Source organism: Hibiscus syriacus, unplaced genomic scaffold (assembly GCF_006381635.1).
Source record: "Hibiscus syriacus cultivar Baekdansim isolate YM2019G1 unplaced genomic scaffold, ASM638163v2 tig00112289_pilon, whole genome shotgun sequence".
NCBI classification, from domain to species: Eukaryota; Viridiplantae; Streptophyta; class Magnoliopsida; order Malvales; family Malvaceae; genus Hibiscus; species Hibiscus syriacus.
In genome coordinates, this window is record NW_024063295.1 from 676,665 (window position 1) to 742,631 (window position 65,967).

A 65,967-nucleotide genomic window follows, 5' to 3' on the forward strand; every position below is an offset into this window, starting at 1 on the left:
AGACTCTGTCGAGCATGTTAAACATAGAAGAAATACCATTCAGAGAAATAGACTTAGATTTTCCTAGTGACTCCTACCACTCATTCCCATAGCTGCTTGTCGTGTGAGAAAGCTAAAGTCCTATATATTAAATCCAGTAATTGCATTTTATTTTGCCTTGACATTTCTAATTGTTTGCACTTATCACAATTGAATTTGCCATGACATTTCCATCCACTTTGTCGTGACATATCCATTTGCTACCATACCACCATTCCATTTCCACAACATCCATCTCATTTTACCACAACATTATCATTTGTACATACCATCACTAACTTTACTTAGGTGACAAAGTAAAGTGTCTTGACAAACCTATTTGATTTCCCCAATTCCCTATGGAGACGATACTCTACTTATCACTTTATTACTTGTTAGATTGTGTATACTTGCACACATATCTGCACTCATTTTATAATACCCACAAGAGCGGACAATAAGACTACCATAAATTGGAAAGCGATCCCAATATCCCAGCGAGGTAGAGGTTTACACAAAAATGTGACAATGCTATGAATTAGATAAGAGTGCGAAGGAACATATCGACATGTTCCCAACTTATTTGCATACGACTTAGCTTGTCATATCACCATGAGGTAGCTAGAGGATGTTGATGTTGAGTATGTTTTGAATGATCCCCATTTTTAAGGTTACATTAGTATATGTGAGCTCGTGCATTCATTCGTAATGTCAAGTGATCTATGTAGGAAGAGTATTCACGTAAAAGGTCATGGCTCGAGGATCCAAGTGATTGGCTTAATGGGTCTTAGTGGGGTAGACGACGTTTAACTTAGATGTCGATTAAGGGCTTGAGTTGGGTTATGTAGCCGACCTAACGAAAATTGTGAGCATGAGTGTTATTATGAGCTTGCAGTCGTGAGTCTGGGTTTGTAAGATTATTGTTTTCATGTAAGAACCTTTGATTTTTCCTTGTTAAATTGAGGGCCAACTCTAAGAAGACATTTGGTAGTAGAATAATCCACCCGAGCGTGTTCTATGAGGGAGCATTCAGGTGGCTATTCAAGGATAAAACCGAGGTTATGGGAGTGTATGTTTGCCTCGAGAGTTTATAATTTATTTGACCATCTCTATATAACTTGAATAATCCTAAGTTTCAATTTAGAGGTTTATGTCTCCAAGGGAAGCTTGAAGGATTTTGAGTTGTTTGTGTTGTTGATCGTTGATCTTGTGGATTACTTGAATTTTTTTATAGTTGTGTTGCTGTCTTAGTTACGTGGAGTTGTTGGATGTACGTTCCAAGTGTAAGTGAGTCCTAGGTTTAATCTAAAGTATCTTTGTTAGTAGATTGGAAGGGATATAAGTCCTATGATGTTGTGTGAGCCCATACTACACCATACTTTGCATGTTTGGATAAGTGTTTGAGTTTACCGACTCAAACTTAGTCCTTTATGTCTTCGTGTTGGTATAAGAGCGCGATCTATATACAATACGTAATGTTATACGATGTTGAGTAGACAATAGATTTTATTGCTTGAGGCTAAAAGAGACCAAGTACCATAAGTGTCTGTTTATTAGCATTGTTGACATTGAATAACATGTCATGGTAATCGATCTTGAGTACAAGATGTGGACTCATGGATTCAATAGTGTTCGAGTGAATTTGTGAGGGATATTCGTTGTAAGAACGATTTCCCATATACGTTCTCGTACACGAGTCACAGATGTCACATGACTTTTAAAACATTTTGGTATTTGAAAACTAACAAAATTTGTTTCTTTAAATAAAACAAATTAATAATATAGTTTGTACAACATTCTTAAAATACATATATATATATATATATATATATATATATATAAACACGTCTTCTCAAATCCATAATATTGGTTTATATTATCCATATTTAGAATAACATAAAATGATTCAGTTGATTCATTACAACCCGTTCCAAAAATAGTTAAACAAAGCTAATAGGACATTAATAAGTACATGCCACTAAACTAAGTCAAAAATTACATCATATGATGTCTTACTGATGTTGTAGTATATTCCTTTATGCTTGGAGTTAATGTGTACTCTTTACTCCTAATCTTGGCTTTTACCTACATGTGGAAAAATCATCACATGCTAAGTATTTACTTAGTGAGGCATAACAATACAAATGAAGTGTAACATAAACATAGGTATATCATAAAATATCAAGATACAAATTTAATTCGTATAAATCATACTAATACTTAAACTAGCTTAGAAAACCAAAGCTCATTCACATAACCTGCGAAACTATATTTAGTATGCCCAGCATACCTATAAATCAATATTTTTCCAATTTATCCATTATTTTCCCAATGTATGCCAAATGAGAATGCAAGGTAAATGCATTGAACCGAAGTGCACCCTTATGCATTTAACTTTCATTAGTGGCACCTTTTAAGCCGAAATGCACCGTTATACATTTAACTTTCATTAATGACACCTTTTATGCTGAAATGAACCTATAACTCTCAATGCACATACAATGGGCTTTTAAGTTAAATTCACCGATTTAAACATTTATTTTGGCAACATCGATAACCATTGCACAACATCAACATTCGTCCATTCATATTAGAGCTATTGACACTCATTTCTTGATATTATTATTATTGTTATAGTATTATTATATTATTAATATATTAGAATTATTATTAATAAAAATAATAATTTATTAATATTATTATTGTTATAGTATTATTATATTATTAATATATTAGAATTATTAATAATAAAAATAATAATTTATTAATATTATTATTTTACAGATTAAAACAGGCTTGGCGAACCCAAAACCCAAACCCAAACCCAAATTATAAACCCAAGACCCATTGGGGCCCAGAACTGATCAAAGCCCAAGGAGAAACCTTAAACCCGTTAGGTTTTCTACTAGGGGTTCCCAGAACATTCCAGCCGCCGCTTGGATCTTTAACTGTTCGATCTGGACCCATCCAACGATCCAAATCGCACCTTGTTACTGGCCACTCAAATGCCACCGCCACTTCATCCACTCAGCAGCCACCACCGCAGTAGTTCATTATTCATCACCGACCATCCACGTGAATATCATCATCAACCAGTCAATAAAAAACAACCAATAAAATATATTAGTGCTATTTTTAGATTGTAAAAACGGGTATAAATATTGTAGCATGCGATGTAAACGGGGTTCGACCCCTTAGAGATTTTCCAGAACAGAAACGAAAAGCAATAAAACCACAGATTCAGAGGTATTAATTTTATATTTTATTATTATTGTCTATTTAGTTCAAACCGTATAACTAAACTAAACTAAAATAAAAAGTGTTAAAAATCTGTGCATGCAAATAAAAGTAACCCGAGAAGAAGATAGAGTCAGTTTACCTTCATCAGAGGTCACCGGAAAGTGGGTAGCCGAAGGGTTGAGGGAGTTTTCCATGGCGTTTAGGTAACATTTTAAGGCATTTTAGGTTTAGATCTAGGTCTAGAGGAGTATATCGAAGGGTCTGGAGTGTTTTGGGGTTTATTTCAGAGCTCCGACCACTGCTAACGGTGGCCGGAATGAAGATCAGGCGACAGTTTGGGGGCGAGATAGGGCGGTCGATGAGTGATCGACCAAGAGCTTTGAGAGAGAGTTCTCATATTTTTTTCTGCAAAATGGGGTTCGAATGAAACAAAAAATAATAAGTTCATATATATAGGCAAATTTTTGGGCTAAACTACAACATAAATCCCTCTAACTTTTCGTGTGTTTTACAAAACAGTCACCTGTAAGGACCTAAATTGAAATTTAACCATTTTCACGTGTAGCTTAATTTATTTTGGTAAAATCACGAATCAGCCCTCTTATGTTTAAGCACAATTTGCATATTAGTCCCTGAAGGGACTGTTTTTTTTTTAATTTTTCCTTATTAAGCCTGCTTATTATTTTTTGGGTTTATTTTATTTACATCCCCCTATATATTTATATATTTATATTTCAAACATTATATTAAATTTTATATTTATTTTATTTCAAGCTTGCAATTTTTATTTATTTTAATTTGATCCCCTTATTTTATTTTATTTTTGGTATAATAATTTATTATATTTATTTTAATTTTTAAATAGTTTTTTAGTGTTAATTTACTTTTTAATGTTTAGATGTTGTTATTAATTGGTTTGACCCTTAATTTAGACTTCGTTTAAATCCTAATTTTAGTAACTTTAACTTTTAACCTTCATAAAATATGAATCCCTTTAATTTAGCTAGCTTTAATTTAAAATACTTTATATTTAGATATTAATTAAATTTATGTAACCTATCCTAAGTTTAAAGTTTAAATGTATTTTATATAAAGTAGGCGTATATATTTATTTATTAAATAATAGGTAAAAGTTTTAAAACATTTATACATACATTTTATATATAGTAGGTGTATATGTTTCATATAATATGAGATCTACTTTTAAATATACCCTTTAATTTTATCTCCAATTTCATTTTAATTTCCTTTTTTTATTGGTTTGACTCACTTTTAAATTTATAATTTTTTTCAATGTATTTGCATCAATCCCGTAAATAGTATATTAATTTATTATTAAATATGTTCTTTTCTAATTATGTGCATTTGTTTTATTGTAACATATATGGTAAATATATTTATATTGTGGTGTGTGGCTATTAATGTGTATTTAAGTAAATAACTTTTGAATGCATGTTGACCTCATAATGTTCCCCATTTCATTTCTTTCCATGGTAAAATAATATGTATTTGTTAATATTGGATTTATTATATGTTTCATTAAAATAATTAGATACATGTATTTTAATTTTTCTTAGTCATATTTAATTACTATTAGTTTTTTAACATGTTTATAAATTACATATATAGTCGCATTTACTTGTACATATGAATTTAGGTACATGACATCCCTAATTAATCTTGTATGATACCCTCATCAGCATCACTTGACTCGAATCAAAATAATTTGATTAAGGGTAATATTCGATCATTTTAATACTGTCGTAAAGTAACTGTCTTAACGTATAAGAAAGTTATTTTCGATAATTTTGAAATGAAAGTCTATCCTTTTAAGTGGCACCAATTAAATTGAATTCATTTTTAAAATTAAGGGATTGAGAAAAAGATCATATTCTTTTAATTAAATTCATCGAGAAAAGAGTGTTAGACCGAATCTATAGTCTCGTCTCGCGATAGTTAATTAGTTGAATATCCTTATTCTCATTAAATATTGGTAAAATAAATAATTTATCAATTGTTTGATATGTTTATTTATTTATTTAACTTTGGCATGTGTTTTCAAAGGATTTTCAAAATGTTGGATGTGAAATAATTAAATATTATTGTTTTCACTCTTAAAATTAATTTTAGTGTTATTATTTTGAAATTTAGAAGGGAATTTTAATATTTTTTTATTTCGATTGGAGTAAGAATCGATTGCTTCAAGGTATGATAGATCGGTTCTTCTCGATAGGAAATAATTAAATATTATTATCTTTCATCTAAAATTTCAAAGAACATTATTTTAGGGGATCTTAAATTAAATTAGATTCGAGCTTGTACATTTTTTGCAAAGACAATTAATTAATCGACTAGGTACCGATTTAGGGCGTTGTGGGGGTGCTAATCCTTCCCCACACGTAACCGACTCCCAAATTCAAATTTTGGTAACGCAAACCCCGAGTTTGTCTTTTTAATTAAAACTAATATTTTATTAAAATGACAAATTTATTCTTGGGTGCCCAATCACACCCTAAGCAAGGATTGGTGGTGACTCCGCGAACCACATTTTATCACAAATTTATCACTCAAAATTCATTTTCGAAGCAGGACCACCCTTTTCCTCCACCGGGTAAATGACCGTTTCGACAAGAGCAGTTCATACTCTAAAACTTATTCATGATATCATTTCTATATACGTTAAGAAAATATACCAAAATGTTGTAAAACATACATTTAACAAAACATTCGAGGTTGACTCATCGCGAGTCTTCCTCCTTTTATACAAGTACAATAAATGCACTCACCTGATATGCCTCGTTGGTATGCTGTAATGATGTCCGACTATTCGAAAACTTTATCTTTGCCCTTTTTCTTGCTTGACTCAGGAGCTTGGTTATGATCTATACAAGGATCCATTAAGTACACATACCATACCAATGTTAGTATACTATCTAACATTTATATTTTTAATAATTCTCAAAAGAACTATAATATTCAATTTCTATCAAAATTCATTCTATCTTAAATTTTCCATACTCAATAGTATCAGTACCCCTCCTATGGTATCGATACTTCTCTATTATGGTATCGATACTCCCTTTCAGTATCGATACTATTTATGCATTTTGGAATCCATGGTATCGATACCTTCCTCTTAGTATCGATACCCATAGCAGTATCAATACTAATTGCATTAGTATCGATACTATTCATCATATTTCCCTAATTTTAAACCTATAGTATCGGTATTGTTCTTCCAGTACCGATACTCATACTCAGATTTTCCATTTTCAGCTCGATTTTCACCTAAATTTCGTTTAAATCTTTCACCTAAATTTCATTTAAATCTTTCACCTAAATTTCGTTTAAATCTCTTACTTTTACTTAAAACAATACCCTTAAACTTAACATCACTTAACCCAACTAACTTTCCTCCATTTAGCTTCTTATAACATCTAAATTATCCAAAGAACATCCCAAACCAACAATCATACTACTTTTTCATACATGTTTTTAATCACATCCAATGCTTCTAATATCTTATTTACTTATTTGACAAGTCAAATATACTTGTAAACCTCAATAAAAACTCATATTTCAACATATAATTCAAAAACCCATTTTCTTAAATCTCAAATAAATCATTCATATCTTAGTTTTAATCCTCTTTAACCCTTCCTTAAGCTTCCACATCACTTAAGGTTTCAAGACCAAACCAAAAACTAAAGGAAAAACTAGCTAAATCAGGCCTTACCTTTGGCTATGGGGAGAGTACGGTCACAGGGAAGAAGAATGAGAATAAAAGAACTTTGCCAGCTTTTTCCCATTTCTCCTTACCAACTTATTAAATATCCAATTTTAAAATAATATTAAATTCCTTCATTCTAAATGACTAAATTGTCCTTCCATTCTTAAAACTTAGTCTTAAACACAATTTCTAAACCATTTATTATAATTTATCATTTATTCAATTTAATCTTCCAAATTTTTAAATCATTTCAATATAGTCACTGACTCGATATTTGGGGTATTACATTCGCTCTATGATACGTTCTGTCTAGGAGAGCTAGATGTTGCTAGTTTCTTTAAACGAGTAACCGATTTTCAACTGTGACTTAGATGTAGGATCTAGTGAGTAACACACTTGTAAACAACAAGGAAAATGAGTAACAATTGTGTAACATGGATGAATAGTGAATCAGATTTGAGTAGCAGAAATGTTTCGATTGATGTTTAAAAAGTCAGGATTTTTCATCATTTCTTCAGTGGTTGAATCAAGATCATGTATGATAAGTGTTCGTTGGATCTCAACGTGTAGTATGGTGAGTTACCTAAGTGTTTTGTAAGTAAAAGAGACGCATAAAGTCGTGTAGTAGACGACTCAATTGTGTCAAGTTATATAGCAAAGGGTTTAACAATAGTAATTTGAATCAGGGAGTAGCGTTGTCCTTGAGAAACGTTCTGAGTTTTTAGTGTTAGACAACAAGAATGAGATTTTTTTTGCTATGTTCTTCTCGAATGTTTTTTATTTAAGTTCGCCGTACGTAAATTCCTTTGAAAACCCATAGATCAGTTTTGGTGAGTTTCTGAGTAGCATGTCATGTTACGGGGACTTTTTCCCTCAAGATCATACTTGATTAGAGTTTAGGTTCTTCGAGGCTTCTAAGTGTTGGACCTAAGAATAGGTCGTTATTCAATCCAAGTAAATTTCGCTGAAAAAATTCCTTTTTAAGAGGGAAGATTTGTAACACCCCAAATTACGGGTTAGTAGTTTTGGGTTTACCCAAGAGGTTTGTGGACCTCGTGGAGTTCATAATTAAAGTCATTGGGTCAAGTGGGAGTTTAATTGGGTTGGAATCGGGCCTAAATGTTATAAAAATGTATGTTTGAATTGGTGTTAAATGAGGAAGGACTAAATCTGTAATTATCCCTTAAAATGTTTTAAAAGGTGAGTCTTTCATTTATGGGTGATGATGTAAGCAAGAAAGAAATTAGTAAAAGATGAGTATTTCATTTATGGATGATGATGTAGGCGAGCAAGAAATTAGGAAAAGGTGAGTCTTTCATTTATGGATGATGATGTATGCGAGCAAGAAATTAGGAAAATGTGAGTCTTTCATTTATGGATGATGATGTATGTTGGTAAGAAATTAGGAAAATGCGAGTCTTTCATTCATGGATGATGATGTATGCGGATAAGAAATTATGAAAATGTGAGTCTTTCATTTATGAATGATGATGCGTGCGGGTAAGAAATTAGGAAAATCTGAGTCTTTCATTTATGGATGATGATGTATTCGGGCAAGAAATTAGGAAAATACGAGTCTTTCATTTATGGATGATGATGTATGCGTGAATGAAATTAGGTAAAAAAAATGAGTTTCCCCCTCATTTTCTTCACATTCTTTATCATATTCTCATTTCAAAAAAAAAACTCTCTCTTTCTCCATTGGGTTTGAGCAAAGGTGAAAGCTTCATAAAATTATATACCTAAATCAATTTTACTAAGTGAGAGAAGTGAGAGAAAGCTCTAAGGTCAAGGGAAAAGAAAATGTGGAACTTTTTGAGCTTGAGGTTGATTCTCCAAGATCTAGTAGTAGGGTTACACATTTCTAACATCTTTATATCGCTTGTAGATCAGCAGGTCTAGTGTTGTTGCTTGTATATGTGTATGAAACATTTGGGGTGCATTTGGGTTATAGCATGAAAATGAGTATTTGGTGTTATTCATGTAAAATCAAAGACCTTTTATGATCCTTGAACCTACATAAGCTTTAAATAATGTTGGAGACCTTCTGAGGGTTTTATGAGAGATTTAGAGTGTTACACTAATGAAAAATAGGGTAATTTGGGTTTGGGGTATTGATACTATAGAATTAGTACCGATATTGTTCGTCTATTAGGATGAAAACCAAAGGGTCTTATATAGAAGTATCGATACCCAATTCTTGGGGCATCGGTATTGTTCATAGGATATCGATACTTAGGGTTCAATATCGATACTAGGGAAACTTTGTAAATTCCGGTATACCTAAATCATATCAATAATCTAATATTCCCTTAGTGCTAGTGGAACAAATCTACCTTGATTCAATTTTCCCTGAAGAGTAGTGGAATGGATCAACATCATCAAATCTAATATTCACTTGAGTAACAACAGAACATATTTCTTAATCATATTTCAAACTTTGAGATTTACTGGACGAAAAATGCATGTCTCTTCGTCTTTTCCCTATTCTTGTTAACACAAGAATAGAACAAAGAGGGGCAGCTGTTGACACTCATTTTTCGATATTATTATTATTGTTATAATATTAATATATTAGAATTATTAACAATAAAATAATAATTTATTAATATTATTATTTTGCATATTACAACAGGCTTGGTGAACCCAAAACCCAAACCCAAATTATAAACCCAAGACCCGTTGGGGCCTATAACTAATCCAAGCCCAAGAAGAAACCCTAAACTCATTTAGGTTTTCTACTAGGGGTTCCCAGAACATTCCAACCGTCGCTTGGATCTTCAACCGTTTGATCTGGACCCATCCAACGGTCCAGATCGTACCTTATTACTGGCCACTCAAATGCCACCGCCACTTCATCCACTCAGTAGCCACCACCGCAGTAGTTCATCATTCATCACCGGCCATCCACGTGAATATCATCATCAACTAGTCAATCAAAAACAACCAATAAATATATTAGTGCTATTTTTAAATTGTAAAAATGGGTATAAATCCTGTAGCATACGATGTAAAGGGCCCCTTGGAGATTTTCCTGAACAGAAACGAAAAGCAATAAAACCACAGATTCAGAGGTATTAATATTATATTTTATTATTATTGTCTATTTAGTTCAAACCGTATAACTAAACTAAAATAAAATAAAAAGTGTTAAAAATCTGTGCATGCAAATAAAAGTAACCCGAGAAGAAGATAGAGTCGGTTTACCTTCATCAGAGGTCGCCAGAAAGTGGGTAGCCAAAGGGTTGAGGGAGTTTTCCATGGCGTTTAGGTAACGTTTTAATGCATTTTAGGTTTAGATCTAGGTCTAGAGGAGTACATCGAAGGGTCCGGAGAGTTTTGGGGTTTATTTCAGAGCTCTGACCACTGCCAACGGTGGTCGAAATGAAGATCAGGCGACGGTTTGGGGGCGAGATAGGGCAGTCGATGAGTGACCGACCCAGAGCTTTGAGAGAGAGTTCTCATATATTTTTTCTGGAAAATGGGGTTCAAATGAAACAAAAAATAATAAGTTCATATATATAGGCAAAATTTCGAGCTAAACTACAACATAAGTCCCTCTAACTTTTCGCGTGTTTTACAAAACAGTCACCTGTAAGGACCTAAATTAAAATTTAACCATTTTCACTTGTAGCTTAATTTATTTTGGTAAAATCATGATTCAGCCCTCTTAAGTTTAAGCGTATTTTGCATATTAGTCCCTGAAGGGACTGTTTTTTTTAAAAATTTTCCCTTTTAAGCCTGATTATTATTTTTTGGGTTTATTTTATTTACATCCCCTATATATTTATATATTTATATTTCAAACATTATATTAAATTTTATATTTATTTTATTTCAATCTTGCGATTTTTATTTATTTTAATTTGATCCCCTTATTTTATTTTAATTTTGGTATAATAATTTATTATATTTATTTTAATTTTTAAATAGTTTTTTAGTGTTAATTTCCTTTTTAATGTTTAGATGTTGTTATTAATTGGCTTGACCCTTAATTTAGCCTTCGTTTAAATCCTAATTTTAGTAACTTTAACTTTTAACCTTCATAAAATATGAATCCCTTTAATTTAGCTAGCTTTAATTTAAAATACTTTATATTTAGATATGAATTAAATTTATGTAAACTATCCTAAGTTTAAAGTTTAAATGTATTTTATATAAAGTAGGCGTATATATTTATTTATTAAATAATAGGTAAAAGTTTTAAAACATTTATACATACATTTTATATATAGTAGGTGCATATGTTTCATATAATATGAGATCTACTTTTAAATATACCCTTTAATTTTATCTCCAATTTCATTTTAATTTCCTTTTTTTATTGGTTTGACTCACTTTTAAATTTATAATTTTTTTCAATGTATTTGCATCAATCCCGTAAATAGTATATTAATTTATTATTAAATATGTTTTTTTCTAATTATGTGCATTTGTTTTATTGTAACAAATATGGTAAATATATTTATATTGTGGTGTGTGGCTATTAATGTGTATTTAAGTAAATAACTTTTGAATGCATGTTGACCTCATAATGTTCCCCATTTCATTTCTTTCCATGGTAAAATAATATGTATTTGTTAATAATGGATTTATTATATGTTTCATTAAAATAATTAGATACATGTATTTTAATTTTTCTTAGTCATATTTAATTACTATTAGTTTTTTAACATGTTTATAAATTACATATATAGTCACATTTACTTGAACATATGAATTTAGGTACATGACATCCCTAATTAATCTTGTATGATACCCTCATCAGCATCACTTGACTCGACTCAAAATAATTTGATTAAGGGTAATATTCAATCATTTTAACATTGTCGTAAAGTAACTGTCTTAACGTATAAGAAAGTTATTTTCGATAATTTTGAAACGAAAGTCTATCCTGTTAAGTGACACCAATTAAATTGAATTCATTTTTAAAATTAAGGGATTGAGAAAAAGATCATATTCTTTTAATTAAATTCATCGAGAAAAGAGTGTTAGACCGAATCTATAGTCTCGTCTCGCGATAGTTAATTAGTTGAATATCCTTATTCTCATTAAATATTGGTAAAATAAATAATTAATCAATTGTTTGATATGTTTATTTATTTATTTAACTTTGGCATGTGTTTTCAAAGGATTTTCAAAATGTTCGATCCGAAATAATTAAATATTATTGTTTTCACTCTTAAAATTATTTTTAGTGTTATTATTTTGAAATTTAGAATGAAATTTTAATATTTTTTTTTATTTCTATTGGAGTAAGAATCGATTGCTTCAAGGTATGATAGATCAATTCTTCTCGATAGGAAATAATTAAATATTATTATCTTTCATCTAAAATTTCAAAGAACATTATTTTAGGGGGATCTTAAATTAAATTAGATTCGAGCTTGTACATTTTTTGCAAAGACAATTAATTAATCGACTAGGCACCGATTTAGGGCGTTGAGGGGGTACTAATCCTTCCCCACACGTAACCGACTCCCAAATTCAAATTTTGGTAACGCAAACCCCGAGTTTGTCTTTTTAATTAAAACTAATATTTTATTAAAATGACAAATTTATTCTTGGGTGCCCAATCACACCCTAAGCAAGGATTGGTGGTGACTCCGCGAACCATATTTTATCATAAATTTATCACTCAAAATTCATTTTCGAAGCAGGACCACCCTTTTCCTCCACCGGGTAAATGACCGTTTCGACAAGAGCAGTTCATACTCTAAAACTTATTCATGATATCATTTCTATATACGTTAAGAAAATATACCAAAATGTTGTAAAACATACATTTAACAAAACATTCGAGGTTGACTCATCGCGAGTCTTCATCCTTTTATACAAGTATAATAAATGCACTCACCTGATATGCCTCGTTGGTATGCTGTAATGATGTCCGACTATTCGACAACTTTATCTTTTCCCTTTTTCTTGCTTGACTCAAGAGCTTGGTTATGATCTATACAAGGATCCATTAAGTACACATATCATACCAATGTTAGTATACTATCTAACATTTATATTTTTAATAATTCTAAAAAGTACTATAATATTCAATTTCTATCAAAATTCATTCTATCTTAAATATTCCATACTCAATAGTATCGGTACCCCTCCTATGGTATCGATACTTCTCTATTATGGTATCGATACTCCCTTTCAGTATCGATACTATTTCTGCATTTTGGAATCCATGGTTTCGATACTTTCCTCTTAGTATCGATACCCATAGCAGTATCGATACTAATTGCATCAGTATTGATATTGTTCATCATATTTCCCTAATTTTAAACCTATAGTATCGGTACTGTTCTTCCAGTAACGATACTCATACCTAGATTTTCCATTTTTCAGCTCGATTTTCACCTAAATTTCGTTTAAATCTTTCACCTAAATTATATTTAAATCTTTCACCTAAATTTCGTTTAAATCTCTTACTTTTACTTAAAACAATACCCTTAAACTTAACATCACTTAACCCAACTAACTTTCCTCCATTTAGCTTCTTATAACATCTAAATTATCCAAAGAACATCCCAAACCAAGAATCATATTACTTTTTCATACATGTTTGTAATCACATCCAATGCTTCTAATATCTTATTTACTTATTTGACAAGTCAAATATACTTGTAAACCTCAATAAAAACTCATATTTCAACATATAATTCAAAAACCCATTTTCTTAAATCTCAAATAAATCATTCATCTCTTAGTTTTAATCCTCTTTAACCCTTTCTTAAGCTTCCACATCACTTAAGGTTTCAAGACCAAACCAAAAACTAAAGGAAAAACTAGCTAAATCAGGTCTTACCTTTGGCTATGGGGAGAGTACGATCACAGGGAAGAAGAATGAGAATAAAAGAACTTTGCCAGCTTTTTCCCATTTCTCCTTACCAACTTATTAAATATCCAATTTAAAATAATATTAAATTCCTTCATTCTAAATGACTAAATTGTCCTTCTATCTTAAAACTTAGTCTTAAACACAATCTAAAACATTCTTATAATTATCATTTATTCAATTTAATCTTCCAAATTTTTAAATCCTTTCAATATAGTCACTGACTCGATATTTGGGGTATTACATTCGCTCTATGATACGTTCTGTCTAGGAGAGCTAGATGTTGCTAGTTTCTTTAAACGAGTAACTGATTTTTAATTGTGACTTAGATGTAGGATCTAGTGAGTAACACACTTGTAAACAACAAGGAAAATGAGTAACAATTGTGTAATATGGATGAATAGTGAATCAGATTTGAGTAGCAAAAATGTTTCGATTGATGTTTAAAAAGTCAGGATTTTTCATCATTTCTTCAGTGGTTGAATCAAGATCCTGTATGGTAAGTGTTCGTTGGATCTCAACGTGTAGTATGGTGAGTTACCTAAGTGTTTTGTAAGTAAATGAGACGCATAAAGTCGTGTAGTAGATGACTCAATTATGTCAAGTTAGATAGTAAAAGGTTTAACAATAGTAATTTGAATCGGGGAGTAGCGTTGTCCTTGCGAAACGTTCTGAGTTTTTAGTGTTAGACAACAAGAATGAGATTTTTTTGCTCTGCTTCTCGAATGTTTTTTTTTAAGTTCGCCGTACGTAAAGTCCTTTGAAAAACCATAGATCGATTTGGTGAGTTTCTGAGTAGCATGTCATGTTACGGGGACTTCTTCCCTCAAGATCATACTTGATTAGAGTTTAGGTTCTTCGAGGCTTCTAAGTGTTGGACCTAAGAATAGGTCGTTATTCAATCCAAGTAAATTTCGCTGACAAAATTCCTTTTTAGGAGGGAAGATTTGTAACACCCCAAATTATGGGTTAGTAGTTTTGGGTTTACCCAAGAGGTTTGTGTACCTCGTGGAGTTCATAATTAAAGTCATTGGGTCGAGTGGGAGTTTAATTGGGTTGGAATCGGGCCTAAAATGTTATAAAAAATGTATGTTTGAATTGGTGTTAAATGAGGAAGGACTAAATCTGTAATTATCCCTTAAAATGTTTTAAAAGGTGAGTCTTTCATTTATGGGTGATGATGTAAGCGGGCAAGAAATTAGGAAAAGATGAGTCTTTCATTTATGGATGATGATGTATGCGAGCAAGAAATTAGGAAAAGGTGAGTCTTTCATTTATGGATGATGATGTATGCGAGCAAGAAATTAGGAAAATGTGAGTCTTTCATTTATGGATGATGATGTATGTTGGTAAGAAATTAGGAAAATGCGAGTCTTTCATTCATGGATCATGATGTATGCGGACAAGAAATTATGAAAATGTGAGTCTTTCATTTATGAATGATGATGCGTGAGGGTAAGTAATTAGGAAAATATGAGTCTTTCATTTATAGATGATGTTGTATTCGGGCAAGAAATTAGGAAAATGCGAGTCTTTCATTTATGGATGATGATGTATGCGTGAATGAAATTAGGTAAAAAATGAGTTTCCCCCTCATTTTCTTCACATTCTTTATCATCTTCTCATTTCAAAAAAAAAAAACTCTCTCTTTCTCCATTGGGTTTGAGCAAAGGTGAAAGCTTCATAAAATTATATCCCTAAATCAATTTTACTAAGTGAGAGAAGTGAGAGAAAGCTCTAAGGTCAAGGGAAAAGAAAAGGTGGAACTTTTTGAGCTTGAGGTTGATTCTCCAAGATCTAGTAGTAGGGTTACACATTTCTAACATCTTTATATCGCTTGTAGATCAGCAGGTCTAGTGTTGTTGCTTGTATATGTGTATGAAACATTTGGGGTGCATTTGGGTTATAGCATGAAAATGAGTATTTGGTGTTATTTCATGTAAAATCAAAGACCTTTTATGATCCTTGAACCTAAATAAGCTTTAAATAATGTTGGAGACCTTCTGAGGGTTTTAGGAGAGATTTAGAGTGTTACACTAATGAAAAATAGGGTAATTTGGGTTTGGGGTATCGATACTATAGAATTAGTACCGATATTGTTCGTCTATTAGGATGAAAACCAAAGGGTCTTGTATAGAAGTATCGATACCCAATTCTTAGGGCATCGGTACTGTTCATAGGGTATCGATACTTAGGGTTCAATATCGATACTAGGGAAACTTTGTAAATTCCGGTATACCTAAATCATATCAATAATCGAAACAGTACTAGTATCAAAGTGAGGCAAGTATCGATATTATGTGGCATAGTATTGGTATTGACGTGATAAAAATGGCTAAAACCTCATTTTGTCAAGGGATTTAGGTAATGGTTAGAATCAAAAGGGAACACTAATAAAAGCTTGCAAGTGAAATGATTAACAATTGTGTGATAACATAAGATCTTAATAAGGTAAGATTCCATAAGACTTATGCCTTGTTTGGTACTCGGGAAACAACGATATCACCCGAGTCACTTTGTATGACGATTGTCTAGTAGAGTAAAGGATTATCCGAATATATCCGATATAGTGCATGGGTAATTAGAACGCTAGTTGAACATTGTGCTGATATTATGTGACCTAGACGCGTTCTGCGTACTCTAAAGGAGTATACTATCCTGACAAGGTGCTGACGCTATGTGACCCAGACCTAGCCTAGGGTACTTATGAGATGTTAATGTTATGTGACCCAAATCTCACGTAAGATACCTTTAGTGAACAAATAGGGGTGTGAGTTCCGTAATGCTTTTGTGACCCTAGACTGCACTATGATGCTTGTTTTTGTTGTTATGGGTTAAATGTACTTTAATGTTCATAACCATACTTGTAGCATACTCATTTGTTGGATACATGTAGTATAGTTGTGTTATTTGTGTGGCACCGAGCTTGTGAGCTCAGCGTTAAGAATGTGTTTCTGTACGCATGTTATTATATTGAGCCGTTTGAGGAGAGCACCGTCGCATCAAGGTTTCCAACATTCCTCACATAGTATTGATTGGTTACTTGTAGTGGACATGTGTATTCATAAAACCCTTATTGTTATATTCAGATTTGTATACTCTAAGATTTTATTATTTTGATTTAAACTACGTGTCACGGAGCTCCGGTTTGTAAAAGTATTTTATGACTATCATTAATGTCTTTTCATAAATATATGGTTTTTTAAATGAAAAAAATGGTTATCCACTTTGGTGGTTCCCTGTGACATCCGAGTCCTTCAAACTTCGGGTCGAGTTGGATTAGGGTGTTACACACTAGCATCCTCAATTGGCTACAATTGCAACATTAAATTAATAAGATATTTCCACATTACACAACATCCTAAACACATTACATTAACTTAATACTTTTTAAATCTTCGATTTTAACATTACACAATATCTAAACACAAACATCTTAAAGCTTCAGTCACCGATTCTCTTTACTAAGTTAAGAGATGATAATTTCCACTATCAATCCCACAAAGAACAAAATAAAAGTTAAATTCCAAAGAAATTTTTGTTTCTTCCTTTCTTGGTCCATGACCCCAACCATTCTTAGAAGACCAACAATAACAACCTTCGACCGATAACTCACTAGTGAATCACACTGGAAAAAGAACTTGCAAACCCTAACCCTTTTCTATAATTTTCACAACCCAAAACCTCCTGCCATAATTTTAGTTAGTCCAACCGGTAGTTATTGTTGAATGAGCACCATAGAAGTAAACTCGATTCACGTTTTCTATATCTATATTGTTAAATGAGCTCCTTCACTTCACTATTTTTCTTCTTTTTTTTTCAACAATTTCTTTATGATTTAGAAAATGAGAAAATATAAGAATATGTGAATTAGGGTTCCTTTAAATAAGAGACATTGCCCAAAGTTTTTTAACGTGACATTGTGAGGTGTCATTATGATATCCAACATGGCAAAAAAAATTCATGAAAAATACATGTCAGACGTGCAATTAGTTTTTTAATAGTATGTAACTTGATTGAATGTATTTAATTGAATAAAAAAAAAAATAGTGGTCAAGATAAAAATAAGTTATAGTTTGATGATCACTAGTATATTTTATCTTTTTTTTATTCTATCAGTTAGCCTATGATGATACTAGACATATTGGCCTCCCATTTTTCATATTACACAAGGTTTTGCCGTCGAGGGTATCTTGCTAGCGTTACGGTTTTGTTGAGCATTCTGCTGCCTAGCCGGGAAGCACTTATAGAACTGATCGGATAAACGACTGATTGATGTTAGAGAAGTTGATTAATTGAATACCGATAATGGGCAGACAGCTTGAAATTAAGGAAGAGAAGGAAGGGGAACATGTCGAAACCAAGGATTTCTTCTTCGAGAAAATCGGTGAACCCGTACCTGTCAGGTCAGATTTCCAGTTTGATCTCCAAAGCCCTCCTTCAAAGCCTCTCGCCCTCAGCCAACGTTTACAGCTGCTGTTTCTAGCTCATTCTTCCAGCTTGAAATTAAGGAAGAGAAGGAAGGGGAACATGTCGAAACCAAGGATTTCTTCTTCGAGAAAATCGGTGAACCCGTACCTGTCAGGTCAGATTTCCAGTTTGATCTCCAAAGCCCTCCTTCAAAGCCTCTCGCCCTCAGCCAACGTTTACAGCTGCTGTTTCTAGCTCATTCTTCTGGTGTGTTCAGTTTAAAATCTTTCTTTGTATTTTTGCTCTTGTAAATTGTAACGTTTTTTATTTGATTAATTAATAAATGATTGATATAATAAAGCTAAATGTTTAAGGTTCTTGATTTCCTAGACCAAGAATGTAATTGATTTGGCTAGGCGCTTGTAAAATGTATTTTTTTCGTGTCAATTGATTAAAAGATTTTATAAATAGATAAATTTAAAGTTTATCTAATGTTATAGGGTTCTTGGTGGCGAGGACCAAGGATGTGATTGATTTGGCTAAGGACATTAAGGAAAATGGCACCTCTTCTAGCATTGAAGATCTGAGTGTGGTGGATGTTCCCATTGGAAAGGTTCACATCCTTGCTCTTTCCACCACTGACGATACCATACTTGCGGCTTCTGTTGCGGCTGATATTAATTTTTTCAGTGTCAACTCCCTACTAACTAAGGTATTGTTTCTTTCATTATAATTAGGAGGCTGTTTCTAATATTATGTCATGTTCATGCTGGACTCTGCCTATATGTAGGATATAAAGCCATGTTTCTCCACTTTGTTATCTGGGTCAAGCGTTGTCAAGGATATTCAATGGAGAAAAAGGAAAGATAATTCTTTCCTTGTTCTTTCGGATGATAGAAAGCTATATCACGGAACTATTTCTCATCCTCTTAAGCATGTGATGGACGATGTTGATGCTGGTATCTCTGAATATCTATCTTTCAATTATCAATCATCACTAAACATTATTCAATTCTTTTGTTCTGCGTGTAGCTTAAATAACACCATTGTGATTTGTCCTTTTCCTAATCAAATTCTAAGGTCCTTATATTCTTCTCTAATTTGTTCATATTTTCCCTTCCTTTAGTTGTACCTAGCTATGCATTAGCATTGTATGAACAGTATCTAATGAAAGACTGCTATAAACATCAAATTCTCTCATCTTGCTTCCTCTTTTCACCTTTTGGAATTTTTTATGTTCTAAGATCTATCAATATCCATTTTCTTTTCTTAGTTGAATGGAGTGTAAAAGGTGCTTCTGTTGCTGTTGCAAAAGATAATACTCTTAGTATTTTGTCATCCGGTCTCACTGAGAAATTATGCATAGCTCTTCCATTCAAGTCCTGGGTTGGTGATTCCGATGATTGCACTTTAAAAGGTGAGTTTATTTTATTTTTACCTAGAGATTCATTTAAATTTTAGGTTGAATTTGCTTCTATATCTTTCTTACATGTTAGCCATATATCACCTTATTCCTGTTTGTAATTGTATCTTTATAATCATAGTAGATGTTGAATTTGTTCTTACTTTGTCAAAAAGATAAGATTTCCTTTTTTCATTTTAGGAAAGTGAACTGAAATAAATTCTATGGCACCTTAATGTAGAGTTCATGCTTGGCATTTAATTCTTGATGGCATTAATTTCAGTGTGGTAAGCTATTGTGTTGTATGCTTATCTTAAAGTGTTCAATTGTATTCATATTTTGACCTTAAAATTCAATTTTCATGTTAAAAATTTATTTCGGATTAAATTTTATTTAATTTTTCTAGTTCTGGAAGCTGCAGTACTTGAAGTGAATTTTTTACATTATAATGTGTATGATCTTCTTGTTCCACCAATCCTGGTTATTGGTAAACACATAAAATCATAGACTTCAATGTTGGATGGTATATTGTTTGCATACATATGTTGAAGTGTTAAATTGTGTTCCTTAAAAACCTTTTGAGGTCAAAATTCAATTTCCACATAAAAAATTGCAATTGAGATATCACTGTTATTTCAGGTTAAGTTATTATTTAGTTTTTCTAGTTCTGCAGCTGCAGTATTTAAGGTGTATTTAATATTCACATTTTTATGTGTATGATTTTGTTTTTCCATCAATCGTGGTTATTCCTAAACACATTCTTAAAATCATATGCTAATCTACTTATATATTTTCTATCATTTATGTTTAAAATTTCAATTTTTCTACACCCTTTGAAACTGAACAGTTTTTATTTCCATAATTTTGTCAGTGGATACAATCAGGTGGATTCGTTCCGATTGCATTATTCTCGGATGCTTTCAGTTTACTGGAGATGCACAAGAGGAAAATTACCTTGTCCAAGTAGTCAAAAGCAAGACAGGAAAAATCACCGATGTAATTACTAATCCCCTAACAGTAAATTAATGAGTTTCTTTTTGAATTTTTTTGGGATAAGATTTAGTTTATCATCTTCACTGCTTGTTGCAATTGATATGGTGGTTAGTAGACAGAGAGGTTAATTTGGAGTTTGCTATTTGGATAGTAACGTCTGCATTTGGTTTGTCTTTAGAGTTGAATATGTAAATTATATGTGTTTCTTTGGCATCATCTTCTGGGCTTTCACTTTGGCAGTGTTCTTTTCTGGTTATTGATTGCTTCTTCTATGAATTCCTTTTGTTTCATTATTGTCCCTTCATTAACTATATCCCGTCCTGGAAAGTGTTTGATTGATGGGATAGGGATTTTACATTTTCTGGAAGTGAGAGAATGAGTGTGATAGGTAGAGAGAGAGTTAGAGAAAATTTGAAAAAGTCCATCACCTCCGATGAGGAATGGACTGTGTTCATTGATAATCTTAGTAAGAGGGTTTCAAGAGGTGTGTTAAGGGATTACTTTAGTCCTTATGGTCAGATTCTGAAAATTATTCCTACTGGGCCTGCATTTATTCCAAAGTGGATTGGAGAGAAGAATGATAAGGGTAGATTTATACCCCAGCCCAAATACATTTCAGCTGGTCCTATGGGCAGGGTTTCAAATCGCGGTCGTGGTTTCGGTTATTTTGGATTTACCGTGATTGCGGCCGTCGCGGGTAACTCGGACAGCGGCGAAACCGCTATATCGCGGCCGAAATCGCGGTCGCGGACCGTTTTTTAAAACCCTGCCTATGGATGTTGATGACGAGGGTGAGTTTAGGTTGTTGAAAGAACATATAGGGGGGAGAAAGAATCTTCAAACAGAAAGCATAACGTAGATATGGTTACAGAGCAGTTTGCTGGCTCCAGCAGTCGAAACGGGAAACATGCAATTATTACACTGTCCTCTACAGATATATGAGGGGTAGAGTTTCGGTTGAACAAAGAGATTTTCCAAAAAATATGAAGATGGTTAAGGATGATAACCGAATTGGCCTTAATGAAGACAGTTTTTCAAGTTCGTGCGTAAGGGAGTTAAACTCTGTGAATCAAAATGGAATTCGGTCAGAGCCAATTTTGGATGGTCAGATCATAATAAAGGATAATATGCAGTCCTCTTTTAAAAATCACGTTCAATTTTTTCTCGGGCAAAAAGTCTAATTAATCACAGGTGGTTAAGAATCGCTCCACTTCGTTCAGGTAGTGTGTGCTCTGAGGGTGAAGTCAATCAGTTTTCATGACAGAGTTTATAGAAGGGTGTCTAGAAGAAGGGTCAGGGAATCTTTCGAACAAGACAGATCGTCCCCAAAGTCTTCCCAATCTTCAATTAAAGCTAGGAACGAGGCTGCTGTTACTAGGGAAGTATGTGATTTGTTGGGGATTACTTTCAAAGGGGGCCGACAGTTGCTAGAAGAAGAGATAATGAAGAGGGAAAGGAAGGGGTATGCGAAAGAAAGAGACTAATTTAATCTTCTTTTGGAGGGTTTTTAAGATTTTACATTATAATGTCAAATCTTAAAATTATTTCATGGAACATAAGGGGTTTAGGGAGAAGGGAAAAAATTAGAGCAGTGTCTAGACTTGTCAATAAAAATAAACCAGCCATATTGCTCTTACAGGAGACAAAATTAAATAAACAACTAAATGGGCTAAGCTGGAAATTAGGGGGAAATCTGTTGAAGGGAGGAAGCTTTCAACCAACCGAGGGGTCTGCAAGAGGAAAGTTCAAGGTGTTAAATGTGGAGTGTGTTATAATAAACGTTTATGGTTCGGCAGTAGAGGTTGAAAAAGAGGAGTTTTTTAGGGAGCTTTTGAGTTTTGTACAAAGCTTAAACCTGCCAATCTGCATCGGGGGAGATTACAATGCATATTTTGATCAAGCAGAAAAAATTGGGGTTTCACAGAACTGACATTCAATGGATTTGCTCAGGTCTTTTGTGCAACAAACAAATCTAATAGATCTTCCTCTATTAGGAGGGAGCTTCACTTGGTGTAGCAATAGGGTGGTTCCTACATGGGTAAGATTAAATTGCTTCTTAATCAGTGGCAATTTTTTAAATTGCTTTCCAAAAATGATACAGCGAATGCTTCCTAAATCACTCTCTGATCACAATCCGGTGCTGCTGGAGGAAGATTGCAAAAACTGGGGCCTTAAACCTTTTAGGTTTTTTCATTACATGTTAGAGGAAGATGGTTTTGTAGATGCGGTTCAGAAAGAAATTAAAGCTTTGGAATTGGATAGAGGGAGAAGGGGAATTTTCATCTTTTTACAGGGAACTAAAAAGATCAGGAAGTGGTCGAACAGAAGTCAAGTGGGGATTTCAGAAGCTATCACAGATTTTGAGAGCAAAATAAATGATTTGGAGCTGAAGGCGCAAGGAAGTGGGATTTCTTCATATGAATGGGAACAACTCTTGCTATACAGAAAGGAGTTATGGAAAATGCATAGGATTAAAGAAAGTATTTGGTTTCAAAAGTCAAGGGTGAAATGGATTAAAGATGGTAACAGAAATACAAGGTATTTTCATTTATGTGCTCTTAACAGAAACATAATCAATAACATTTCTGCATTGAATGTGGTGGAGAGGAATTAACAGATTCAGCTCGAATTAAGTCCTATGTCTATGATTTTTTCAAGAGAATTTATAATTCAAAAGATACTCTGGAGGTAGAAGACTTTCAACTTACGTTTGCAAAATTGAGTGTCGAACAAAGGACGAGTCTTGAGGTTAAATTTTCAGAGCAGAAGTTAGGGAGGCTATTTTCTCTTCGGATAGTGCTAAAGCCCCTGGACTTGATGGTTTTACGATGGAATTTTTCAAGAAATTCTGGCCTACTCTAAAGCTGAAAATTATGAAGTTTGTGGATGAGTTCTATTGTGGAAGGAAATGGGAGCATGGAGTTAATCACACCTTTATTTCTTTGATCCCTAAGAAAATTAATCCGGAATGTATTGAAGATTACAAACCTATTAGTCTAGTGGGCAATCTTTACAAAATTATCTCAAAAGTTCTATCGAAGAGACTTGTTTCAGTTATTAAGGACATTGTGAGCCCTCCCAGTTTGCTTTTATTCCTGGGAGACAACTCTGTTAGATTGTGCCTTTCTTGCAAATGAAGGCATTCATTTTTGGAGGAAGCAAGGGTTGAGAGGGGTCGTTTTCAAAGTTGATTTTCAGAGAGCATACGATTCGATAGAATGGCCGATTCTCCTGAGATTATTGAGAGTCATGGGTTTTGGCGAACGATGGGTTTCATGGATAGAAAATTGTCTTTCTTCGGCATCAATCTCGGTACTAGTGAATGGCTCTCCAACGGAGGAATTTTCTATGGCTAAAGGGTTGAGACAAGGATGTAGTTTGTCCCCTCTTTTGTTTAATATAGTTGGAGAACTTCTTAATCTTATGCTGACTAAAGCTGCCGATCTGGGCCTCTTTTAAGGGTTTACTATTAGAAGATCGGATCCCTTTCAATTAACCCACTTACAGTTTGCTGATGATCTTATTCTGTTTTGCCGAGATTCTCCTACACAAATTCTAAATATTAGGAGAGTGCTGAGGATTTTCAGCGTAATGACAGGGCTTTATCTAAATCTTTCAAAAAGCAATTTATATGGCATTAATATGGAAGAAGGCATCTTAAAGGAATAGGCTACTAAGGCTGGTTGTGCAGTGGGTTCTTTTCCTACGGTTTATCTAGGCCTTCCCTTAGGTGCAAAGAAAAATTTTGAGCTTCTCTGGGATCCAGTCATCCAGAAATTTAATAAAAAATTATCAAGTTGGAAAGCTTCATCACTGTCAATGGCGGGTAGATTGGTGTTGTTGAAGTCAGTATTGTCCTCATTGCCGATTTTTTTCCTTTCAATTTTCAAAATACCGAGTAAGGTATATAAGAAGATTAAGACGTTGATGGCCAAATTTCTTTGAGTGGAGGGAGCAGCAAACAATCGTATTCACTGGTTGAATTGGAAAATGGTATGTCAACCCATGGAAGATGGAGGATTGGGAGTTATGGATCTGAATTTTCTAAACATAGTGCTGCTTGGTAAATGGATCTGGAAGTTCGAAAATGAAAAGGATACCCAATGGAAAAAAATGATTTGTAGCAAGCATAATGTGAGTAATCTGTCCTTATCAATTGACAGGTAGTTTGTCCTATGGACTCATGGATTTGGATAGGTATCATTAACAATTATTTGAAAAAAGATGAAATTGGAGAAGGTTTGAGATCTCACTCTAAGATCCAAGTGAGCAATGGTAAATCTATATCATTTTGGAATGATGTTTGGGTAAATGATGATTCTTTAAAAAATCAATTTCCAAGGATTTTTGCATTATCAAATAACAAGTGGGGAAAAGTGTCAGAGTTTGGTTGTTTTGAGAATAATGGATGGGTTTGGAACATTTAATCTAGGAGGAATCTATGTGATTGGGAATTGGATCAATGGATTTAATTAATGTCTTTGCTTGAGAATATTGTATTGTCTGACTCAGTGGATGATTTCCTTTTGTGGTCAGGGAAGGGAGATGGACTGTTCTTGATTAAATCATACAGGTCGACACTATCTTTCAAACTGGGTGGTTCTTTCAATTGGAACAAGTGGGTTTGGTCAGGTTTGGCTCCTCCCAGAGTCGAAACCTTTCTTTGACAGCTTTCCCACCAAAAATTGGCAGTTAGAACGGAGTTGAAGAGAAGGGGTGTCCCATTGGAGGATGTCTTATGTCCGTTTTGTTTAAACAAGGAAGAAACTGTCCAACATCTATTCATTTCGTGCTCGGTTGCAGGGGAATTATGGAACAAAATTTTCAGGTTATGGGATATCTCTACGGTTCTACCTAAAGATCCACCTTCACTGCTAAGTTCTTGGTCTGATATAAGGGCAAACTCTACAATTTGGAAATTTTTACCAGGAGTTGTTTTCTGGACAATATGGAAGGCTAGGAATTCGGTGGTTTTTGATAATTTGAAACTGGACAGATCATCTTTATTCTTCATTTCCAAATTCAGATTGGCGAAATGGTATGTTGCTAAGCATCTGAATGTCACTACTCAGGTTGACTCACTAGTTGAGGACCCAACTCTTGCAGACAAACTTCCTAGTCCTATCTTTAAAAGAAAGAATGTTCAGAGTTGGCTTCCTCCTCCAACACATTATTTCAAATTTAATGTTGACGGGGCGGTCAGAGGTGAAGGGCTACAGGGTGGAATTGGTGGCATTTTAAAAGACGCAAATAGCAATACTTTAGGGTCCTTCTCGAATAATGTTGGCCCTTGTCCTCCTCCTATGGCTAAATTGAAAGCCATTGAGAAAGACATTGATTTTTTTCTTGCATCTACTTGGGCTGAGGAGGGAAGATTGATTATAGAGAGTGACTGCAAAGTAGCTGTGGACTGGATTTTGTTGCCGACTTCTGCTCCTTTTTTTTAGTTCTATGGTTGGGAAAATTGTATCTCTAGTTACGGCTAGGTAGATTATTGTTAGACACATTCCTAGGAGTTGTAACTATGAGGCAGATACTTTGGCTAAACAGGGGATTGGCTGAATTTTTTCTGTTTTTTAAGAGGTTTTTTGTAGGGTTTTCTTCTTATGCTGGTGTTTATGGTGTACTAGTTTACCCTGATGTACTACTTTGAGTTATTAATAAATTGAGGCACTCTTTTCCTCCTTCCGCTAGTTGCCTCTGTTCATGAGGTAACTATGAGGGAGGTTTTTAATGAGGCCTCCTACTACTATAAAAAAAACTATATCCCGTCCTGTTTGTCATAATCCTAGAGTGATTCACTATTCAGCCATGATCCAACTATAAAAAGCCATCAAGTGGAATAGCAACTGTCCAAAATACTGTTCACTATTTTGCTTGTTGCGAGACTCTTGAACCCGCCACCACCGAGATGATTTATTCTTCATATTCAATATTTAAAACTGTTCTCGATCTTAAGACAACTATAAATCCCCTGATTTTTGCAGGTTATGCCTGTTTTTCTCGGGTGTAGTAAGGCACTAAAAATTATAAACATATTGTTTTGGTGGAGTGGGTTTGGGTTAAGAGGACATCGAGTAAGCTGTTTTTTGGGGTGGGCAAAATTCTGCCTTGCTTTGCCAATTTTTATAGTTTTATCTTGGCAGTTACTTTGCTTTCAGAGTTTTAACTTCGTATAGATGGAGAATATGTGAATGCTATAATGAACTCTTATATTTGTGATTGTCAACATCATTAGCATTAGACTTTTCTACTGTTATTAGAACTCAAGGGTTTGCATGGAAAAATTCCCCCAAAATGTATATCTTTAATTTCCATGAATTGACTCAAAAGGAGAGGGACATACGTTTTCTACCTCCCTAGATGTTTGGGATTCCTACCTTCAATGAAATCATGATCTTTATGAATGCTAATTATTTTTTGGCAATGCACATTTCTTTACTTGAATTGCTAATTAGTAGGGCTTATACCAATATATTCAAAAGGTGTCTTTAGCACCTATTATTAGCATAAGTTGGTTGGTGCATGATCTCTTGTTTAAATAGCACGGATTGAATCCCCATACCCCAAATTAAGAAAATGTCTTTATGTTGCTCAGCAACCAACCTATTGCTTTTCCTGTTTTGTGATGAACCTTTGATTTTACAAAATGCCTGTTTTGAATGTGATATTATTATGCATTAATGTTTTATCAATTTCATTGCAGACTACTTCCGATTTGGCCATTTCTATCCTTCAGTGATTTGTTTGCGGGTCTAATTGATGACATTGTGCCCTTCGGAACCGGGCCTTACTTATTTTTGAGCTATTTGGAAGAATGGTAAGTTGGTATAATTTCATACTCTTGCATTTTTCTTCCTCCTTGTTTGGAGGTTTGCCATTTGTTGTGGTGCTTGTTGCACATGAATACTTGTTGTCTTGTTTTGTTTAAACTGTAATCATATCCATCCATCATTTTTATAAAAGGGATTCAATAGAAATAGAATTCTTATTTATACATTAAATCAATCCTTTTGCTTCTAATTTACTATTAATTGAATAATAAAAAATATTTAACGACAACTTAGAAACAATATTGAAGTAATATTTTTCATCAACCAAAAGTTTAGGACACATCTATGCTTTCATATATCTACACCATATATTATAGATATAGATAAAAAGAATCTAATCCCTTAAGTTGCAAGCGCCAACTCTGGTATTCAGTTACAATGATTTAAACTTGTACCTCAAGTTCATGAATGGAAAACTTGTATACATTCTATAATTTGAAGATCAATTAACTAGCTAACTCCTGTTCTTTGTTTTAATTTATGCATTCATATCTTTTTACCTTTTACATTTTGTTCAATCTCTCAAGAAATTCCCAATTCCCAATTTTGGTTAAGGTGTAATTTTTCGCTTTTTATTATTACAGTGAGCTTGCTATTGCTGCTAACAGAAAGAATACAGATCAGCATATTGTGTTGCTCAGTTGGTCACTTGGTGAGATGAGTGAGGCTTCAGTTGTTGATATTGAACGTGATAAGTGGCTCCCCAGGATTGAGCTTCAAGGTTTATCTCACACGTGATAATTGTCTTTTGACTGTAGAAATAGCTTGTCTTCTCTTTTGTAATATCTTTTGCACAAACATTTGAATATTCAATTTGTAAAACATTTTGTGCTCATCCTTTAGAATATGGATTTAACAAACATCATGTGAGGGGGCTAGAAAAAGTTCCTAGTTGAGAACTTGGGCAGTGCTTCTTCAGGTTTTGTTAAGAAGTCATGTTTCGTTACTGGTTTTACATCCTGTGATATTTTTCTTCCTAAAATTTGCATTTTGACACCCATACACATTTCTGACTTGTTTAATTTAAAATTGAATTTCCGACTATGTTGTATTAAGGATCACATTACTAGCACACTTGGTACAATATAGTGTCATTTTATGTGCTATTGATTCTTATAATCTGGTTCGCTGTTGTATTCAATAGCTTCCAGCAACTTGATTGCTGCTTCAATGTTACTTTGTTATAATCTGATGAATCTTTGTTAATTTGGCTTGTGCTTAGATAATGGCGAGGATAATTTGATCATGGGGCTTTGCATTGATAAAGCATCTACGTTTGGGAGTGTTAAGGTGCAACTTGGCGTTGAAGAAGTCAAGGAGCTTTCACCATATTGTGTTCTTGTATGCCTTACTTTAGAGGGCAAGCTTATCATGTTTCACATTGCAAGGTGTTTTCTTACTTCACTATTTTTTGTGTTAATTAAATATTTCTTGCAAGCAAAGCTTTTCCTTGAAGCAGCTGACCAAGTCTGCATTATGATGGCATCATCATCAAGCTTTACTTACAATTAGTAATTGCACTTGGTTTTACTGCAGTGCCAGTGAAAAAGCTGTTCCACCTGATATTTCTGCCCTTTCTGATAAAGAAGAGGATACCCCTGCTGTGTTATCTGCTGAATTTGATCTACCTAAACTTACTTATGGACAGGGTGAACAAAAGTCAGAACCGGTAGCTTTGTCTCCCCCATTCATGGATAAAAGCAAAACGGAGCCTCTTACTTATGGAAGTAGTGGTGTTCCTATTAAAAGTGATGAAAACCCTTCTCAAGTGAACATGAATTCAGTTAGACATGCTACTGAACAACCATTCCATAAAGATGATAGTCAAAGCTCAGTGTCTTTAAAAAACTCCCAGTCTTTTGAAGCTGTATGCCAACAAAAACCTCCAACCTCAAAGCCGTACCAAGAAGCAGGTACTCAACAAAAATTGTTTTTTAGAGAGCAAGGTACTAATTCAGGACAATCATTTCTGAGGACTTCTCAAATAGAGGGACTTGATAACAAGGTGAGGGATGGTAGTCAAACAGAAACTCTAACAATTCCAGGATTTGGATCTATTGCTTCTTCTGTGGGAAAAGTTTCGGAAGACTCATTACAACCAAATCGTGGGAGCATACCGAAAAAAAATGAGCTGGTTAAGGAACCAGTATCTGAAGCTAGATCAGTTGGCCTGCAGAGTGCATCAGTTCAGTTAAGGCCAAATCCATCATCACAGCCATTTTCAAGTGGAAAATTCATGCTTTCAAAGGAGTCTGATGCTAGAGGTTCATTTTCGTTTTCAAGTCCTTTTCAGTATAATATTTCTCAGAGTACCAGAGGTGCCACAAGCTTTCCTGGTAGCAATGTTGGAAAACCTTTAGATCCAAAAGATTCTACTGGTATATCAGTTTCTGTTGATAAAATTTCAGCCACACCATTAGATACTTTCGCTCAGAAATCTTCAATGGGAGCAGGAATTATTGAGTCAGTACCTTTAATTCGTGGGTCACAGTTATCGTCCCAGCTAAATTTTGCAATGGAAAAGCCTCTCAACCAAAAGCTTTATCCCCTCAAGGATGACCACAAATCGGCAACCCAGTCGAGGATGTCAAAATCAGAACCACAGGTATTGAAACAATTCATCACTGTACTGTGCATGTTCATGTGATTTTTCATATGCATTGTTTTAGCTTGTACTTGCATGGAGTGTTGAACTGCAATTGCTTTATGTACAAGTTGGTAATTAAGACTTTGAGCATCTGTACTGGAATATATTATCCTTTTGGTTGTGAAATATCATAGGCTTAAGTCTATTCATTCGTTGTTTTGTAGCAATTTTTTAGGAAATGCATATTAGAAGTTAAAAAGCTGGCCTAATTTTCTCTTTTTGTCTCATTATTTTCTATATCACACAAATGAAATTTTGCAATAAATGTCGTTCTTGATCTATCCCTGCAAGGGAGAAATCTGGTGCTTTTGTATTTTTCTAAAAAATAAACGGTTGCAACTCTACAGCACTTACATTTTTTCCCTCACCAGATTAAAGAAATGGCCAAAGAATTGGACACACTTCTAGAATCTATAGAAGAAACTGGTGGCTTTAGAGATGCTTGCACTGTTTCTCAGAGAAGTTCAGTCGAAGAGCTGGAGAAGGGTATAGCAATTCTTTCTGAAAAAATGCTGGAGTTGGAAGGTAACTTTTGTACCAGTGATTGATGGTGTCAATATATTCAATTGTATTTTAGTACTTAGCTGTTGCTTTTTATTGGTTAATGTGCTTTGATTTTGATGTCTAGGATTAGAACTCAACATGTAATAGGTCTTCAATTTCAAAACATTTGTCCAATGCATTTTAAGAAGGAAGAATAAAGAATAAAACTCCATGTTAGAGCCATCATTTTGTCTTCCTGCATTTCCTGGCTAGCACATCTTTGAGGATCTAGAAATTGAATCCTCACTTTTTATTTCCCTTTGCCTATTTTATTTTTTTTCAATAACCAAATGCCCACTCCACTATGTATTATACATGTTTCGTCCCCTTTAAGCACAATAATACTATGTTATATTCAAACAATAGATAAGTTTGTTTGTGAACATAAATAAATGGAATAGAACCTTTCCTAGTTTGTTTTGTTTAATGGTTGAGTCTAGAAATCTTGTTCGCAATTTTTTCTGGCTTGATAAACAAACACGAATTAACATGATAAAATTATTCATGAATTGTTAATTGAACATTGTTCACTTGCAGTACCACAAAAAACCCACCAAGATTAAAGGAAAAAATGCCTAACGGATTGGATAGGTAGATTTTTGAACTTGTTCAAGTTTTTAAACTTATAGATTGGCTTATTGATGAAATGTTTGATTCATTCTACTCTAAAACATTGAGCTCAAATAGTTTCATTTAAAGGAAGCCTGCATGATTTTGATTCTTGGACTTTCTACTTTTTGCCAAGTTGAATAGGGCTGGAGAACGGTTAGCTAGTATAATAAATGAAATGGAGAACGGTTAGCTAGTATAATAAATGAAATGAAGTTATCCTTTCTTGTATTCCTGATCGCGCGATATTCTCTGTCTTCTCCTTGTATAGTGTCAATAGAATTTGTAGTATTATTCATTGACTTCAGATTTTTGAAGTGTTTTCCATGTGATTGTTTTACATGCTTTTGTTCTAATGATTTCCCAACATAACTGTCTGTGGGTCCTGTAGAATGTAATGGACGAGCAGCATGGGAAGATCCAACATCTTCTTGATAAAACTGTTGAAGGTACCTTCAAGTTTTAAAAAATCTCATATAAAAGCATTTTAATTTTTTGGCAATTTAAACAATCGACAATTCCTTTTTGAATTTTGGTAACTTAATCACCTATATAATACTTTCTTTATGGCTCCATCAACTATATTTTCAAAATCTTGGAAAGCAATTTATTTCCCACAAACATTGGAGAGAACTTTTAGTTTGGAGGAACATTCTTCAGCCTTCAGATGGTGAGGAGTGAGGACTGCATCAGATGCGTAGATTACCTGAAGATCTGTAATTTGATCAAAACTTGAAACCTCTCCAAAGTTGTTGGAAATTGAATTTGGGTTAAAACTGAGGAAAGAAGGGTAAAAAATATGAATCCTGGGTGACCAAACTGTGATTTTTTTGAACTGGAAAGTTTATGAATCTTGAATTGACTTGAATGTGAAGTGATCCAAACAGAAGAGGACCCAATCCTGACACTTGCTTGACACAAAAACTGTAAAAATCAATAAAAGTACTACTACTACAACTATTGAAACTTATAATGAATTAAACATATAAAAGTAAAACACAAAAAAAGTAAGTTTGTTTGAATTGATATTTTTATTAAATTCTTTAGATTTATAGCTTGCTTGGTTCACTTTTTTTAATATACTTATGAATTGGGTTTTCTATGATTTACCTTTTATCCTTGTACTGGCTACCAGTTTTAGCAAGGAAAATATACATAGAAGGAATTATAAAACAAGCTTCTGATAGCCAATACTGGGACCTGTGGAATTGCCAAAAGTTAAGTCCTGAGGTTGAGCTTAAGCAGCAACATATATTGAAATTGAATCAGGTGTGTCGTCAGCTAATGGTTGTTGTGAAGCATCATGTTTGATTTCGGGTTTTTTTACGATTACATTCTGTTTCCATTTGTAGGACTTGACCAGTCAGTTAATTGAATTAGAGAGGCATTTCAACACCTTTGAGCTCCATAAATTTGGTGATAATGATGGAGTTCATGCAAGCCGGAGAGCTTTACAGAGTAGATTTGGGCCTTCAAGGTAATTTTTATCCCCATAGTTTACCATCTATTATTTCTAGCATTTATAATAAATAAATAATTTTAATCTAAATAAGTATTAAATATACTGAATGTTAATATACAACTAGCTAAATACTATTGCCTTCGATATGGATTTTGAGGGTAAATGTTCAAATATTAGTATTTAAAAAGAGCATTTGAAAAAAAAGAAAGAATAAACCTAAAACTGATTTAATCCTAGTTTTACCAGTTCACATTTTTTACTAGTTCAAAATATTTGGTTATGCGCTCTGTTACACCGAGTCTTTGATAATGGTTGTCATACCCATGTTTGGCCCTTCTTCGCTGGGCTAGGATGCTGAACTTTAATATAATACCATTAATCCTCTATCAAAAAGAATTAATTTTAAAAAAGCTCATTTTACTTAAAATATATATGGTAATGTAAAAAATATCTGAAATAAAATCAAAATACATAAAAGAATTTAAATCTGAATACTTGTATAAAATTATATAAATAAAAACAGAAATGAATAAATTTATTTATGATATTGCATTATTTGCAATCATATATTCTAATTTAATATGATAAGATGTATCGACATATTTGTATCCAATTTTATATCGTTTTCTGCTGACTTGAGTACAAAGTTTAACAAAAGATGCAAGTCATACATGCAACACATAATAGTGATGTTTTAAAAAAAGATGCTAGTCACACATGCAAATTGGTAAGAACCATGTTGAACAGGTTTCAAGGCATACACCGGATTGGATAGGTATGTGGTTGAATCTAAGTAAAAACCAGCTAATCCTGATTTTTCAACAACAATTCTTGTTAAAGTCTTCTAGCCACTACAACTATAACAGCGTTGCAGATTTATGGTAGTGAATATGTACATGTAGCTTTTACAGATATTGCTTAACACAGCAGTTTTCATTGCAGACACGTTCAGTCCCTGCATTCTTTACATAGTACAATGAGTTCACAACTAGCAGCTGCCGAGCAACTTTCTGCTCGTCTCTCACAACAAATGGCTATGCTGAGTGTAGACTCACCTGTGAAACAACAAAATGTGAAGGAGGAGTTGTTCCAAATGATTGGAATAACGCATGATGCCTCTCTAACCTCTCCACATGCTACAAAACCTAGCAATAGTTCAAAGAAATTTGTTATCTCCTCTGGGTCCTCTGCTTCTAGAAATCAGTCGAGGAGAAGCCAATCCAGTGCTGTGAAGAGTTCTGACTCAGAATATTCAAGGAGGAGGAGGGACTCACTGGACAGGGTAATATATTTTTGGGCTATTCCATGTTTTCAATATCTTATAGAGGACTTCATATCCGTGTCTGCTTCTATCTATGAATGTCTAGTTGAAGATACACTTGAGTGTTCTGAAGTGGCTCAAGATTGGTCAGAAAATACTGTGTTATTCAACTTTTCTTTTCTTTATTTTTGTTAGTTAAAATTGGAATCCTTCTCCTGTTATGGTCTTGTGTTTGGGATCGATAAATTAGCTCGTCAAAGGGAGGTCTTGTGTTTCGCTGATGTATTTTTGTATAGCAGTGGTTATGAAGGGGTTTTTTAATGAGGTCTCGTTATTTATAAAAAAAAAAGGGAGGCTGAAACCTTAGAACTTGTTGAAAGGACTTTATTTCGTCCAAATTGGCCTCTTAAATAGAGGTTTACAGAGTTAAAAGAAAACTTACTAAAGCAAGTCTCCGACTAAGGTAAGAATTATAATGATATAAGATACTCATAAATAAGATCTAATATTTCTCTTAAAAAAATATTAGTAGTCTGATTTCCTTATAATTACCAAATAATTGATGCCAATAATAATATTGACTACGAAGGCCAACCATAACATCGCCATTATTATCCATTGTTTGTTCCTCTTTTATGTTATTGTTATCTATCAATAGTTTTGACAACAGGTCAAAGTCAAACTAAGCTACAAAGAAGAGATTCTATCAGTTTTTTCTCGAGGAAAAGATAGAAAAATAATAGATCTTATCTATGGTTATGATAGGATATGGGGCATTATGGGGCAAGTTTGCTAGAACCTTCTCTGTTGTGCATTTTTGCATTTGGCCTTTTGATCAACTGTATTAGAGGACATAAACTAATATTTTTTTGGTGGAAGTGGTAATATGAATGTAAATAATTGTTCCTCAGAATTCTAATTTTTCAGGAACCTCTGTTAAATAATTCATTTGTGATTTTTTTTGTACTTTCAGTCTTTAAGCCAATTGGCAACCTATTATCTTTTCAAACAGTTAGACAGCAATCATCCAGATAATGAAATTTATTCAAGCTCTAAAATTTCTAATTTTCTTGATTGCACTTTTTTTTATTAGGGTTTTACTTGTTGGAACTCTTTTGCATCCACAAACATTAATACTTGTCATATTTACGGATGGTATATCTCTAGGGTTCTTATAGATACATGCATATATCATATTCTTGTCTCCTTCCATTTTACTCTTGGGAGTTTTCACAAATTGTGACAAGTTTTTATGTTTTATGGCAGAGCTGGGCTAGTTTCGAGCCTCCAAAAACTACTGTAAAAAGGATGCTTCTGCAAGAATCAGCAAATGTAAAAAGATCATTTTTAAAAGATAAGCAGAACTTTAGTCCTTATGCTTATGAGGAACCAAAAAGTTTATTTTTGAAGGAACTTACAGCAACTTCAACCACATTGCATAAATCTGGAAATGAGGAAGGTGAGGCATTACTACATCCATGCTATTTTTCTTGATAAGTCATTTCTCTACGTACTTCTATTTAAGTTTAGTTACTACTAGCTGTTTGCTTATGTAGCCAGCTGCTAATTGTTACTTCCATACTTTTTTAGTTAAAACAAGAAGTCTAGATGCATTACCAAAACAACAATCTGAGTCAACTGTTTTCCAATGGGATAACAATTCTCTACAACCACCACAGTCTGCTGGGTGGAAATCTTCTACAGTTCAAACAAGTAACTTCACTGCTTTGTCATCAACATCAGGATCACAGTCTATGATGGTGCAGAATCCTTCTGGGGAAACATGCTGTATCCCTGTTGCTAAACAAAACTTTGGAGCTTCTCAGGGTGAGAGGTCTAATACTTCATCTTTCAATGAGAATGAAAGTCAATCCAGTTTACAGTTTAGACCTAATCTATATCAAGAGTCATCAATCTCCAAGGTGGCTTCATCGCCAAAGAAATCTACTGATGTCTTGACTTCAGATCGTAAAGGGACTGTGCTTGTAAATTCAGCTTTAGGGGATGTGAAACATGTGCCATCTACGACAAAGAGTACACTATTTGGTTCTTCTAACAGTAACAACTCTCAGTTCATACCTCAAGCTGCTGTTCCTACATCTACTACCCCGTATGCTGGAGTTTCACAATTCAATAGTGTAGCAAGCAAAAGCCAGCCAATTGAAAAGGTACCACAGTCTACTGCATTCCCTAAACCAGTTTCACATTCGTCATCATCATTATTCAGTTCCTCGACTCCATCAATATCATCATCATTTTCAACTATGCCGACTCCATCACAAACGTCAATCACCACATCAATTAATGTCTCATCATCTACAGCAACTAGTTCTACATTGGTGCCAAAATTTTCCTTTTCAACATCATTGTCAGCAGCATCTACTTCATCACCTGCGACAAAATTTAGTGAATCTAAAATAAGTTCTATAGCTGCAGTAGATGCTAATAAAAAACCTTCATCTTCCTCATCATCAGTTCCTTTCCCTGCTTTTGTTTCTTCTTTTTCCTCGTTCATTAACCCTCTCCAAGTGCCCGTACCCTTGCTTTCTGATTCATCTCCTGTGAATTCGTCTGATGTTTTGAAAATTGAGGCTCAACCGCGTAAGGAGATGCTTGGCTTTACAAAAGATTCAGATTCGATGATACAGACACCACCTCTGCAACATGAACTTCCAGCAGCAGAATTGGGCTTGAAGCCTCAATTTGCAGTATCATCTCCAATGAAAAGTGTAACTCCTACTGGAGTGTCATCTGGAAGCCAAACCAGCATCATTGATGTTGCAGGTCCTGTAACTAATTTGGCATCAAATGCTCAGCCACTGCAGCCTTCTATTGGAGATAATCTTTCAGCACCATTGTCAACTAGCATTAGCACCATTGATGGAAAGAGCGGAACATTGGATGTCACACAAGAGGATGAGATGGAGGAGGAGGCTCCCGAGACAAACCAAATGGCTGAACTTGGCTTGGGAAGCTTAAGTAGCTTTGGAATTGGCTCAACTCCTAATCCAACTGCTCCTAAGCCTAACCCATTTGGCGCTCCATTTGGAGTTGTGGTGACAAGTCCAGCTACCTCTTCATTCACCTCAACTGTTCATACTGGAGAGTTGTTTAAACCTGCATCTTTTACTTTCCAACCTCCACAGCCTTCCCAATCGGCTCAACCTGCAAGTTTTGGTGCGTTCACTAGTGGCTTTGCTTCTAGCACACCTGTTCAAGCTCCTGCTCAAAGTGCTTTTGGCAAACCCTCACAGCTTGGAGCTGGACAACAGGCTTTGGGGTCAGTTCTTGGTGCTTTTGGGCAGTCACGGCAGCTTGGTACTGCTCTATCAGGAAGTAGTTTTGCTTCCGGGAGCAGTTTTGGTGGTGGTTTTGCAAGTCCTCAATCTGCTCCTGGATTCTCTAACGCTGCAACAGCAGGTGGGTTTGCTGGTTTGGCCTCTACTACTGGTGGCTTTGGTGGTCTGGCTTCAGGTGGTGGGGGATTCGGCGGTCTGGCTTCAGGTGGTGGGGGATTCGGTGGTCTGGCTTCAGGTGGTGGGGGATTCGGTGGTCTGGCTTCAGGTGGTGGTGGATTTGGTGGCTTGGCTTCAGGTGGTGGTTCTGGCGGCACTGGAGGATTTGCTGCTGCTGCCACAGGTGAAATTTGGTGTTTATTTTTTTTACTTGTTTTGCTCCGCATATTTTTTTCGATCGCGAGTCGTGACTTACGCTACATAACTATCTGTGCAGGGGGTGGTGGGTTCGGTGCTTTCGGTAGCCAACCGACAAATGCTGGTGGTTTCTCAGCCTTTGGAGGTGGTGGACAAACTGGAAAACCACCTGAGCTTTTCACACAGATGAGAAGATAGCTTTGTCGAATTCTCTACAGATAAGGACTTCAATTTGTTTGTGGGTGCCCGAGTATTATTTAGCCTTTAACATTTTGTATAATCAATATTTTAACAAATCAGTAAATGTAAGCAGTTTTTTGTTAATTCGACACCTTATCATGTTAATCGGAAATACTGTTTTTATATTTACATTTAATGGTTTGGAAGTTTAGTCAAACAAGATTATAGTTTGAGGTTACCTTCAAAATAGCTCATCATTATTAGAGGTTGCAAACGGGTCACTCAGATCGGGGTCATTTGGATCGGGTTTATGTCGAGTTATTTGGGATCAGGTTATTTCGAATCTAGATTATATTCGGTTTGATTTTGTTCGGATTGGATCGAGTTTGGTTCGGATTAAGTTTGGGTGTATAGTAAATTGGGTCGGTTTGGGTATTGGGTTGGCTCAACTTTTGGGTTTGTTGTTTTTCAGTTTAGGTTAATATCGGATTGGTTGATCTTCAGGTCGGGTAAATATCAGATTAATTAGCTTTTGGGTTGGGTTAATATCAGATTGGTTGATTTTTGGATCGGGTTAATATCGGATCGGTTGATCTTCAGGTCAGGTAAATTTCAGATTAATTAGCTTTGGGTTGGGTTAATATAAGATTGGTTGATTTTTGGATCGGGTTAATATCAGATCGGTTGATTTTTGGTTTAGTCAATGTTAGATTAATTGATTTTCAGTTTAGGTCAATCTTTGGACCGAGTTAATCCGGGTTGAATAGTGTATGAGTATAATTAAATATATATATATATATATATATATATATATATATATATATTCATGTAAAAAAATGTCTATTTGTTTGTCAATCTTATCATTAAGGCTCTATTTCAACTTTCAATCTTTCAATAATTTGAAATTAAATCATCATTTAGAGATATAATTTGACCCAAACTTGATCTTATAATACATGTTAGAGTTTGTAATTTGAATTTTATATTGATATGATTCAAAACTTCATAGTGATAACTATTTAGTAAAAAACTTTTGCTATTATAAATTTCATTTTCAATTTAAATTTTTAATCATATGTTTATTGTTTAATTATAAATTTAATATTTTATTAAAATTTAAAAAATAATATTTAAGTAATTTTTTTAATATTTTTATTATAAATTTAATATTTTTATTAAAATTTTAACTATGTTTAAATTAATTTATTATTTAAAATAACTTTGATGGTTTTAATTAAAGTGAATTCTCTTTATTTGAGAGTTGTGTTTCATGTTAATTTGTGTTTGTAAAAAAGTAAACCTTTTTTCTTTTAAAGTCAATTATAATATATCATCTAAGTGATGATAATTAAAGCTAATCATATAAAATAAACTTTTGGATAGTAACTTGACTTTATAGTACTTCATATCAAATAATTTTTAATTTTTTAAGAAATTATCGGATCAAGATGATCTTTTAAACGAGAGAAAATAAAAACAAACTATTAAATTAGTATCAAACGTCGCACTGTTGTTATTAAAATATTATCAAAGGTGGTAATTAACTAGTAATATAATAAAAAAGGAAATAAAACATGCATCATTTTACTATTAATCATATTATTAACAAATATATAATAACAATAAATTACTCAGTCACTTTTACTCATTTATCAGGTTAAAAATTGGGTCAATGTACGACTTGAATCAGAGTTGGGTAAATTAAACTCAGATTGCTTTCGGTTTTGGTTGCTTTCAGTTCAGGTTACTTTCGATTCTGGTTAATTTTGGCTCGAGTTACTTTCAGCTTGGGTTATTTTTTCGGATTTGTTACACCCCAATTTAGTGGCTAAATTTTTTCTTAAACTTATTATGAGAATTAAATTGAAATTCTAGTTAAATTTGGGAACCAAATTGAATTTTTAATTAAATTCGATCCAAATTCATGAAGCAACAAAAGCTTAGGGACCTATGGCATGATTTTGTCATTTCCAAAAAAGTTGGGTTTAAAAGCCCCAAATATGAAAAAATTCATTTTTGGAAAGATTTCTCTCTTAAAGTTTTTTTTTTGATAATTTTGTTTTAAGAATCTTTAAATGATGTTTCGTTCTCGTTTGAGCATCTATTATCGACACCGCCGACACCATGGTGTTCCTGGAGTTGTGAGGAGTTGGTTGGTGTCTTTGGAATCTTGAACATTATTGACGTGAGGAAGGGTGAGAACGAAGTTTCGGTCGTTCGTGTTTTGGCTTTCCGTCATTCTCAGTCGCAAAAAAAACCAATAAGTGACTCAAAATCCCCTAAAATTGAATTCTTGAAAAATTGGTGATGTCTGACCACAGTAAGCTGTCGTATGCACCTCACGCGTCGCCTCTTGCGCATGGGCTTCGTCAGTCGCCTAGGGGGTCTGAACCAGTCTGCTTGAGCTGAGCTGAGCCGAGACGAGCCGAGCTTCTATTGACCACTATTGATTGGTTACCGTTGTTGACTGACCGTTGATTTTTTTCGACACCATATATCCTAATGTTTTTTTACGTCTTGAGTTTGTTTTTGCAGTCCATTTTGCTAAATTTAAACTCGATAATTTTTTTCCAACATTTTATTTTCCGATTCGATCTGACTTTTGCATTTAAATGGAATTCTTTTGCCATGTATCAGAGATATTATGGGAAGTGAAATTTAAGTTCAAGAGGGATCGAGTGGTGGTAAATGATCGGCCGATGAAGCTCGAAATCGAAGTAATTTTTTCTACCATATGCATGCTTTATGGTACATGTTGATAATTGGTCAGTGCATGAATAAATATGAGTGAGATTGGTGTTATGGTTGGTTATTTTGAACTAAATCTAATTTCGGTATAATGTTAGTAAACTAATTAAGACTCGAATGACCCGCATAAATAACTAGGGAACCAGTATAAATTTTAAGTTGAGTAAAGTTAGCCTCTAAACTATAAATTCTGATTTTTTTTCCTGTTAGGATTTTTATACCATAAATATTTGAATGAGAAATAACGAAAAATACCCTTAAAGTTTAAGAAGGGCACATATTGCCTGTACTAGTAGAATTAACCTAAGAATAAGATTTGATTGATAGGATTATCGATTACCCGTTAAACTCTTGATCTACATGAAAATTTTCTAACAGTCAGTTTTTAACCTCTGAAAAAGCATGATCTAAATTTTTTATTTCTGAGTAACTCTTGAAGACTATTTTACCGAGAGCACTCCATATGACTAAATTTATTTAAAAATGACCGAAATACCTCGAGCTTTGAAATGACTAAAATACCCTCGAATTTTAGAATGACTAAAATACTCTCATGACTTGGATTAAGTGAATGTCTTTGGATAAGTTCTAAAAATATCGGTAAAGCTTAAAACACTATAATGTCCATAAGGATTATGTCGGCTTCTTAATACTCTTACACTACAGAATAATGATAGATAGTACATGAATAAAGTTTATGTCTCCTTAGGATTTGTTGAAGAAAGACTCGTGAAGGTGAACTGTTTAACTTCATAGTGCATTCGATATAAGGAATCGACATCTGTGAAGCGTTCTTATAATATTTCTTAGTAAGTACCATAGTGATGAGATCTGTTAGTTCAATTTGACTTGGTAGTCGAATAAGTCATTAGAAGTATCCAATACTATTAATTATCGTTGATCCTTATTATGTTGTTTTATTAAAGTTTCTTTGAGAATTAAAGTGACTAAAATACCCATACATGTCTGAATATTGGAATCTTTTCTAAGATATCTAAAATCTTGAATAGTCTTGAGTCACAGTTCTTAAATACTTTTCTGATGTTCCAAATCTTAAATCATAAATTTTCATAATGTATCAACTCTCGAATATTCAATTGATCTATTAGCTATCGAGCCCTTTAATAGAGATCTCATTCATGAAATCAGTTCAAAGTCTATCCGAAGTTCTTCCTTCCATTTTTCTTATAATTATTAAGTACTCTTGAGAATAAATTGGGCTCACTAGTGTGATCTATGCTCATTTGATTTTCTCTGATTTAAAAATGAGATTTTTTCCTCTGATTTTAAGCGTATGACCCTATTATTGACATAAAAGCATAATCTCTTATTTATGTTTTCTAATACAAGTATATATGTGTAACACTCATTTCCCGTATACGTCCCAATACACGAGTCACATATGTCACATGACTTTTAAAACATTTCTGTAATTGAAAACCAGTAAAATTTTGTTTCTATAAATAAAATATTTTAATATAATAATAATGATAAAATGTTCATTAACTAATATTATGTAAAATAACCTTAAAGTTCTAATATAATAAATACTACCACATCATAACTCAAATACATTCCAGAGCATCATCATAAATCTATTACATGCCATCTAGTAATATCAAAATTAGACATAAATGTCATACAGTTACTGATGAGGCAACCTTTAATTTACGATGTCAACTGCACTCCTTACTCCGCTCGTATGCTATTACCTACGAGTGAAACCATCACACGCTAAGTATTCACTTAGTGAGGCATAATAATATAAAATAGGCTTAACCAAAATATAAGCATATCATAAAATATCAAAATACAAATTTAATCGTATAAATAATAATAATACATAAAACTGACTTGGTAAACCAAATTTCTTTAACATAACTTGCGAAACAATATTTAGTATGCCCAGCATATCTATCAATCAATATTTTCCAAAGTATTCATTTATTTTCCCAATGTATGTCGAATGAGAATGCAAGGTACATGAGTTGCACCTAAGTGCTAAACAAAAGTATAGGTTATGTGATGACATCAACACTATACTAAGGTAACGAAATGGTAATTCACAAACTCATTATGAATACCATGGGTGCACACATAGTGCCAAAATGGTAATTCACAAACTTATTATGAATACAATGGATGCACACATAGTATCGAAAGTACACATAGTATTGATACGAAAATGCAACATATGCATTAAACAAAATCGATCGTTAACCATCATACACAAAGTATGTCGAAATGCACCTATGACTCTCAATGCACATACAATAGGTCTTTAAGTCAAATTTGCGTATTAAACATTTATTCTGAAACATCGATAGTTGTTAAAACAATATAGAAGTTCATCCATCTATTTTAGGGTAGTTCATACCCTAAAAGTTTTCGTAAAATCATTTTCATAAACTTTATGAAAATATTTCAAAATACGATAAAACATGTTTTTATAAAAGTATTCGAGGTTGACTCATTGCAGTCGTCCTCATATCATATAAGTACATAATAAATGCACACACTTGGTATTCCTCAATATTATGCCTTAATGTAGTCTACTATTCTATAACTTTATCCTTGCCTTTTTGTTTGCTTGTCTCAAGAATTTGATTACGATCTACACAAGCATCCATAATCATACATACAATATAAAATAAATGTTATTATACTTTCTAACATTTATACAAAATAATAATACTCAAAAGTACTATTATTTTGAATTCTTTTAAAATTCATCTAAAATTCATCCTAACTTTTTCTTTTTATTCATAATGGGCCATTGTCATAAATTCTTCAATTAAAGCCCAAATAAGCTCAATAATTTTCCAGCATTAAACTTACAACCCAATATCTCAACAATACCAAAATTACTACTTAAGTCATTAACTTTTTCAATGTTCACCATTTTGTACTTAAACTTTACCAACTTTCCAAAATGGCTTAATTTCACATCATAACTTCAATTTCAGCCCTCAAACAGTAATTTCCATTAGTATACATCAAATATTAACAAATTCGAATTTGCATAAACGAAATAAACCATCCACTTAAAATTTCAACTGAATAGTATCGGTACCCCTCTTACAGTATCGATACTTCTCTTCTATGATACAAATACCCACGTCAGTATCAGTACCATTTTTACATTCTGGAATTCCATTTTTCAATTACAGTATTGATACTTTTCTCTTGGTATCGATACCTCCACATCAGTAGCGATACTACTTCAATCAGTATCGATACTATTCATCGTATTCATACTCTTTCCTTTAATTTAACCTTATATATCTGTACTGTTCTTCCAGTACCGATACCCTTACCCAGATTTTACTTATTTCACTTTGATTTTTACCCAAATTTCACCTAAATCTCTCACTCTTATCTCCAATCATGCCATCAAACTCATTATCACTTATCCCAACTAACTTACATTCATTAATCTCCTTATAACATCCAAATTCTCCAAAGAACACTTAAAACTAAAAATCACATCAAATATTCAAACATGTTTTCAATCATTTCTAAGGCTTAAAATTTCTTATTTACATCTTTAACAAGTCAAATATGCTTTTAAAATCCAATTACTAACCAATTTCATCAATTCACTTAAAACCCCATTTTACTAATTCACTAACAATTCACTAATCTCTTAGTTTTATTCATCCTTAAACTTTCCTTAAGCTTCTATATCACTCAAGGCTTCAAAACCAACTCAAAAATGAAAGGAATAACCAACTTGAAACATATCTTACCTTAGCAATGGAGTTACGAGGAAGAGAAGAAGAAGAAAAAGAAAGGTAGAGAACCAAAGTTCCAAACTTTTCCTTTTTCCCCTATTCATCACTTAATAAATATCTTTAAAAATGAATATTAAATTCATTTCCTACTAAAAGACTATAATGCCCCTCCATTCTTCCATCCTTAATTATAAGTCCTAAACACAATTTCCAAAATCAATCCTTGTACTTTTCAATTTATTCAAATTAAACCACCAAATTTTAAATCCTTACATTTTAGGCACTGGCCCGATGTTTGGGGTATTACAATTTGGGTCATTATTTTTTTATATTACTATTTTATTGTTTTGGGTTGGTTATTATTGGAGGAAGTGTTTCACACTTAGTCTATGACTTGTAAGACCTTACTGTATACCCTTCTGCTTCGTCCACAGGGTAAGTCTCGAAGGCTCCTTTGCTATGTGCGTAGGGTAAGTCCCTACCTAAGGATCCTTTGCTTTAAGCACAAGGTAAGCCCTTATCGCATTCTCCTTTTTTTTGTGAACAGTGTAAGTCCTTACCGTAAGCCCTTATGCTATAAGTATAAGATCTTATGGGTGTATGGTTTAAGGGAACCTACACTTTTTGGTGTTTGAATGGAGGAAAATCGGATATTTTCAATTAAATATTTATCTTCCCTTTAAAAGTATGTTTTGATGAAATAAATTATTACGATGTGGGATTATTTGTACATTTTTCTCTCCATTGATGAAACACACTAAACTCTTCAACTCAATCTATGAATTCTATCTTTGTCTGACTTTTCCAATCTATATACTTCCTGACTGTTATTCTGATGATCAATTAATAAAATTTCAACTCTTCTATGGTGCCTATAGATATCGCATCACTAAAGAATTTTCATGTATTACTTATATATGTTTGTCCTTTAGTATCATTTGGTAGTTTTTTATTACTCAGCTTTCCCAAAGCTCGCTCTATTGCTTACCATTTCAGGTTAAAGAGAATAATTATATTCTTTTATCGACATCAATTTTTGAAGTTCCTACGGCGTTGCTTGTGGAGTACGACGCATGTAAGTAAGGGACATGTAGGTTTCAAGTTTTATATTAGAGTCTGAAAGTTGATTTTATATTATGTATCAATGAATTCTATTTTAATGTCAGAAAGATGTTTAAATGTGTGTATATATATATATTGAGATTATTTTACGAATTTTAAGTTTTATTGGTTAATGTTTTATTTTCTTGGGCTTTAGAGTGGGTCGCTCCGATGGTTCTAATGTGACACATTGGATCGGATTACTTATCTAACTGTGATTATATGCTTAAATTTATTTGAGGTTACCTTTAATAAAAACATTTTTTATTAAGATAAGGTGTTTACAAGTAGTATTTGTTCTAAATATTCTCAACCATTTGACAATGAACGCTCATTACTATGTTGTAGCTGCTGTGCTTAAACCTGTGACTTCTAGGAACAACAACGATTATTTTAACCACTAATATAAGTTGGTTTGTGAACCTTTAATAAAACATTAAAATTATTGATTGTGATAGTAATTTATAAAATTTATCTATTGACATAGTTAAAATTAAACCATTTCATGCAATTTTTCATTATTATTTATTTATTATAATATAAGATAATTACAAGTGGTAGTATCATTAAAGAGATTTTTAACTTGTCGGAACCGTCTTTCGGTTGGGCTTTGACTTGAAATAATTGGGTTAGGAGTCGCCACCGACCACTTTAAAATGAATTTAGGTGGGTCGAACACCATCTTGTCTGATCTTCGTCATACCAGAAACGTGTCGGGTTCGGGAGTCGGTTACGGTCAAGGAAGGATTAGCACCCTTGAACCGCCCTTTCGGTACCAATTAATTTATTATTGTCTTTAATTGCGAAAATAGAAAAATTTAAATTTAAATTTAAATTTCCGATTCGAATTGCTTATCTTTGATTTGTTGGAATTATCCCTAAAGTCAAAAATATTGTTAGGTCGTAAAATAAAAATCAATATGAAAAAAGAATAAAAAATATTAATATAATAATACAAAAAAATAAAATAGATAAAAAAATATAAATAAAATTGATTAAAAAAAGGTAAAATAAAAAAGAATAAAATTGTGTACTTTCCTTAATATCGTTGGCCATCAAGGAATCCCAGTTTCCAAGGGAATTTTAAACCCCAACTTAAAACAACGCACTAAGGATTTCAAGCCTTTGACAAAACAGATTACTATAACTCAATCTAGATTAAGACTAACGAAACAATACCTGTGCGCAAGGCCTTGTGACCAAGCAAAAATTGATGCTATGCTATTAGTGCTGGTTTCACCTCCTTTCTAATGAACACGTTAGTGGCTGGTAACCGTGCCATGGGCTGCTTCAGCTTCAATAGTCTTCTTTGCCTTGGGTTGCTTCGTTGCTGTACCATTTCATTTCGTCCTCAAAGGTTGTGTGGGTAAACCTCGAAGTCAACCAGTCTTGGTAGTCGACGTTGTTGAGGATGTTCTTGTTCTTCAATCTTCATTGTATGTGATCTATAGCTTCCACCTCCAAGAACCTTTGCATGCGTCAGTGCGTACTGATAGGACATACTGGGTTGAGAAAGTGGCGATGGAGAAGGAAGTAATGCTAGCGGCGGCGCCACGGCCTCTGGTTCGGCTTCATGGCTAGTTGTGAGACAACCGGATAAGGGAGTTCGACGAACTCTTTCAGGGAAGTTAAGCTTGGATTTGCTTCCTCTAAACCGAAGAGTTGGTTCATCGTGAGCCACGGCGGCAGCTTCAGCTGTTGCGAAGGTTCCGAGCGAAACACGAGCAGCTTTGGTCGGATCTCTTATTTCATCTGCTCATTTGCCCCATGGCCGTTGCCAAACATCTATACTGCATCCTCCTCATCTTTCCTTGAGGTTGAGTTTATTGGTGTTGGTTATTATGATGATGAAATTCAACAAGTAATGGATTGTTATCATCTGCAATAACTCGAGCTAGGGCCTGAACCACAACGTTAGTTTCTTGTTGAGACCTAGCCGCGTGGGACAGATGATCTGCAGCAGCAACATCTCTCTCTTTTCGCTCCAGTTCATGACCGGACGGCAGCGACCTCTTCCCTTGTTCGATCCGCTATGATGAGGGTAGAGAAAGAACAGAGGATTTGCCCTGAAATTGCCATGAATAATAATTGTAAAAATATATTCTCCAGGCCAAAAACCCCTGGGAACCAACAATTTTTTTTGAAGTAAAAAAAATAGCCCCTCATGTGCACCAACTCACTCCCCCCTTTTATCTTGATTTCCTCTGTCCTTTTGACGGAAAGAGAAGCCGAAATTCATGGTCAAGTAATGTGGGCGTTGACAATTATGGGAGTAGTGGTTTAGTGGGTAGGTTGTTTTAGTGGGTGAGGTAATGGTGGGGTAGTGTATGAGATAATGGTGGGTTGTTGGATCCTTGTTGGACCCGGTAAAAAACGGTTGTCTACAGCTGCCCCTCTTTGCACATTCTTGTGTTAACAAGAATATGGCAAAGACAAAAAAGACAACCAGTTTTTGTCCGGTCTTCTCAAATGTGATTGAGGTTCCTGGAATTGGGCCTTTGTCTTCTTCTCGGTTTAAAGATTTCGGCTTGAAAATTCTTCCAGAAAGTAGTTCATCGCTGTCATCGAGTTGAATGAAATCGAACTCGTCAGGTCTTTGGTTGGCAGATAGCCCTTCTCAACTTAAGTTATGCTTCAAATGATTTGCCTTGGAGTTGAGCGTAGTCGAACTCGAAGGTCTTTGGTTGGAAAATAGCCCTTCTTGCCTTGAGCTATGTTGCAAATGATGTGCCTTGGAGTTGAGTGTAATCGAACTCGAAGTTTGGTGTTTCAAGAGAAACATTTTCAAAGGTTTTTTTTTTATGTTTCAAGAGAAACTGTCTCCAAGAATACAAAATTTTGTTTCAAGAGAAACATATTCAAAGGTTGGTGTTTCAAGTGAAACTGTCTCAAGAGAGACAAAATTTGTTTCAAGGGAAACCGTCTCAAGCGAGACAAAATTTGTTTCAAGAGAAACAATCTCAAAGGCGATCGATAATTTGCTTGTTCCTAAAGATGAATGTTGCTGGTGAGCATGATTCCCTTCGTCGTGAAGTTGAAACCGTAGATGGCCCCTAAGTCGTGAAGTTGAGCCTGAGAATTGGATATCTTTCGTCGTGAAGTTGAAATCTAATGTAAGTTGTATTGTTTCGAGTCCAATATCCTCCGTCGTGAAGTTGAAATTGGTTCTGAAACTGGGAATTTTATTGGCAGCACTCCTTCTTTGAGTTGGATATCCTTCGTCGTGAAGTTGAAATCCAATCTAGAGATGGATGTTGCTTGTGTGCACGATTCCCTTCGTCGTGAAGTTGAAACTGTGGGTGGCCCCTTCGTCGTGAAGTTGAGCCTGGAATTGGATATCCTTCATAGTGAAGTTGAAATCCAAGTAAGTTGTATTGCTCCGAGTCCAATATCCTTCGTCGTGAAGTTGAAATTGGTTCTGGAACTGAAAAATTGTTTGTTGACAGTCAGCCGCCCCTTCGCCGTGAAGTTGAGCTTGTACTATCTTGGGTCCAATATCCTTCGCTGGGAAGTTAAAATTGACTCTGAAATTGGGAAGTCATTTTTTGACAGTCAGTCGCTCCTTCGCTGTGAAGTTGAGTATGTGATGTCTTAAGTCCAATATCCTTCGCTGTGAAGTTGAAATTGGCTTCAAAATTGGGAAGTTGTTTGTTGACAGTCAGCCGCCCCTTCGCTGTGAAGTTGAGCTTGTGTTGTCTTGAGTCTAATATCCTTCGCTGTGAAGTTGAAATTGGCTCTGAAATTGGGAAGTTGTTTGTTGACAGTCAGCCGCCCCTTCGTTGTGAAGTTGAGCTTGTGCTGTCTTGAGTCCAATATCCTTCGCTGTGAAGTTAAAATTGGCTCTGAAATTGGGAAGTTGTTTGTTGACAGTCAGCCGCCCCTTCGCTGTGAAGTTGAGCTTTGTGCTGTCTTGAGTCCAATATCATTCGCTGTGAAGTTGAAATTGACTATGAAATTGGGAAGCCCCTTCGTCGTGAAGTTGAGCCTCAAATGGCACGATATCCTCCGTCGTGGAGTTGAAATCGTGGATGTATGGGTACGATATCCTCCGTCGTGGAGTTGAAATCGCGGATGGCCCCTTTGTCGTGAAGTTGAGCCTTGACTTGAATATCCTTTGCCGTGAAGTTGAAATCCAAGTATTGTATGTTGCGGGTGGACACGATTCCCTTCGTCGTGAAGTTTAAACCGTGGATGACCCCTTTATTGTGAAGTTTGGCTTTGAGCTAGAAATCCTTCGTCGTGAAGTTGAAATCTACTCTCGAGCAAATTGTGTCGTTTCGAGTCCAATTTCCTTCGCTGCGAAGTTGAAATTGGCTCTAAAAGCTGTAAAAAAAATTATGTGTGCTAAAAATGATAAATGTGATGCTCTTATGTATGTCCAAGATGAATGCAACATGAAGGAGTTGTGTTTTATCTCTTGGATTGGAGTCTCGTGTTTTGTCTGCCAATCTGATCCATGGAATCGATCGTGCCCCATTTGCTTCTCGAGCTTTGGCTTTACCGACCTTTCATATTTGAGACTGTCCTGTTTGAAAATGTTTTTCTCATTTTTCTTGTTTTAGGAGGGAAAAGGATAAAAAATCTATAAAATATTGTTCGCAATTGAATCAAATTATAAACGTGAGTTCAAAGAATATCAAAGGAATCAATAGCTCTTTTAATGCTTTTAGAGTTACAGCTCTTTGACAAATGTTCAAATGGATGAGTTGACTTTAGGTTGGCCTTCTTCCTAAGATTTCGATAACCCAAAACATCATTTTTTGAAATATCGCAACATATTTTTTTTGGTTTGGCATTTTAATTGGGTGCAGACAAAATGACGCAACTAGTATGATCAATTACTAGACCTTTTATTTCGGTCCTCTGAAATCTTCTATTTGTTCAAGTTTTGTAAGCTCCTCTAACAAAGGTAGTGTAGAAATATCAGTCTAAAAATGAAATTCTTGAGTGCTCGTGTGAAGTTGACTATAACATGTGTTCCTTAACTCCCTTAGTCCATTTTACAGAAACTTCATGCTTAGATAAATTTGATTTAATTTGCCATTATCTGGCTAGCCAAATCCATAAACCCGGGGCGTTTAACCAATTGCTTTAGAGGGAAAGCTTAATATTATAATCATTTTTATCAGGTTAACTGAAGGGTTTATCTCATCATAAAGTCTTCAGCCTGACAATAGCAGTGGAGCAAACACCGAGTTGCCAAGTGTCCGAGCAATGTCATGGTTTGAACGCAATCTATTCATAAAGCCAGGGCTTTCGAGTTTCCTCTATAACCAATTGCCTTAGCGGAATAGCTCAGTTTTATGGATTCAAATTCTTAAGATTGCCAAGAAGAACCTGTTATAGTCTAGGTGTTTTTGAAAGTCAAGAAATCTCATCTTTAGAGTTCAATTTTCAAGCAACTGACCTAAACTAGATTCACTTACTCGACTATTCCAACTGTATAGATAATGATCATCATTGAACGTCTTAAACAAAAAGTATAGTAATTTTCGTATGTAAATGATGCTCCATGTTGCCCGCACCTTATGAAAGGAAAAGGTTACATTGGTTAATTGCAAGAGCAGGGTACGATGTTTGAGTGTATATTCTGGGTAATGTCAAAGTCCTTGTTTTAAATCATGTTACTTAGTCAAGGATTCGTAACTTTGAACCATTTATAGAGCTTCTTAATTAAGTTGATATTCATAGAATTGCAAGTTTACAAATGTGATTCATTGCTCGTCATCATTAAAGTAACATAAATTTATTTAAAAATGAAAAAATAAATTCAAATAGAATGCCTCAAATGATAAAATGATCTTCCTCACTTGGATGCCCCCAAGTTGTTGAAGTCGATCCAGTTCTGGTTACGCATCTTCTGTACGACTCTCTTGAATGCGTAATTGTTCTCAATTGTGTGCCCTGGGACACCGCTGTGATATTCACAATGAGCATTCTCATCATACTACCTGGGGTACGAGGGCTTCATGGTTTTCGGTGGATATGGTGACACCACATGTGTGTCAAACAACTGTTGGTAAAGCTCCTTATATGTCTTATGATCAAAATGTTCTCATTTTTTATGAGACATGTGAATGTAATAAAAAAAGAGAAAAATAATGCGAAATATGTAGGAATATGATGCATGCAATGTTCGAGGCATTGATCCAAAAATGTGTCTGTTATTAGAAATAATCCTTATTGGGGACTAAAGTGTTTTATCTTTTAAGAGACAAAAATATCCTGACAGCTTCTGATATGTTGACTAGTCTTCTGTCTTTGTCTGTCACTGTTTGAATAACCTGTCGAACCGCTCTAGCTTCTCTGGATGAACCATGCAAATGACGAATTGTTTGCCCCAAAAAAAAGTCTCGAAGGATTGCACCTCCGGCTTCCACTCTCTGCTGAGTCTGTTCCCTAACGGCAACACCATTGGAGCCTTCCATCAATAGAAACTATCCGAAGTTTTCTTCTTGAATTCGTCAGCAATGGCATTCAACTCAGCTAGGGTTTCGCCATCTTGTTCTCGTAGTTTCGAAAGGAGCGTCCAGCTCTGTAACCTTTCCTCGTTTTGCTCTGCAACGTTTACCAATTAGTTTTTCAAGATAGACTTTCATTGTGCTTGATGTAGACTCGGTTCATTCTAAGTCCTTTATAATGCAGTAGAGTGATATACTCTTCAATTGTGGGCACCACGTCTTCTGGATTGAATGTGACACATAGTCGCCTTGACTGTCCTCTGTATTTTCATCTCTTGTATTACAACCCCTTTGTCCATTAATGTAGATTATTCATGTTTAACAAATACATTTTTAGTGGATCAACACCTCTTTTAAATGATGCGAATAATGAAAACAAAATGAAAGATAACAAAAAAGAAAAAGAGTTAGTGAGGTAAATAAAAATAATGATAATAAAAATGAAAAATCATACCCCATATGATATCTACCCCACATGTTTTAATTCCTACCCGGACACGATCTCTATTCCGCATGCTAATTTCAAACAAATCCTAACCGCATATTTGTCTAGTTCGCATGCTTTGAACAAAAAATAAAGTAGAAAATAAAGTAGCATAGGGTTTGGAATGAGGTTTTGGGGTGAGCTCTAATTCCTGTACTCTCTCGGTTTAGGTTCTAAAAAAGGTACTCAAGTTCTCCTTGCCGGTACCCCCTTGGGCTTGCCAGACCCTTAGTCCTAATCCTATTACAAGCTTGCGTGGACTAAGTTAAACTCGAGATGACACATTCCCTTATGCCCGCACGGTGAATAAATTTATACGATGACATAAGGTATATGAATCCCGAAAGCTACTTGCTAGGCATATGCGGTGAATAAATTCACACGAATGCGTCGCTTTCACCCCCACTTAAGACGGGTTCGGAGCTCGAGTTTAGAGCTTAGAGATGATAATTTTGAAAAAAATCTGAAATCATTAAAAAACGTCAGTACAATTATTTATTTGAAAACAATAATAAAAGATAAATAATTGGAATCGAATAAATAAATTAAAATTTAAATTTAACATTTTCGCATAAAAAGATAACCGAAAATTAATTTCGGCCTGACTCACTTACATGTCCCCAGCGGTGTCGCCAAGCTGTCAGAACCATCTTTCGGTTGGGCCCCGAAATTAGGCTTCGACTTGAATAATTGGGTTAGAGTCGCCACCGACCATTTTAAAAATATTTAGGTAGGTCGGACACCATCTTACCTAATCTGCGTTTTACTAGAGATGTGTCAGGTTCGGGAGTCGGTTACAGTCAAGGAAGGATTAGCACCCTTAAACCGCCTTTTCGGTACCAATTAATTTATCGGTTGCGAAAATTTGAATAATTTAAATTAAAATTTAAATACTCGATTCGAATTGCTTACCTTTGATTGGTTGGAATTCATCTAAAAAAGTCGAAATGTTAGAAAAAATATTAAATAAATAAAAACTTACAAAAAAATGAATAATGGAAATTAAAAGAGTGGTGGTGTGAGTCGTAGAGTCACCCTGCTGCCTTTGTTTCTGCCTCCTATTCCGTTCATAAAATGGTGAGCTTTAGTATTGTCAAAGTAGACAACACATCTAGCCTTAAACTGGAACCAATTCCAGTGAGAATCTTTGTATTCTATTGCACTTGCAAACTTGACATAACATAAAATGCAACAAATAGATATGACCAAGCAAAATTATTGACCATTCAATAACGATTCAACTACTATTAGTCCCAACTCCCATGGCAAGTTAGCCGCATTAATATTCCTATCACGTAGCCATTTTAAAACTATAACATCTCTTGAGATTTTCATGGTAGACTACTGCTAATCAGTTAATCACAAAGAAAATCATATGGCATCGAAAACAAAGGTTGAAACATCATAGCACTAAGAAAGAATAAAAAAAGATATAGAAAACCATGCAAATGTCCAGCGATTTCCATAAAGAGCCTGGACCAAATCAGTTTGAGAAAGAGAGAGCGATTCTTTGGTGGCCCATGCAGGTAAGCAACAAATTAAAGGTAAGCAATTCGAATCGGAAATTTAAATTTTCCATTTTCGTAATTAAAGACAATGATAAATTAATTGGTATCGAAAGGGCAGTTCAAGGGTGCTAATCCTTCCTTGACCGTAACCGACTCCCGAACCCGACACGTTTCTGGTATGACGCAGATCAGACAAGATGGTGTTCGACCCACCTAAATTCATTTTAAAGTGGTCGGTGGCGACTTCTAACCCAATTATTTCAAGTCGAAGCCCAACCGAAAGACGGTTGCGACAGCTTGGCGACTCTGCTGGGGAAAGGTAAGTGAGTCAGGCCGAAATTAATTTTTCGTTTCTCTTTTTTAGCGAAAATTATAAGCTTAAATTTTAATTTATTTATTTGATTCTAATTATTTAACTTTGATTATTTTTTTAAATAAATAGTTGTACTGATGTTTTCTTTCAATGATTTCAGATTTGAAAAATTTTCATCTTTGGCTCTAAACCCTATTTAAGTGAGGGTGAAAGTGACGCCTTCGTGTGAATTTATTCACCGCACAGGCCTAGCAAGTAGCCTTCGGGATTCATATATCTTATGTCTTCGTGTGAATTTATTCACCGCACAGACATAAGGGAATGTGTCCTCTCGAGTTTAATTTAGTCCACACAAGCTTGTAATAGGCTTAGGACTAAGGGTCTGGCAAGCCCAATGGGGCACCGGCAAGGAGAACTCGAGTACCCTCTTTATAACCTAAACGGGAGAGTACGGGGAATTAGAGCCCACCCCAAGATCTCATTCCAAACCCTAGGCTGTTTTATTTTCTGCTTTATTTTTTGTTCAAAGCATGTGAACTAGACAAATATGCGATTAAGATTTGTTTGAAATTAGCATACAGGATAGAGATCATGTCTGGGTAGGAATTAAAGCATGTGGGGTAGGATTTTTCATTTTCATTATTGTTTTGATTTACCTCACTAACTCTTTTTATTTTTTGTTCTCTTTTATTTTGTTTTCATCATTTTCATCATTTAAAAGAGGTGATGATCCACCAAAAACGTGTTTGTTAAACATGAATAATTTGCATTAATGGATAAAGGGGTTGTAATACAAGAGATGAAAATGCAGAGGACAGTCTACAAGGCGACTATGTGTCACATTCAATCCAGAAGATGTGGTGCCCACAATTGAAGAGTATATCACTCTGTTGCATTATAAAAGACTCAAAATGAACCGGGTCTACATCAAGCACATTGAAAGTTTATCTTTGAAGAACTGACTGGCAAAGATTGCAGGGGCAAGATGAGGAAAAGGTTACTGACCCGGACGCTCCTTTCGAAAACTACGAGAATAAGATGGCGAAACCCTAGCTGAGCTGAATGCCATTGTTGACGAATTCAAGAAGCAAGCTTCATATAGTTTTTATCGATGGAGGGCTCCAATGGTGTTGTCGTTAGGGAACAGACTTAGCAGAGAGTGGAAACCGAAGGTGCAGTCCTTCGAGACTTTTTTTTTGGGGCAAACAACTCGTCATTTGCACGGTTCATCCGAAGAAGCCAGAGCGGTTCGACAAGTTATTCAACTGGTGACAGACGAAGGCAGAAGACTAGTCAACATATCAGAAGCTGTTAGGATATTTTTGTCTCTTAAAAGATAAAACACTTTTGTCCCCAATAAGGATTATTTCTAATAATATACACATTTTTTTGGATTATTATCTCGAACATTGCATGCATAATGCATTCCTCCATATTTCACATTACTTTTATCCTTTTTATTACATTCATATGTCTCATAAAAAATAAGAACATTTTGATCCTATGACCTATAAGGAGCTTTACCAGCAACTTCTTGACACCCACGTAGTGTCACCATATCAGGTGGAACCCATGAAGCCCCTGTACCCCAAGTGGTATGATAAAAATGCTCATTGTGAATATCATGGCGGTGTCTCAGGGCACACAATTGAGAACTGTTACGCATTCATGAGAGTAGTACAGAAGATGCGTAACCAGAACTGGATCGACTTCAACAACTTGGGGTCATCCAAGTAAGGAATACCATTTCATCATTTGAGACATTTTGTTTGAATTTGTTTTTTTTTTCTCTCTCAAGTTTGTGTAAGGACATTCAAATAAATTTATGTTACTTTAATGATGACAAGCAATGAATCACATTTGCAAACTTGTAATTCTTTGAATATCATTTGAATTAAGAAACTCTGTAAATGGTTTAAAGTTATAGATCTTTGACGAAGTAACATGATTTAAAACAAGGACTTTGACCTTACCCAGAATATACCCTCAAACACCGTACCCTGCTCTTGCAATTAACCAATATAACATTCTCCTTTCATAAGGTGCGAACAACATGGGGCATCATTTGCATATGACAATTACTATACTTTTTTGTTTAAGACGTTCAATGATGATCATTATCTTTACAGATGAAATAGTCGAGTAAGTGAATCTAGTTTAGGTCAGTTGCTTGAAAATTGAACTCTAAAGATGAAATTTTTGACTTTCAACAAGACCTAGACTATAACAAGTTCTTCTTGACAATCTTAAGAAATTAAATCCGTAAAACTGAGCTATTCCGCTAAGGCAATTGGTTATAGAGGAAACTTGAAAGCCCTGGCCTTATGAATAGATTATATTCAAACCATGACATTGCTCGAACACTTGGTAATTCTGTGTTTGCTCCACTGCTTTTGTCAGGCCGAAGACTTTGTGATGAGATGAACCCTGCAGTTAAACCTGATAAAAGTGATTGCAATATTAAGCTATCCCTCTAAATAAATTGGTTGAACGCCCCGGCTTTATGGATTCAGCTAGCCAGATAACGCATGTTAAATCAAATTTATCTAAGCAAGAAATATTCGGAAATGATGGACTAAGAGAGTTAAGGAACACCTGTTATAGTCAAATTCACACGAGCACTCAAGAATTTTATTTTTAGACGATATTTATGTACTACCTTTGTTAGAGGAGCTTACAAAACTTGAACAAATGGAAGATTTCAAAGGCCAGAAATAAAAGTTCTAGTAATTGATCATGCTAGTTGCATCATTTTGTCAACACCGAATTAAAATGCCAAACCAAAAAAACATGTTGCGATATTTCAAAAAATGACATTTTGGGTGACCGAAACCTTAGAAAGAATGCCAACCTAAAGCCAACTCATCCATTTGAACATTTGGCAAAGAGCTGTAACTCTTGATTCCTTTGATATTCTTTGAACTCAAGTTTATAATTTAATTCAATTGCGAACAATATTTTACAGAATTTTTATCTTTTTCCCTCCAAAAGCGAGAAAAAGGAGGAAAACATTTTCAAATAGGACAGTCTCAAATATGAAAGGTCAGTAAAGCCAAAGCTCGAGAAGCAAATGGGGTACGATCGATTACATGGATCAGATTGGCAGACAAAACATGGACTCCAATCCAATAGATAAAACATAATTCATTCATGTTGCATGCATCTTATACATACTTAGGAGCATCACATTTATCATTTTTAGCACACATAATTTTTTTTACAGCTTTTAGAGCCAATTTCAACTTCACAGCGAAAGATATTGGACTCGAAACAACACAATTTGCTCGAGAGTAGATTTCAATTTCACGACGGAGGATATCTAACTCGAAGCCAAACTTCACAATAAAGGGGTCATCCACGGTTTCAACTTCACGAGGAAGGGAATCGTGTCCACCCGCAACATACAATACTTGGATTTCAACTTCACGGCGAAGGATATTCAAGTCAAGGCTCAACTTCACGACGAAGGGGCAATCCGCGATTTCAACTCCATGACGGAGGATATCGTACCCACACATCCACGATTTCAACTCCACGACGGAGGATATCGTGCCATTTGGGGCTCAACTTCACGACGAAGGGGCTTTCCAATTTCATAGCCAATTTCAACTTCACAGCGAAGGATATTGGACTCAAGATAGCACAAGCTCAACTTCACAGCGAAGGGGCGATTGACTGTCAACTTCCCAATTTCAGAGCCAATTTTAACTTCACATCGAAGGATATTGGACTCAAGACAGCACAAGCTCAACTTCACAGTGAAGGGGCGACTGACTTTCAACTTCCCAATTTCAGAGCCAATTTCAACTTCACATCGAAGGATATTGGACTCAAGATAGCACAAGCTCAACTTCATAGCGAAGGGGCGGCTGACTGTTAACTTCCCAATTTCAGAGCCAATTTCAACTTCACAGTGAAGGATATTGGACTCAAGACAGCACAAGCTCAACTTCACAGCGAAGGGGCGGCTGACTGTCAACTTCCCAATTTCAGAGCCAATTTCAACTTCATAACTAAGGATATTGGACCCAAGACAACACAAAGCTCAACTTCACGACGAAGGGGCTACTGATTGTCAACAAACAACTTTCAGAGTCAATTTCAACTTCACAACGAAGGATATTGGAATCAAGACAGCACAAGCTCAACTTCACTATGAAGGGGCGGCTGACTGTCAACAAACAATTCCCCAATTTCAGATCCAATTTCAACTTCACATCAAAGGATATTGGACTCGAGACAACACAAGTTCAACTTCACAATAAAGGGACGGCTGGTTGTCAACAAACAATTTCCCAGTTCCAAAACCAATTTCAACTTCACGGGGAGGATATTGGACTCGGAACAATACTTGGATTTCAACTTCACGACGAATGATATCCAATTCTCAGGCTTAACTTCACGACGAAGGGGCCACCTGCGGTTTCAACTTCACGACGAAGAGAATCGTGCACACGAGCAGCATCCATCTTTAGATTGGATTTCAACTTCACGACGAAGGATATCCAACTCAAAGAAGGAGTATCTGTCAATAAATTCTCCAGTTTCAGAGTCAATTTCAACTTCACAGCGAAGGATATTGGCCTCAAAACATCACAGCTTACATTGGATTTCAACTTCACGACGAAGGGAATCATGCTCACCAGCAACATTCATCTTCAGGAACAAGTAGATTATCGATCGCCTTTGAGATTATTTCTCTCGAAACAAGGGGTCGTCTCGCTTGAGACTAATTTAGTCAAAACAAAGTTTTGTCTCTCTTGAAACAAATTTTATCTCTCTTGAGACAGTTTCCCTTGAAACAAATTTTGTCTCTCTTGAGACAGTTTCCCTTGAAACACTAATCTTTGAATTTGTTTCTCTTGAAACATAATTTTACCTCCCTTGAGACAGTTTCTCTTGAAAAAAACCTTTGAAAATGTTTCTCTTGAAACACAAAACCTTCGAGTTCGATTACACTCAGCTCCAAGGCACATCATTTGCAACATAGCTCAAGGCAAGAAGGGCTATTTGCCAACCAAAGGCCTTCGAGTTCGACTACGCTCAGCTCCGAGGCACATCATTTGCAGCATAGCTTAAGTCGAGAAGGGCTATATGCCAGCCAAAGACCTGACGAGTTCGATTTCATTCAGCTCGATGACAGCGAGGAACTACTTTCTGAAAGAATTTTCAAGCTGAAATATTTAAACTGAGAAGAAGACAAAGGCTCAATTCCAGGAAGCTCAATCACATTTGAGAGGACCGTATAAAAACTGATTGTCTTTTTTCATCTTTGCCCTATTCTTGTTAACACAAAAATGTGCAAAGAGGGGCACCTGTAGACACCCTTTTTTTTCAGGCAAAAAATATATTATGTTATTATTATTATTATTAATAATAATTTATGGTTATTTTGCCGCCCTCCATGCAATATTCCAGTGATCAACTTATGCTGAAGGAAAGGACTACTGAGTCAACTCAACATCAGCTGAGGCATGATCTAAATGGCCTCATGTTTAACCCCCAAGTATCTCAACCATTCCACTAAACCCCTGAAAATCTGGCTAGAATCTCTGGCCAATGCAACCTCCCAACAAATTTTATCCTAAATAAATTCAAGTGATCAGGGATTGGAAGAGGGGAAAGGGACAAAAGAAAACTTGAAGGGCGGCTGGCGGTGGACCAAAATGGCTTTGCGACCCATAGATAATGCACTGCCACTGTCGGACATTCCCATGCTCAAGTAACATGCCAAAGCGTCTATTCAAACCCAGAAAAGAGCTCCAGAGGTTGGCCTAAATGACAAGAACAAGGCTCCTTTGCCGCTGCAGATTGATGCTTCTGTCGATTACATGGCTTCCGAGAATCTCGAACCCTTTGAAGATCCAGAATCAAACATCCAAAGCTTTGTTGAATGGTTAGATTCAAAGGATCTGGTTATGGTTTGCGGGTCATTGAATTTTGTTAGGCGTTTCGCTATATATCACTCCGGTTTACTTCTTCCGGTCCTAGAGAATGTGATGCTTGTAATTGTAAAGGCAAGGAAGAACCCAAGAAGTGCTCTTTGCAAGACTTCGATTATGGCTGCCTCAGATATCTTCGATGCCTTGGGTGAATTTTTGTTTTTGTTTTTATCCTCAATATGGTGCATGTTCTATTTGAAAATTACTGTTTTCCTGTATTACATTTCTAATTCTCATGTTTGGAAGCTATAATTTCTTTCTTCTTTCACAGATTCGTTTTGCAGCATACCTTCTTTTTTCTTTTTCGTATCAATGATCTGAAACTCCTTCAAATGGATTAGTTGTTTCTGATTGTCAATTCTTGCATTCATTATCAACTATGGCATAGATAATATTTCTTTATTTTTTGGTTTATATGAAGAATCGCTCTCTCTTTCTCAAGCTGATTTGGTGCAGGCTCTTTATGGAAATCGCTAGACATTTGCATGGTTTTCTATATATTTTTTTATTCTTTCTTAGTGCTATGATGTTTCAACCTTTGTTTCGATGCCATATGATTTTCTTTGCGATTAACTGATTAGCAGTAGTCTACCATGAAAATCTCAAGAGATGTTATTGTTTTAAAATGGCTACGTGATAGGAATATTAATGCGGCTAACTTGCCCTGGGAGTTGGGACTAATAGTAGTTGAATCGTTATTGAATGGTCAATAATTTTGCTTGGTCATATCTATTTGTTGCATTTTATGTTCTGTCAAGTTTGCAAGTGCAATAGAATACAAAGATTCTCATTGGAATTGGTTCCAGTTCAAGGGTAGATGTGTTGTCTACTTTGACAATACTAAAGCTCACCATTTTATGAACGGAAGAGGAGGCAGAAACAAAGGCAGCAGGGCGAGTCTACGACTCACACCACCACTCTTTCAATTTCCATTATTCATTTTTTTGTATGTTTTTATTTATTTAATATTTGTTTCTAACATTTTCGACTTTTTTAGAAGAATTCCAACCAATCAAAGGTAAGCAATTCGAATCGGGTATTTAAATTTTAATTTAAATTATTCAAATTTTCGCAACTGATAAATTAATTGGTACCGAAAGGGCGGTTTAAGGGTGCTAATCCTTCCTTGACCGTAACCGACTCTCGAACCTGACACATCTCTAGTAAAACGCAGATCAGGTAAGATGGTGTCCGACCTACCTAAATATTTTTAAAATGGTCGGTGGCGACTCTAACCCAATTATTCAAGTCGAAGCTCAATTTCAGGGCCCAACCGAAAGGCGGTCGCGATATAACTATTTAATAATAAGTACTCAAATATTCTACTATCGTTGTTGCTTAATCTTACAACCTCTAAAAATAACAGTCGCCACTTTAACTTCTGAAATAATTTGGTTTATGCCAATCACTATTTATTTTTATAATGTAAGTATTGATCATGAAGTTATATTTTGGGGGTGGAGAGGAGAAAAAGGAAAGAATATATTGATGACCGAGGTATGGATAATAATGACTAATCGATCGTGAAATGATAAGAAGAAAAGGAATAAATATATATTTTATGTGGCAAACTTTTTTGAAAATATATAAAAAATTGTTAACAATAAAATACAAGAGATATTACAATAAATACGTAATGAAAAACTAAAATGACATAATATCATACAAAGGGCACTCGTAAAAATCTAGAAATTCTAACTGCATATTTATAATTGCACCATACTCAAAACCCTAAAATAATACATTATATCATAATATGTGGTTCAGCTCTGTACCCAAAGTCATAGTCCATTATTTATTCATCAATTAAATTAAAATATAATTTTTTTAAGTCGGGTCAAATGGTATTTAGATCATATCCGATTCTCCTCAAATAAAGTCTTGAAAGATTTAAGATTTTCGGTATATTGAGAATTAGAGCAAATTAAATGGAACCTGTGATGAAGTTCCGAAAGTTGCGCTATAGTTATAAATAATGGCATACAGGAATTCGAATCATATGTTTTCCTTTTCCCATAAATTTTCCCTTTTCTAAATATCTAAACATAGACTGCAGTTACGTCTAGTTCTTCTCGTGACCTTTCGTTGAAACAACATTATTTTTATCGAAAACATGATATACAAACATCTATGTTTCTTTTCTCCATTTTGTCACGAAAGCTGTCGTGTTCCCTGCATGGTACATGCAATACATGGGATGAAGGGGATGTTGAAACCCATGTACCCTGGAAAAAAATCCTGCTATATGATGCAGGAAATTAGTAAAATCTAGGGTTCAAAAAATGGCTAAATGTTAGTTTTTTTCCTTCTTCTTTTAGTCTTCCTTCATTCCATCATTTTTATTAGAAAAACACCAGGTGATGAGTTCTTTGAACTTGGTCGCGATCTTCCTTCTTGCATTGCTAGCTAGATTCGAACCGTCATCGGGGGTTTGCCTCGGCCGACGACATGCAAACGTCGTAAACAAGCTCGAGAACCGTGAGACGTTGATGATCCATTGCTGGTGGAACAGTGAAGATATGGGGACACGAAACCTGGAGTACGATGAAGAATTCAAAACGGCGTTCATGGACGTGTTTACTTTCCAGCATGCAAACATCGGATGCGACATGGGGTTCAAGGATGGAGGTACGACAAGGAAGGGGCATTTCTTGTTGTATGATACTGGCCTTCATGTTAGGACGCGTGAGTGCTATAAATGGTGCAATTGGGCGGTTGGGATATACGGATTGTATGCGTACGATGAGGTTGATAACAAATGGGATTATGAGATTCCATGGCCTAGTAATCATAGGGATGTAGATGAACAAAACGTTCGATGAACTATTGTGAACCGTTTATTTAACATTCGTTAATGTTCCTTTATTAAGCCTAAATGAATATAAACAACATTTTTATGTTCATTTAATAAACGAACAAACACGAATATATATATATGTTTAGTTCGTTTATGTTCACGAACAAACTTGTTTATAGGTTCGTTTACTCGATTCTCCTTTTTTCTTTTATTTTTTTTATTTTAAACATCAGTGAAGGTCAAGACTAAATTGAATACATGGTGAATTTTAGAGTTCAAATTGTGAAGCATAAAGATCTTAAGGACTAGTGACGTAATTTCATCATTTTTATTTGGTTTACAGATGAAAAAAATTTAAAAAAAAATAGTGTTGGTTGCTAAACTTTAAACAAAGGTTAAATGAAGATATTCGTGAACATTAAATGAATCGAACACGGATACCTTAAAAAATAAAAAACAAATACGTTATTTAAAAATTTAAACTAAAATGAAACAAACACGAACACCTTACAAAACAAACAAACTAACAAGTCCAATTTATTTACACCCTGAGTATGCAATAAGTTTGCATGGTTATGAGATTAGAGCTAATTTGAACTTATCATCATTTTTATCAATAAAAGTTTTAAGAATTTCTACTAAAAGTAACATTTCCGTCTCTTTTTTAAATGCTTTCAAACTTTGAACAAATTTATATTAGATGGACTGGGATAAAAAAAAAAACTACTTCGTCAACGATGGGAATAATAATCTTCATTTATCTGATGATCAAGAAAATAGTTTACGAATTTTATTTATAAAATTATTTTATTATTTTGTTTAAAATACTTATCTCTTTTTTAGAATAATGATATTGAACATTTTTAGATGAATTCAAGATTTTACGGAGAGAATAATAAATTTTCGATAAAACAACATTTATAATGAATATATTGATCAATTCAATGTTAAAGTCGAGATTAAAATTACAATGGAAAGAGTATCTCTTTCTCGAGAAATTATTCAATGAATCATTTCCACAACGTTATGGTGGTCTTAACCAATTAAAAAATATGCATCAATCTTTATTTTCATGTCATTTACACTCAAGTATTTTATTTTCCAAATAAGATTTTTCATAATGTATATCAATATTAAACCTAAATTTAAGGATTATTTGTAGGATATTCATTAATACCTTTTCTTCTCCAACAACACGTCAAAGTTTACGGTTTTCTTGATATTAAAGTGCAGAATTATTATTCGATTTAAAAGAATTAGATGTAAGAATTCTTGCGTTGTGAAATTTGTGCATCGGATTGATAAAAATATGTACTTTGAGTCCATTAATTTCACCTTACGATGAATACGTATACATTATTATTTTTTTTTGGATCATTCCATTGAATTACCCAAGAAAGCAGAAAATCATGCTACAAAGAACAACATGCTACATAAACATCAAAATAACAATAATGAAAACAGCAGGGAGAACAAAGCAGAAGTACATTAGCTCAAAATACCCTAACTTGCACAGAGGGCAACATTCCTCGAATCAGTCTTGCAAATGGACCAATTGTTTAGACGGATCTGGATGGTATCCCGGATGTCATTGAGCACGTCACCTACCAACCTAGCTCGACCCCTGAATAATCTACTATTTCTCTCGCACCATAAGCCATAAATGTGACCAGCAAGGGCAAGCTTCAGAACTTGCATAATGAGAGATCTGCCTCTGAGGAGTTTAGTAGCCCAGTCTAACTCCCTATCCCATGTACTAACATTGCGCATAATACCACATAAAGAGATAACATTCCCCCACAATTCTTTAGCAAAATTGCACCCAAAAAATATGTGGCCCCGAGTCTCAGATTCAAAACCATAAAATAAGCACTTATCAGTATCATTATTTAGGCCCATTCGCAGGAGTCTCGCCCAAGTAGGTAGCCTGTCAAGGATGGCCATCCACAAGATGGTACTTTTCTTTGGGATACACCCAGGAAACCAAACCAGTTTATGCTAAGGTACCTTTGGACCCTGGAAACGTATCTCCTCCCAAATCCTCCTCGTGTTGAGACCGTTATTTGTACCAACAAACAGACATGAGACCTCAGACCTCATTTTCAAAATTCTCTTAAAACACCAATTAGCATTTAGAGGGATGCTCATCTGCCAAAAATCGGAATCTTTAATAATATATGATCGAGCCCAAGCCACCCAAAGGGAGCCATCGTTGGCCAAAAGTTTCTTAATCAGAAGGCCTATACAAGACTTATTCCAGCCCCCAATATCAATAATACCAAGACCACCCTCAGATTTTCATAAGGCAAACTTGCCTCCAACATACTCAAGCACCTCTAGTTGACAGATAAACTCCTTTCCAGAAGAACCGGGAGCAAAGTTGCTCAATTTTCTTTATTATCGACTGAGGGAGAATAATCTGCCTACACCAATAGCTAGCTATACTGAAAAGAACAGAACGGGCAAGTTGCAGTCTGCCAGCAAAACTTAAGTGCCTATTAGCCCAAGAATGCAATTTAGTTCTGATCTTTTCAATCATACCTTGGCAATCCTTTACTACAATCTTTCTTGACACCAAAGGAACTCATAGGTACCTTACTGGGAGGGTCCCCAATTTAAAGCCAATAACATCATGTAAAAAAACACACTACTCAGCATTTATTCCAGCTGGAAACATTTCACACTTACTAGCATTAAGCTTCAGCCCCGAGAATGAGTAGAAGACATCTAACACAGACTGCACCCCCATTATAATCAAAAGTGCCCTTACAAAATATGAGTAGGTCATCAGTAAAAAAAGGTGAGTTAAGCATATTCCTACATTTTGGATGAAATTTGAATACCCCCTTCAAAGCAACAATATCAGCAAGTTGGATAGGACATTCATTGCTAGGACAAAGAGATAAGGTGAGAGAGTGCCACCCTGTCTAACACCTCTAGTACCCTTAAAAAACCCAACAAGACTCCCATTTAACACAACTGAATAGCAAGGATTAGTGAAGCAAGCACATATCCATCCAATGAATTATTAGGCAGCCCCATAGCATGGAGAATAACTAT

General features: G+C 34.7%; 2 protein-coding genes across 2 annotated transcripts; both read left to right on the forward strand.

Moving 5' to 3' along the window:
- The first annotated feature begins 20,517 nt into the window (after positions 1-20,517).
- On the forward strand, positions 20,518-37,943 carry LOC120177456 (nuclear pore complex protein NUP214-like). The gene is made up of 13 exons (XM_039183595.1): positions 20,518-20,634; positions 21,996-22,001; positions 27,338-27,451; positions 28,049-28,185; positions 28,687-28,852; positions 29,001-30,069; positions 30,483-30,636; positions 32,399-32,532; positions 32,616-32,740; positions 33,668-34,007; positions 35,253-35,445; positions 35,577-37,625; positions 37,719-37,943. Coding segments are annotated over exons 1-13 (4,608 nt in total). The 5' UTR covers positions 20,518-20,632; the 3' UTR covers positions 37,838-37,943.
- Positions 37,944-62,470: 24,527 nt separating this feature from the next.
- LOC120177427 lies at positions 62,471-62,932 on the forward strand. Its single transcript, XM_039183582.1, has one exon. The coding sequence runs from the start codon at positions 62,471-62,473 to the stop codon at positions 62,930-62,932; it is 462 nt and encodes a 153-aa protein (XP_039039513.1).
- Positions 62,933-65,967: the final 3,035 nt, after the last annotated feature.

What these genes read in the sequence shown, in the direction of transcription:
- LOC120177427 (XM_039183582.1), top strand. Translation starts at nt 62,471, where the DNA reads ATGAGTTCTTTGAACTTGGTCGCGATCTTCCTTCTTGCATTGCTAGCT.
- LOC120177456 (XM_039183595.1), top strand. An exon ending in TTGAGCTATTTGGAAGAATG is followed by an intron (nt 27,452 to 28,048) that starts GTAAGTTGGTAT and finishes TTATTATTACAG; the next exon opens with TGAGCTTGCTATTGCTGCTA. An exon ending in ATATATTGAAATTGAATCAG is followed by an intron (nt 32,533 to 32,615) that starts GTGTGTCGTCAG and finishes TTCCATTTGTAG; the next exon opens with GACTTGACCAGTCAGTTAAT.